Raw genomic sequence first — 60,948 nt, 5'->3', positions numbered from 1 at the left:
TTGACTGTTTTGAATTGTATGCCATTTTGATAAAACATCTCATGTCAAATTTATTTATTATCAAAAAAAAAAAAAAAAAAATCATGAATTAAAGGTAGGATTTGTGTCATGATCGTGCCAGGCTCTCCCTCACTCATCAGACGGTCACACTGATACTACTGATCACAGACTATCCCATCATCCTCTATCCTCATCCTCTATCCATGGACATCACCCACCATCACCAGCACTATAAGCACCCCAATCATTGTATGGCTTTGTTTGATGCTACAGACCTCTACAGCTTGATGTTCCTGTTTACCACAATTGCTACTCCAGTTACCTCATTCAAGTTGATCTTCATTCTGTTGAGTCATCTTAAAGCCTGCAAGTACTGTCTTCCAAATATCCCCTGTCTCAGCTTCCCCTGTGTGTCAGCTGTTTCCCTTGTGTGTGTGTGTGTGCGTGTGTGTGTGTGTGTGTGTGTGTGTGTGTGTGTGTGTGTGTGTTTCCTCAACCAGATCTGAAAGACAAAGACTCAGATTTATTTATAAACGTTTATTCTCACCATCTAATACTAATAATAATGAAAGGTCTAAATAAAAATCTGCAGCAGCCAGTTGGTGCAAGTCAGAACTCTTTAAGTTGTTTATGTTCATGATTATTGTAATATTATGTGATTTGTCACATGAAGTAATTTGACACTGTCTCTCCTGATGCTTTCTGTGCATTCATGTGTTTTTGATGGTGCTCTGAAGGGAGAGTTGGATCTTATTCTTTCAAAGCTAACTTATTATAGTTTGGTGCATGGGGATGACGTATTATTGTTGGCCAAATCCCAGAAAGTAAGCATCAGCACTTCCAGGTAAGTTGCCATGTCAGTGGGTTTTTGGCTAAATGGTTGAAATACAGTCTGTGCTGAAAACAAGCTCAAGATATCTTCATGTTTTATTCTGCTTTTATTTCAAAAGATTTCTTATTTCATATACACTTTTACTTCTATTTTTTTTTTTCTGGACATTTTCTGGATATAAGTCGAGTGTAATTGCATACAGGTGAGTCTTAGGATTTTCCCTCAGTTTTTCTGTATTCATCTGATTAGATAAACAATTCAAAGTTTTGGAAATTAAATATTTTGTAGGCTAACTTCTCACAGGTTCAGACTTGTTAGCAGAGAAAAGATTTCAGTGTAAGGCTGAGAGACTCACAAAATTCATTCACAAAGTATGATTAAATAGTGAAATTCATAGACTGCAGTCCTCTGTGGACACAGATAATCTATATATTAATATAGCTTTAAAAAAGCTATATAAATTGTTATTGCTGTTTGTAGCTTCCATGCAATATCTGACTTGTAAACTGATTACATGAACTGATTTATTTCCCATCCAGGCTGCATCTGAATAATATTCTGTCACTAATAAACATAATAAACCACAAGCTGCTGGTGAACACATGAATTCTGCTGATTCTGTCAAACTTATGATGATATTCATAACGTTGTTCTTTAGATTAAAGCATTTTAGATGTTTAGCAGCATTAATGATCAGAGATATTGTGTTGAGATGACAAGACATGAAGAATGATAAATATTTACAGATATTTTCTAATTTCTTCATTTAATTTTGAGCTTGTTTACATAAAACAGTCTTGCTTTTTCATCTTGTTGTTTAAGAAGTTTAAAACATATAGTATTCACATTTTTTGTAAATATTTGGATAATTGCAAAATTGTAGAATTTGATCCAATTGCATTTTAAGCTATACAGTAGTTCAGTACAGTGATTCTTTAACTGATAATATCAATATTAAATAGTTTTAAAGGCTGAAATTGGGCTGTGTGTTATTTTATGTACAATAAGTAGTCCTTTCTTTCTTTCTTTCTTCCCTTCTTTCTTTCTTTCTTTCTTTCTTTCTGTTGGATCAGCACATCTTTATACTGCTCATCTATAATATGATAATGTCAGATAACGGTCAAATAATAGTGTTCTAATCCAGTGATGTACCTGTAGGTTGATTATAATTTTGTAGTCAGAGAAGAAAGTGAAATATCTGTAATAAAAGCATCTACCCATTCTAGAGCCCAGGAGGGTAAAGATCAAGTAATGTTATATATGGTATAAAAGCATCATGTAGTGAAACTGAGTAGTGTATTAAAATAGCAAGACTTCTGTCATTTACTCACCCTAAAGTCTTATGATTTCTGTTGAACATAAAAGGTAAAATGATGTGTGATTGTGCTGTATAAACCCACACAAGGATGCAACTACATAAAAATAAATAAAATTAAATGAAAATTGAAGGGCATCACAAACATATTAAATTAATTTAGCCGCAGCTAGGTCACGCGCGTCATGCGCACGCGCTGGGCAGAAGAAACTGGTCTCAGTGCAGCATCAGACGAGAGCAGGCGTACACCGGGAGAGAGACTGGTAGGAATTGAATTAACATAAATGCTTACACTCTGTAGCCTATAGTTAAAACAGAATAAACATTACACTACATAGACCGAGACCGCTGCTCAGGATCCTGCGTCAGGACAGGCAAGAACAGATTTTTCTTCCACTTTCGATTTAAAAAGATGCTGATATTTGTATTGTGCTAGTTTAGGCTATTGATTCTTGTCCAGGGTTTGTTCACAGCACGCGACAGTGCAGCAGGTATTTTTAAAGATGAATGAGTTGTGCTTATTTTATTATTAGCCTATTATTTTTTTTATATTTTATTTTTTATTTTATTTTTTATTTATTTATTTTATTTTATTTATTTATTTTTTTATTTTATTTTATTTTATTTTATTTTATTTTATTTTATTTATTTTTTGCCTGTGAATAATTGTAATGCATGTTTGGCGCCATCTTGTGTACTAGATTACACCCGCGGCCCTGACTAAATAGCAACTGATAATGTAGGAAACCGCAGATAAATGTGCATAATCAATTGGATGAATGTACAAAAGCAATCGCAACGTGTTCAAAAGAATGAGAAACTGGTTTTATGATGTGTATAAATGACTAGATGATGTGGAGTTTGTACAAGTAGTTTTGAGAATTTCATTTCTGATTTGAGAAATGCACCAAAGCAACTGAGAAAAACTGTAATACTAATTTGATTCATTTTTGTTTGTTATTTTTGTTTGTTTGTTATTAATATATTAATATTATTAATACACTTTATAGTTTTTATTCATATTTTTGAATTAGCTTTCATTTTCATATTTTCAGTTTTCATTTTATTATACTAATAAAAATACTAAATTTTCAGTAATTTCTTTGTACTTTTGTCATTTGTATGTTTTTTATTACAGTTTTTCTCAGTCGCTTTGGTACATTTCTCGAATCATCATTGACATTTGCAAAACAGTAAGTGCATTTCTCAAAACAACTCAACAGCTCAAAATCCTTAGTTCATCTCTCAAAAATAAATATCCGTGTCAATGAACATGTCAGTGCCATCAGAATGACAAGTCCTTGTGTCATTGTGTATGGATAAGACAGTCAAATTGCTTAGTCATGTTGTCAATATAACAGTGTACTCTGGAGGGATGTTCTAATGTAAACTATGGCAACATTTTGGATGACCGTTACTGTATTGAACAGTATGCCATATGCTTATGTGTGCCATATATCCATTTCAAAAGTACAAATTTACACAATACTGTATGTGGGATATTGATTGAAAGAGACTGGATAGAATTCCCAGTTACACTTTTACTAGTGGTCTGACCAAAAAAAAAAAAAAATTTAAACCCTTTACAATGTCAAATTGATATAGAACAGGGAAAAAAAAATGGGCACAAAGATGAAAATAAAAAATAAGTCCACTGTCAGAATTTGTAACTCTGTTGTCCTCTGTCTATGCAGTGTATGCTTTCCAACTGAAGATTCATGAGATGAACCTTTGAGCTATTTCAGAGAAATGGTTTATCATTGGTTGATCTACATTCTCTTCATTAGTCAAGATTCACTTGCACAATTCATGACAAATTTACAAAAAGTCTAATAATAATGTGTAAAAAAAAATGTGCTTGGCAGTTTATGACAACTAGATGAACCTTTTTGCATTTAATGACTTATACGATGAGCTAAAGAATAGATGTTTTGAGGTGTAAGACTACTGCACAGAAAACTATATAATACATTTTGAGCAACATGACATTAGCAACTGATAATGTAGGAAACCGAATATAGGTGTTCATAATGATTTGTGTGAATGTTGAATTGCATTAGTGACTTGTTCAAAAGAATGAGAAACTGGTTTTATGAAGTGTATAAATGACTAGATGATGTGGAGGTTGTAATATCATTAATATCTATCTATCTATCTATCTATCTATCTATCTATCTATCTATCTATCTATCTATCTATCTATCTATCTATCCACGCTCTGTCTATCCATCTGTCTATCTGTCTGTCTGTCTGTAATGTAATTTTTGTAAGATCTATTCTGCCGCGTCACTAAAGCGCTTCTTGCTCGCCTCGGATCAGCGTTTATAGATACATTCGCTGATTTATTCTTGAATTCCGTTTTTTTTTTTTTTTTTTTGATTTGATTCACACCGGAATCGAGACTTTATGATGTCAGTTAACATGTTCATTCCAGTGATGGTTTACCGGATAGTGTGATAATTTAACGGTGCTGTCTGTCATTAAGTTCCCGGTATCCGTAGATGAAGGGAAGCTAAAATCCGGATTTTCTCCCGCGAGACTCGCTTTTCTTGTCAAAAGCTTCTTCGACGTCACGATCAGCTGCAGGCGGCCAATGAGCAGAGCTCACGGAAGAGCACGCGCTTTAAAGGCGTTTACATCTGCTGCTCTCCGCAGAATCAAAGCAAAGATCACCAGCTCACAGACACCTGCTCATGTGCGCCATTCTTCATTAAGTAAGTTAACATCGTGCATAATCTGAGCTTTACCAGTAGGTAAGAGCAAATTAAATAATCATGATTTGAGAAGTAGAGTTTTTGAATATTGTGCGTTTGTTTTGTTATTTTAAAGTTTTACATTTTCAGTCTGCACTGCTGTTGTCAGTGTGTGATAACACCCAGGTTTAACATACTGTGTTTGACCGATATAAAGTTGGTTCGATGTTTGACATTGGATATTAGACAGATATTCATCCGCGAAAAAATTCAATAAATTCTTAGTGGATGAGTATAATTGTATAAAAATGGCTTATCTGAAAAGCAATAGAACGTAGATCTGAACACACATCGCAGTTTTATTATTTTAATTCTCCTCGATTTGTTGCAACACATAAAGAGTCTAGCAGTGGCGCGCTAGCGCTTAGGCCAGCTAGGGACCGTCTACAAAGTACATGAAAATGATAAAACAAAAAAATTTCCCACCGGAATGTTTTTTATAATTTACAAAACAAGAGCAATTTGTGCTCCCAAGGTCTTTGAAAGATATAAAGACAAACACTTACAATGCTCACTTGAATTTAAATAAGAAATATTGTAAACAAGATATGTGATAGTAGTTATTATTATATTATTACTATTAATAAATATATTAATAAAAGAAAAACAACATTAAAAGCATTAGTAGTCCATAATCCAGTGGTTATGCAGTAGGCTGATTCCAGGTCCTTTTTTTTTTTTTTCGTTATATTAACAGAAGTATGACACCAAATAAGTACACGCTATTGAAATTAAAACCAATAAAAGAAATTAATTTAAAATAATACACTCTCCTGTATCAACCTCATGGTGTGTGTCTTCTTACTGTTTTCATAAGAAGATTTTTTTATATTTGTTTTAGTCACAGAACTATAACAGAAAACATGCTATTGAAATTCAACAAATTAGACAACACTGGCGAAGAGTATTGTTTTACAGTTGTTTTGACTTGAATTTGAAAATCTACATTTTAATAAATTAATTTAAAACACACACAGTTTTATTACACAACCTCAATGGGTGTGTCTTGTTACAGAGTAGACAAACATTTTGATGTTGGTTTTACCCACATAACTATAATAGAACACATACTATTGAAAATGATGACCAATACATAATTTAGTTCAAAATAAATAGTCTTCTGTTTTAGCTTCAAAGGCTGTGTCTTGTTACAGATTTCTTTAAGAACATTTTGCATTAGTTTTCATTGTCAAAAGTGATGCAAAAGTGACACTATTGACTTTCAAAAATCAAGTTTAAAGCCTTCCAAAGAGTCTCCAGTACTACTGACCCTAGATGAAGATGTTTAGACTGAGTTTGACATTCAAAATATTTTAAAAGTTAATTTAAATTCAATACAGTCTTCTATTTCAGCTTCAAAGTGTGTGTCTTGTTACTGTATCCTAGAAGACCATTTCTATGCAAGTTTTACTGTCATATATAAATCAGGATACATGTTATTGAATTAAATTCAAATCTGTTAATGAATTCTTTTAAATTGAATGCAGCTTTCTTTCTCAAATCCATAGGCTGTGTATTCTTAGAGATTCCTAGACAAACATTTTCCAATACTTTTCATTGTCAAAAGCGATGGAGAAGTTATGCTATTAACGTTCAATAAAAGCTCGCAAAGCCTTCCAACGAGTCTCCAGTATTACTGCCACCTAGAGGAAGATACTGCAGTTGTTTTGACTGAGTTTGACATTCAAAATATTTTAATAAATTCATTTAAAATGTATACAGTTTTCCATCTCAACTTCAAAGTATGTGTCTTGTTAACTGGGCCTAAATGAGCACTTTCATGCAGGTTTTACTCTCATTTGTAATTCAGGATACATGCTATTGAATTAAATTCAAATCTGTTAATAAATTAATTTAAAATGCATGCAGTGTTCTTTCTCAAATCTAAAAGGTGTGTCTTGTTACTGGTTCCTAGTAGAATATTTTGATGGTGGTTTTAGCCACAGAACTATAATAGAACACATACTATTGAAAATTAAACCAATACATCATTTAGTTTCAAATAAATACAATCTTCTATCTCAGCTGCAAAGGTTGTGTCTTTGTTACAGATTTAATAAATGATATTTTGCAGTAGTTTTCATTGTCAAAAGCGATGCCGAAGTCATGCTATTGACTTTCAAAAATCGCTTGCGCAGCCTTCCATAGAGTCTCCAGTATTACTGCCCCCTAGAGGAATGTGCTGCAGTTGTTCTGAACGAGTTTGACATTCAAAGTTATAAATTCTTTTAAAATCAATAAAGTCTTCTGTTTCAACTTCAAAATGTGTGTCTTGTTTCTGATTTCTAAATGAACTAATTCAATGCACATTTCAATTCAGGTTTTACACTCGTATGTAATTCAGGACACATGCGACTGAATTAAATTCAAAAATTCCATTCCATTTAATTTCTTTTTTTTTCTTGCTTTTTTGTCTTTTTTTTTTTTTTTTTTTTTTTTGATACAGTAGTTGTTCATGAGTCCCTTATTTTTCCTGAGCAGTTAAACTGTCCAATATTCTTCATAAAAACTCTCCAGGTCTCACAAACTCTTTGGATACTAATTGTACTAATTGTATATATAGGTTTCTTCTGAAGCTTCTGACATAATTCAGTTATTATTTTGTCTTGTGGACTATATGTAAACATCTTTGATGCAACATATCTTACTCAGGGCAGCACTAAAAAATTAAATGCATTTTGTGTAATACCTCTTACTTTGGTAAAATAATTAACATTTTGCCCACAACTATATCTTCAGAGAACTATAAGAATAAACTTCAGTCAAATGGACCCTTTGTACATTTTTTTGCTTTGACAGATATTTTCTGTATTTAGATGACATTTTAATTATGCATGATTTTTAAATACTTTCTGTAATTTGTTATTTAAAACAAAATAATTAAACAAAATAATTTCCTGTTTGAATATATTTTCTGTATAAGTCACTGAAATAACATTTGGGACTTTTCTCAATATTTTACTCAAAAGTACAGTAATTTTTAACAAAAAGCTCTTTAAAGAGTGCAAGACTACTTTTTAGGTGTTGTTGGTGGTAATGCATGGATAGAAATTTTATGCTGATTTATATGTGTGTGTATGTATGTGTATTTATAGATCTAGATAAATTGTAATTTGTGTTGTTCCATACTTATATAAAACTAATGTACTATATGTCAATAAACTAATATACAATATGTATATGGGCTGTTTTTTCTTTTTTGGATTAGCATTTCATATACAGTATGCAGTGGTGGTCAAAATTATTTGAACACTAGTATTTTCACCAGCTAAAAATGGTTTTAAGTCAGTTATTTCTATATTTTGCTGTAGTGTGTCAGTAGGAAATATCAGTTTACATTTTCAAACATTAATTTTGCCATTAATTGTAATAATCCAGTGAGATTTTTGTTTTACAGCAGCCAGTGCGCCACACAGAGATCTGATCTGATCATCATCTGTTTGTCTGGAATGACATACAAACTGAGAGAGAATAAATCCAGAAGAACTGTGACAACGAGATGCTTCAAGAAACCTACTATTTAATTCAATAGCATGTGTTCTGATTTACATACGAGTGTAAAACCTGAATTGAAATGTTCATTTAGAAATCAGAAACAAGACACACATTTTGAAGTTGAAACAGAAGACTTTATTGATTTTAAAAGAATTTATAACTTTGAATGTCATACTCTTTCAGAACAACTGCAGCACATTCCTCTAGGGGGCAGTAATACTGGATACTCTATGGAAGGCTGCGCAAGCGATTTTTGAAAGTCAATAGTATGACTTCGGCATCACTTTTGACAATGAAAACTGCTGCAAAATATCATTTATTAAATCTGTAACAAGACACAGCCTTTGTAGCTGAGATAGAAGATTGTATTTATTTGAAACTAAATGATGTATTGGTTTAATTTTCAATAGTATGTGTTCTATTATAGTTCTGTGGCTAAAACCACCATCAAAATGTTCTACTAGGAACCAGTAACAAGACACACCTTTTAGATTTTTGAGAAAGAACACTGCATGCATTTTAAATTAATTTATTAACAGATTTAAATTTAGTTCAATAGCATGTATCCTGAATTACAAATGAGTGTAAAACCTTCACCGAAATGTTCTTTTTATGCCCAGGTAAGAAGACACACTTTTTGAAGTTGAAATAGAAGACTTTATTGATTTGGAATTAATGTATACGTTTGAATGTCAAACTCAGTCAAAACACCTGCAGTATCTTCCTCTAGGGGGCAGTAACACTGGAGACTCTTTGGAAGACTTTGCATTCGATTTTTGAAAGTCAATCGCATGACTTCTGGTGACTGACTTTTGACAATGAAAACTACTGCACAATGTTCCATAAGAAATCTGTAACAAGACACAGCCTTTGAAGCTAAAATAGAAGATTGTATTTATTTGAAACTAAATTATGTATTGGTTTAATTTTCAATAGTATGTGTTCTATTATAGTTCTGTGGCTAAAACCACCATCAAAATGTTCTTCTAGAAACCAGTAACAAGACACGCCATTTGAAGTTGAGATGGAATACTGTATGTTTTAAACATTAGTGTGTTAACGGATTCAAATTTAATTCAATAATATGCATCCTGATTTACATATGATAGTAAAAGATGGCTGTAAGTATTGTTCTTTGTACAAGTAACAAGACACACCCATTTAAATTTACATATCAAACTGAGTGCATTCTAAATTAATTTATTTAAACTTCTGAATGTCAAACTTGGTCAAGACAAGTGCAATATCTTCCTCTAGGGGGCGGTAAACTGCACAATCTTTGTAATGCTTTGCAAGCTTTTTCTCAATTGTTCCATTTCAATAACTTTTGCTGTGCTACAGTTCTGTGAATAAAACCAACAGCTAAATGTTCTTTTATGAATAAATAACAAGACACACCCATTTGATTTGAGATTTATTATTTATACATTTCACAAGTGAAGCATTTAGATGGAATAATTGTGCTTTTTTTCTCTTCGTTTTGCACTTTGCAGACAGTCCCTTTCCTGCACTTTTACATTATAAGGTCTATCAGTTATAATTCCTTAAGGCAGATTAAAACCAATAAAACACAATGTGTGTTCTCTTCTACATTTGAAAACAATTAAAACACAGTATGTTTCTTGTCATTGTGCTAAATCGTTAAAGAATTATTGAAGATTACCGAGGCTGAATCTCTGACAAAATGTCAAACGTCAAACGTCGAACCAACTTTATATCGGTCTGTGTTTGCTGCTCCTTTGATGTATTTTTGCAAACGGTGCACCTTAAAAAGAGGCAGGTTTTGTGTGCAAAAATTTTAGTCTCTGATAGAATAAGGTGTGAAATGTCATAGATGTTAACAGTAATTTCTATGGTGAATATTTTTTTTTTTTTTTTTGTAGTTATGCTGTATCTGGAGGTTCAGAAAGCTGAAATTCACATGTACATTTAGTTAGCTAGTTAGTTAATGAGTTGATTAGTAGCCTATTTCAAATTTTATTCAGTCATTCATTCATTCATTTTTATTTTATTTTTTTAAATGTACCATGGTTAAACCATATTTTTTGTAGTTTCTTTGCAGTGCCACATTTTTTTTTTTTTTTTTTTTTTTTGTAATGGACAATGACATATTCTATTCCAATTTCACTATGTAGATCTACAGTTACTCTAAATATAATGCTGTACAGATACATACAGTAACCTACAGAGTAGTAGTTAGTAGGTAGACAAGAACTGGTCCAAAGTTCACTTTAGTAATGAGAGCAAATTTAATTTATTTGGGTCTGATGGGAAACATTTTGATCAGCGTCAAACTAGGGAACTAAAGACTGAAACCCGAGTGTGTAAACAAGTCAGTGAAAAGTGGCGGTCTGGGGGATGTTTTCTGCGGCAGGAGTTGCAGTGTAAATACATACATAAAATAAGTGGGCTAAACAGTAGTATTTCTGATGACAATTGCAGTTGTTCAAAGAACTCCGAAATCTACAAGTCAAGTTCAAACTCGTTGCATGACGTCAGACCTGGTGCACAAAATCACAAGGGAGTAAACATAGAAAGGTAAGCCAGGGACACTTAGACTGATGCCAGAAAGGTAGGGATTTATGCATTTTGTAAAATATACTATATTTATTTTATTTTTATAAAATAAAATATATAAAAATATATATAAAAAATCTAAAAAATATATAGCCTATATATATATTAAAATATACTATATTTATTTTATATATATATATATATATATATATATATATATATATAAATATAAATAAGTGGACTGAACAGTAGTATTTCTGATGGCAATTGCAGTTGTTCAAAGAACTCCGAAATCTACAAGTCAAGTTCAAACTCGTTGCATGACGTCAGACCTGGTGCACAAAATCACAAGGGAGTAAACATAGAAAGGTAAGCCAGGGACACTCAGACTGATGCCAGAAAGGCAGGGATTTATGCATTTTGTAATGTAGAAATATGTAAGTTTATTCTTAGTGTTTATGACCGATTGTGCTCTAGTTGTTATTAACTGCAACAATGTATGAACTGAGGTTCTAAAGGAAATGTGAAACTAACCAGAGCTAATTCATAATTCATCCTTGACTGATGATTATGTTCATCATGACAGTCAGATGAAGAGTGAAAATGAGAAGCTCCAAAAAGAACTGGAGCAACACAAACTCAGAGAAAGAGAGTGGGAACAAAAACTTAAGGAAGTGGAGGACAGATTAAGGCTGGAGACAGATCTGAGGAGAAGAGAGAAGGAACTGGAGTCCAAAGAGGGAGGAATGACAAAGAAAGAGCAAGAAATCCAAACTACTGGAGAAGAGCATCATCTACACAGCAACGTAGAGCTAACTTCTCCTGGGTGTAAGTACTGCTATGTCAAAAAATATCTTAATGTTGTAGGTTTACCATTAGCTCTCTTGATGACCCAGTTACAGTAATGCACTTCCAACGAAAGTACATTCAGCATTTGCACAACAAAAGTACATATTTACATATTTCACTGCTCACACAATTGACTGTATTCCACAAATGCTATTGATAGAGTTTTGAAATGTATTAAATCAGGAACTTATTTCATAGGCCTATCCATATTTTGTTTTAGAAATACTTTTCATTGAGATTTAAACAAATGAAGACTTACAGTTTTTTTTGTTGATATTGCTTTGTTCCTCTATACTCTTAGTATCTCAAGACCAACGCAGATCTCTAGATGAAAGAGAGGGAGAGTTGAGGAGCAAAGCTGAAGATTCACATCACAGCAAATCACTTGAGTTTGGAAAACCTGTGAGACGCAACAGCAACCCACTCGCACCACCTAATATTAAATATATCATTAATCTACATTTTGACAAAGAAAGATTTGCATTTGGCTTTTTAAAGCAAATGCATGTAGTTTTGTGTATTTTTGTGACTTTGGAGATCCTTACCGTTAAATGTGTCGAATTCACTGTTGTAAATGCAACCATCCTTTTGGCAGAATTTCATACCCACTTGCTAAACTTACACACCAAACAAATGTTTGGAAAGAAAAAGAGGAATCCATTTTGTCATTATTTACTGACACTCATAATGTTCAAAACATGTAAGACTGTCTTTGTCGCTGTTTTTCATGCAATTACTGTAAATGCGCACTCAAGCTTAAAAATATCATAAAGGTCCACACATTAGTATATTCCAAGTGCTCTTTTGACTTTAAGTTTGAAAACTCTCCTTTATTTTAAATTAATTGAAAGCAGGGGACAGATACATAGCTAATTAAAACAAATCTCCTATTAATTACAGTTGAAGAAATAGTTATATTGATTTTAAACAATATGAGGGTGAACTGACATGTCAAACTATCTATTCAGTGGTTTATTTTTTAACAGGATGTTGGTCAAGAAAAGCGAAAGTAGAAATGTTACTTGTTGAAAAAACAAATATGGAATACCTGATCTCTGATTCCAAGTTCCAATTCATTTAGTAAAAATAAGAGTTCTTTATAGAATCCATGAAATCTTTCCATTGCACAAAGGGTTTTTTTGTAATGAAAAAAGGTTCTTCACACTAAGAGAAATTGTTATTTTAAGGGGAACCAAAAATGTTTGGTTTAAACCCAAAAAAACACCTTTATTTTTAAAAGTAGAAGTTATACTTTATACTATATGTTACGTCCTCTGGACTTAATTGTTTATTATCTGTCTTTATTGTGGTGATGTTTGTTTTTGTTGTGCAGTTTCCCTTCTCTCTCTCTCCCTCCCTCCCTCTCTTTTCCTCTGCGCAGTGTTAATTGGATGCAGCTGCAGGTGATTATGTGGAGGATGGAGCATGCTTAAAAGCTGAGGAGGATGGCACTGAGGGAGGCGCGTCGGTCATTTGACATGTGGGTTGTTGTTTGATGTGGTTTGGCGTTGGGAGCTCGCGGTGTATGCGCGTTGCAGAGCTCCACGGTATTGGCCGCTGCCGTTCTGCCCGCCGTCTCCTGCCCCAGACATTCATCGCACTGGTTGCCCTGATGGTAGCTGTTGGGTGGTTGCCGTTCGAGTGAGAGTTCTTTGTTCGTATGTTTGCTTTAATGTAAACTTTTGTTTGTTTTGGAAGCCGTAGGGAGGAGGTTGCCATTTGCTTTATGATCCCTTGTTTTCTCCTGTTTTTGGACAGCTAGGGAGTAAAGGGGAGACTGATGTATTTTGTTTTGGGTTTTGGTTTTGTTAGGTAAGTTAATGTTTAACCATGTCTTAGTTAGTTCCTCTTTTGTTTGTTATTTTGGCCATAACCCCTCCTGAAGATTCACGCTTCCTGCTATATGTTACTTTGTGAATTAAAAGCTTTCTCTCTTAAGTATACTCTCGCTCCGTTGTGTTTGTGTCAGCTGGGACAGGAGAGGGGCGGGCATTGTCTCTAAATTCTTTATTTTAATTTTGTCCGGAATCCCCGACCCTAGACTGGGGGGAGGACGTGACAATTGGGGGCTCGTCCAGCCGTTTTGATAATTGGTACTTCGTCTGGTTATTATAACATTTGGTGTTTGTTTGTCCGTTCGCTCGTCTTTTTGTAATTCGTATGGCCATGACACCATAGCAATTGGGGGCTTGTTTGTTCATGTTGATTTGTTATGGTTGTTTGTTTGAATCGTTATCTGTCGTCAAAGCCTTTTTGCTTGGCTGTTTTGATCTTTTGATGGGGGAGGAAGTTCATAGGGTTTAGGATGGATTTCGATTTAGTTAAGTTCACTCTTTCGCCCACGTTAAGAGAATTTGAATGGTGTAGGAAAGTAGACCTGATACAGATAGCGGATTTCTTTAATATAACTGTTTCTAAAGAGGGAAGGAAGCAGGTTGTTAAGGAGGTGTTGTACGCTAGGTTAGTAGAGACTGGTATTTTGCCTGAACGTTCCATAGCTGGAGGTCCGGAGGCAGAGACTGATGGAGAGGTATTTGACGATGTATATTCGGGGAATGGTAAAAAGGCTTCTCAAGTACTTCCAATGGTCACTGTTCGCTTATGAGGAGGATCTTGAGTTAAAGAAACCGGAATATGAAACGCAACTGCTTCGACTGAAAGAGTTGGAGATAACAGCTGATCGAGATGTTAAGCTGCGTAAATTGGACCTGGAAGCTCAGATGTGTAAAAGAACAGTTCCGTCACCACGTTTCAGGCTGGCTTCCGGTAGCTCTGAGATGGATCAACCCGACTTTGACATTAGTAGGTATGTCAAACTCGTTCCGCCATTCCGTGAGACTGAGGTCGATTCGTACTTCGTGGCCTTCGAACATGTTGCGGCTAAATTGAAATGGCCTAGAGAGATGTGGGCATTATTATTGCAGTGTAATCTCGTTGGCAAGGCGCAAGAGGTTTTTGCGGCCTTGCCAATTGAAGATTCACTGAATTATGATGTTGTGAAAGTGGCTGTATTGCGCGCTTACGAGTTAGTACTGTGGGTGTAGAGAAAGGGGTTTAGGGCTTTTTATGTGGGAGAGGGGCTAACCTTTGTGGAGTTTGCGCGTGAGATTGGATGTTTATTCGAGAAATGGTGTGCTTCTACTAAGATTACGACTCTTGAGGGTTTGCAAGAGTTAATCTTACTCGAAGATTTTAAGAGCTGTCTGCCCGAAAGTATTGTGGTACATTTGAACGAGCAGAGAGTATTTAAACTTTCTGATGCAGCAATACATGCAGACGAATTCGTGCTCACTCATAAGACTGTATTCCCGGTTATGCGCGCTCATAAAGCACCCTTCATTGCGGATGTAGGGAGAGAGAAAAGGATGTTAAGGGGTAATTTTGTTAGGGCTGACGATGAAGCAAATACATTAAAACGTCCTGACAAAAAAAGAGCTTGTTTTTATTGCCTTGATCCTGGCCATCTTATCACAAATTGTAAAGCCTGGCAGCAAAAAGCTAGCAAGTCTAAAGGGGTAGCGTTTTTTTTCCGTGTCTGGACAGCCACCGCATTCTAGCCCTAATGTGTTTGAATCATTTTTGCAAACCTGTTTAGTTTCGCTTTCGGATGATTCTGAGGCAAAGCCTATAGTCATGCTGCGAGATACAGGGTCCGCACAGTCACTGATATTGGAGAGTGCACTGCCGTTTTCGAGTGCGTCATATACAGGCGATGATGTACTCATTTGAGGTATTGAGATGGGCTGTACTCCTGTGCCGTTGCATGTAGTCCATTTAAAATCTGACCTCATTTCGGGTCCTGTTAGCATTGGTGTGCAGCCGATTTTGATTGTGGAGGGCGTGAGTATGATCTTGGGTAATGATTTGGCTGGAGCTAAAGTTTTTTCCATTCCCGATTGTGTCAGCGAAGCCTAATGTTAGTGAGCAGGTAGCTGCTCTGTCACAATTCTCCACTGTTTTCTCGGCATGTGTTGTAACACGTGCACAAAAGAAATTTGAAGATGTAGTGGATCTGTCAAGTTCCTTTTTAGCTGCACTGCCTGAGGTCGCAGAATGTAAATTGCATGTTAAACCCCATCCGTTACCGTGTGATGAGAATTCCAGCGCAAACGAAACCTCCTTAAAAGTGGGAAGGGAACAGTTAATCACTGCGCAAAAATCTGATTCAACTCTGTTTAAATGCATCAGTGCGGCTGTTGATAGAACTCGAGCGTCAGATGCTTTGGTGGGTTACTTTTGGGATGAAGATGTGTTGATGTGCTGGTGGAAGCCGTCAACCCCAGGAAGTGATCGTGTATATCAGATTGTTCTTCCTACTGGTTATCGTTTGCAAATTATGAAGCTAGCTCATGAACATATTTGTTCAGGTCACCTCGGTGTTACAAAAACGTATGACCGCATCGCTAGATATTTTTTCTGGCCAAGTTTGAAGTCTTCCGTGTCTGCGTTCGTTTGGTCTTGTCACATTTGTCAACTTGTGGGCAAACCTAATCAAGTGATTCCGCATGCGCCACTCAAACCTATTCCTGTCATAGGGGAGCCGTTTGAGAGACTTATTTTGGATTGTGTTGGCCCCTTGCCAAAATCTAAGTCTGGCCATCAGTACGTTCTTACTATAATGTGCGCAGCCAACCGCTACCCCGAAGCTGTGCCATTGCGCTCTATAAAAGCGAGAGTGGTGGTTAAGGAGCTGGTAAAGTTTTGCTCTCTGTTCGGGTTACCTAGAGTAATTCAGACCGACCAGGGAACAAATTTCACTTCACGTTTGTTTGAACAGCTGGTAGATGAATTACAAGTGGAACACCAGATGTTGAGTGCGTATCACCCTGAATCGCAAGGTGCGCTCGAGCGTTTTCATCAGACGCTAAAATCAATGTTGCGCACTTATTGCGTTGAAACGAATAAAGAGTGGGGTGGATGGACTACCTTTGCTAATGTTTGCAATAAGGAGTACCAAACAAGAATCCTTAGGATTTAGTCCGGCCGAACTCGTGTTTGGACACACTGTTCGTGGACCCTTGAAATTGTTAAGTGAACAGTTTCTTGCTAAAGATCTTCCTCGTGTACCCATCCTTGAATATGTGAGTACGTTTCGTGAACAACTTCATGGTGTTTGGGAAGTTGCTAAACAGCATCTTGCTGAGAGTCAAATTAAGATGAAGTGTAGAGACGATAGAACAAGTGGTGTTCGTGACTTTCAGGCAGGTGACTCTGTGCTTGCCCTTCTGCCTGTGCCTAATTCTCCCATGCATGCTCGTTTTGCCGGTCCATATAAAATCGAGAAAAAACTGAGCGATACTAACTACGCAGTTTTAACTCCAGATTGACGACGCAAAAGTAGAGTTTGCCATGTGAATATGTTAAAAGCATATGTTGCCAGAGATGTGCCTGAAGTCAACCCTTCTGCTGCAATTGTGACTACTACGAATGTTGTTGAACCATCTCTCGTTGGTGCACTAGAGACAGGTGAGGTGACTGGCAAGGATGTTCAAGCATCTTGTGGGAGATTTTCGAATTCTTCCATCTTAGCCACCTTGCCATCTCACCTTTCGTATTTGTCTAAGAATCAGCGTGATGTTATTGAATTGATTCACAAGCATTCTACGTTGTTTGGTGATGTTCCTTCGCAGACAAATATGTTAATGCATGATATTGAAGTGGGTCAGAGTACGCCGATCAAACAACACCCATATCGAGTTAATCCACACAAACGTCAAGCGACGAAAGATGAAGTCAAGTATTTAGTGAGTAACGGTTTCGCTGTACCCAGTCAGAGTCCATGGAGCTCGCCCTGTCTACTTGTGCCAAAGTCTGATGGCTCGTTTCGATTCTGCACGGATTTTCGCAGAATAAATGAGGTTACTAAGGCTGATTCTTTTCCTCTCCCTAGGATGGAGGACTGTGTTGATCGTGTGGGGTCATCACGTTATGTCACTAAACTCGACCTTTTAAAAGGTTATTGGCAGGTGCCGTTAACAGCGCGCGCTTCCGAAATTTCTGCGTTTGTTACACCCGACGCATTCATGCAGTACACGGTCATGGCTTTTGGGATGCGCAATGCACCTGCCACGTTCCAACGGTTGATGCATCTTGTGTTGTCAGATGTGCAAAACTGCGAAGTCTATTTAGATGACGTGGTAATATATAGTCTGACATGGGAAGATCATTTATGCACCCTTGGTTCAGTTATGGAGCGATTGGCTAAAGCATCTTTGACACTTAATCTCAGTAAATGTGAATTTGCTAAGGCGGTAGTGACTTACCTTGGTAAATTGGTTGGACAAGGTCAGGTTAAACCGGTTCAGGCTAAGATTGAAGCCATTGTGAAATTCCCTTCACCTATTAATAAACACGATTTGCGGCGTTTCTTGGGGATGACTGGGTACTACCGAGGTTTCTGTCGGAATTTTGCCTCTGTAGTTGCACCTCTTACTGACTTGCTGAGCACGGAACGTAAATTTGTGTGGAATGAAACTTGTGAAACCGCTTTTTGCTCTGCTAAGGATCTGTTCTCCAGGCTCCGAATTTTGCGGTTTCTTTTAGTCTGCAGGTGGATGCGAGTGCTAATGGTGCTGGCGCGGTGCTGATACAAGCTGATGATGCTGGGATCGAACATCCAGTGAGCTGTTTCTCGAAGAAGTTCAACAGGTGTCAAAGGAATTATAGCACCATAGAGAAAGAGGCTCTAGCTCTATTGTTGGCTATTCAGCATTTTGAAGTGTACCTAAGCTCCGGTGATCACATAGTGGTGTACACAGACCACAACCCTCTGATATTTTTAGCTCGTATGTCTAACACTAACCAACGCCTCATGAGATGGGCACTCTTTTTGCAAGAGTTTAATTTAGACAGCCGTTATAAGAAAGGGACAGAGAATATTGTAGCCGATGCATTGTCCCGGGTTTATACCGACGATAGTTAGATGGCCTGTTGAAAACTGCATGGCTTGCTACCTTTTGTCTTTACTACAAATCGGGTTTTGTAGTTAAGGGTGGGGGTGTTACGTCCTCTGGACTTAATTGTTTGTTATCTGTCTTTATTGTGGTGATGTTTGTTTTTGTTGTGCAGTTTCCCTTCTCTCTCTCTCTCTCTCTGTCTCTCTCTTTCTCTCTCTCTCTGTCTCTCTCTTTCTCTCTCTCTCTCTCTCTATGTTTTGATTTGGGGTTATGTTTCTATATGGTGTAAGATATACAAGGTTTTATAACTGCTAATAATAAGTGACTTTATGGGTACAATTGTGAGGTGTTGATTTTATGTTGCTGCAGGTGATTATGTGGAGGATGGAGCATGCTTAAAAGCTGAGGAGGATGGCACTGAGGGAGGCGCGTCGGTCATTCGACATGTGGGTTGTCGTTTGATGTGGTTTGGCGTTGGGAGCTTGCGGTGTATGCGCGTTGCAGAGCTCCACGGTATTGGCCGCTGCCGTTCTGCCCGCCGTCTCCTGCCCCAGACATTCATCGCACTGGTTGCCCTGATGGTAGCTGTTGGGTGGTTGCCGTTCGAGTGAGAGTTCTTTGTTCGTATGTTTGCTTTAATGTAATCTTTTGTTTGTTTTGGAAGCCGTAGGGAGGAGGTTGCCATTTGCTTTATGATCCCTTCTTTTCTCCTGTTTTTGGACAGCTAGGGAGTAAAGGGGAGACTGATGTATTTTGTTTTGGGTTTTGGTTTTGTTAGGTAAGTTAATGTTTAATCATGTCTTAGTTAGTTCCTCTTTTGTTTGTTATTTTGGCCATAACCCCTCCTGAAGATTCACGCTTCCTGCTATATGTTACTTTGTGAATTAAAAGCTTTCTCTTAAGTATACTCTCGCTCCGTTGTGTTTGTGTCAGCTGGGACAGGAGAGGGGCGGGCATCGTCTCTAAATTCTTTATTTTAACTTTGTCCGGAATCCCCGACCCTAGACTGGGGGGAGGACGTGACGTGATGGAATACCTGATCTCTGATTCCAAGTTCCAATTCATTTAGTAAAAATAAGAGTTCTTTATAGAATCCATGAAATCTTTCCATTGCACAAAGGGTTTTTTTGTAATGAAAAAAGGTTCTTCACACTAAGAGAAATTGTTCTTTTAAGGGGAACCAAAAATGTTTGGTTTGAACCCAAAAAAACACCTTTATTTTTAAAAGTAGAAGTTATACTTTATACTATACTATATAATGGTATTATATAAGACTGTAACACAGTGATTTTAGGTATCTTTATATTACAAATGTTTTAACATGCAGTTACAAACTAAGCTGGGTTATCTAGACTATGGCTAAACTCACTTCTGCACTGCTCTGAGCTGGTGTGTGTAAGAGAGAAAGTTAATACACAATTGCTCAATAACAAATTACATTCATCAACAACAATGTAATGAAAGAATACTCACATTTAATTCTAAACAAAATGATTAAAGCACTGTTCCCTGATTCAGGTGATATATGATCATCAGAATCATGTTTTGTAATAATAGAGAACTGCTTTAAACTTATGTACTTAAAAGTGTGTTTGCCCCCTAGTGACTGAAAGTGAACATGGACCTCTAGACACACTCTGAATGGACAGACTTCAATTGAAGAGCTTTCAGCTTCCATTGATATCTCACTTAATTTAAAATATATCCAACAGATGGCTCAAAATGTGGCAGAGGTCAAATATCAAAAATACATGCATGTGTGAAACACAAGACAGAACACAAGCTGGAGGAAACAACAACTGTGCTTTCTGTGCAGCTGAACTGAATTAAGTGATGTTTTCAGAGAAAAAACACGCTTTATCAGAGAAAGATGAAGATGTTGTGACGGGAAACAAACTACAAAGCCCAAAATGCAATGCATCAAGTGGGAGGAGTCAGTAGGCTGGAGGAAATGGAGAAATCAAATCAATTTGAAGGCAGGTGTGTGGATGAGCATGAGAGGGAGTTGTGGCCTCTGAGTTTTTTGTTTGCTGAACTGAGAGTAATAATTATGAAGTGCTTGGAGATTGTAGACATTTAAAATGTGCTGTACATGAAACAACGCAACTGGAAACGACTGTCTTAAGAAAGCTTTGTTCGCTGCGCTGCGGAGGAGTGCCTGGAATCTACAATTCCTGCAAGCTGCTTCTTTCCTCGTGGTGTCTGGGCCATATGAAAGCTGAATCATCAGACAGTAAGCGCTGTGAAGTAAAGCCGCTGACAATGGAACCACAAGATTGAAGACTACAGTGTTACAGGAGTTTCGCTGGCTGCACGGTGGACGAGTGGTTAGATGTTTGGTATGCCATTCGTTTATCAGCTGTGTTTGAACTACGCGGGATTGGAATGCTGCACTTTGAGTGAGGTCATATTGTCTTGGCTGGACCGCAAATCCACTGACTGTGCGTTGGACTCCAGGTAGGCCTTGAACAGTTCAGTTATCTATCTCCATGAAGCTATTTAATCATCATTGACTCTCGGAAAAGATGGGTCTAACGGACATCTAACACACACACACACACACACACACAAACATCAATTATTTTTCCTTTGAACCCTCCATTTAAGAATACAAACATTCAAAAGAGTCATCAAAACTGTTGAGAGAACCATATGTTGCTGTGTTATGAATTAATGTTATATGAAGTTGATATGTTATGTTGGGTTGCTTTAATTATGGACTTTGAGACTGGATGCACCGAAGTACTGTTTTGGATTATTTACCTGTGTTGGAATATTTATATTTATTGGGCTTGATATCTTTTGATGACTCGTAGACCTGTGTATTATTCTTTCTCATTTGAAAGTTGTATGATCCCTTGATGCTGTCCTATGTGGTGAATTAATTCATGAGATGGTTTATTTTTGGTTGTTTATTGGCTGTGTACTTTAACATGCTTTGAAAAAGCAAGGGATATTGTAAAAAGAAATAAGCCCCATCTTGAGTTTAATTAAAAAGAAACAGGAAAAAAAAAGTGTGGTTATTTTTGTTTTGTACTGTTCTGTGAAGTGTGATTTGAGTTAACAGTCATAGCTAGAATCACTACGTCACAGAAAATGGCACCCGAACAGGGACTTGAACTTAAAAATTTAACTCAAAGATTTAAATTTGAAAACTTGTGAACTTGTGAAATGAATCTTGAAGTACTTGAAGTAGCATATATGATGATTCTCATTTTTGAAAAATGCTTTTTTGTTTGCTTTAGAAAATGAATTGAACTAAAGTGTAAGGCCCGTTACAGGGTAAAGATTAAGAACTTTGTCACTTTGTGCTGGAAACCTTGAAGATTTATTCTTTGTACATTGTTTCATTATTTTATTTGCATTTAATTGTTTAAGTATAGAGCTAATTTACTAAATTGATGTAAACTTAAACTTGTGGTTACCAGGTAATGTGAATTGTTGTAGAAACCTATTCCAATTTCAAATTTATGGTGTTAAGCTTGTAATCAGTGACCAAAGAAGGGTAATCTCAGTTTTGATTTATAAGTGATCAAGTATCTATTTGATTGGTATTATTGTTAGGTGAATAATAATTTGTTTTGCACTTCATCTACTGACAACATATAGCCTACAAATACCCTATCCTTCATTCACACTGTACATAATGGCCGATGCTTTGCACCCATCGTCAACCCTGGTGGACATTGATATTCCAGATGTTCCAGATGTTGCCACACCAGTCTGGGCACCTGCCCTGCAAACTCGGGTGTCTAATTATCCCTATACTCCCATTCAATCCACTGCATTACAATCAAGAACCCATGTGCAGTTTGCTCCTTCAAACCTTTCCCCTAATACACCTGTGCAATATCTTGTATGGAATGGAAACCATGGAAACCAGGACCCGATGCAACTGTGTACTCCCTCTCCCACAGGGGATGGTTCTCAAGTGTCTTCAGGGGTCCAGTATGATTTGCCCAGAACGTTTCCTACACCTGCAAGGGAGATTGGACATCTTACTTCCCAGGTCCAGGGTAACTGGGACAAATTGTTTGACCTCATAGAGAAACAAGAGACCGCTGTAAGTGCACTTATTAGTGAACAGAAGCAGAGTTATTCGCAACTTGAAAGCCAATTGGTAAGTCTTGCTGATAAAGTGGACAACCACACACAACAAATTTCAAAGATTTTGTCAAAAACAAACAACAGACTGAAACAGAGACTGATCAAATTGTAAAGACAATGAAGTTGTTAATAACAGATGAAATCCAAAAAGTTGAAAAATCACTCCAATATTCGTTTCATGGTAGAGCAACTTCAACAAGAGGTTCAAGAGGACATCAGAGCTGTCCAACAAAACTTTCAAAAAAGTAACAATGAATTTGTTAGAGATTTCTCGCATTGGACTTTCCAACTTCACCGCCTTAGTGATAAAATGAATGAGCTAACAGTGAGTACCGAACACAAAACACCTATGGACCCAAAGAAGGAAACTGAAACTGAATCATCTCCTCCATCAATTGGTGTATCACCTCCTGTGAATGCTGTTGCTGTCAAGAGTGACCATCTCAAGTTAACCTTTCCTACTTTTGGAAGACCGTCAGATGACGTTGATCCTCTGTTGTATTTAACTAAATGTAAGGATTTTCTTGCATTACATCCTCTATCTGATCCTGAAATTTTAGCTACCTTTAGAACAGTTCTACATGGCACCGCTCGTGATTGGTGGGAAGTTGCCAGGACTACGATAACTACCTGGTGTGAGTTTGAGTCTTCATTCCTTACTGCTTTTCTTTCTGAAGACTATGAGGATGAACTTGCTGAACGTGTCAGAATCAGAACTCAAGGTGAGAGAGAATCTGTAAGAGACTTTGCCTTTACCTATAGAGCACTTTGTAAAAGGTGGAAGCCTACCTCAACAGAGTCAGACTTAGTCAAAATGATTCTGAAAAACATAAAGCCTTACTTGGCCAGCCAGCTGCGTGGTCGTGTGTCCACTGTGGAAGAATTGGTACGACTTGGACAACAACTTGAGAAGGATCATCTACAACAGTTGCAGTATGACTACCGTTTGAGCTCAAAGCACAGTCAAACTGGGCTTAAAGGTCCCAACGTGAACAGACTTCCAGAGAAACCACAAGTTCGATGCTGGAGGTGTAAAGGCCATCATTCTCCTGGTAATTGCCCACAGTTTACCTTATCCTCACAGTCTACTCCACCATCAACCCAACATGCTATTAACATGCAACCAACCTTTCCTTTCAAATCCAAAGGTAGACCCACTAACAACTCTGTGGCTACTGCAAATGCTTTACATGAGAAAGTCAGTTCCACACATGGACCAACATTTGCTGTTGTACCACAACAATTAATTGTGCCAGTCAGTATTGGTACCTGGACCGGTAAAGCCATTGTTGACACGGGAGCGAGTTATACCCTAATTCATGAAAGCTTAGGGAAAGACCTAGATCCCTCAGAACAAAGCCTTAGTCCTTGGACTCTTGGACCATTATATTTGGCCAATGGAAAGACAGAAGTGCCTCTGGGATGGTTGAATGTTTCTCTTAAATTGCATGACCAAATTTGCCCCTTACCTGTTGCTGTGCTGACAACCCAAGCTCTTGCTTATTCTATTGTTTTGGGCTTAGACTTTATCTTCTTTAGTGGAATGCATATAAATGTGTCTCAGGGGAAGTATTCCTTTAACTCTGATCCAGACGTGGATTACTTCTTCCAGCCTGGTCATGCCAGCGTGCCACCACCGATGAGGTTCCAATGTCTGCAAGTTGGAAACATCACTGACCGTTCCACACTAAGTATTTCCCTGTTAAGTTCTGTTCCACCCTTAACGTTACCCTTTGCCTTGAAAGATGGTGACAGTGAGGATGACGCAACACTCATCTACCAAGCAGTGGATGCAGCTCACTTACCACCTGATCAAAAGCTACGGTTAAATAATCTCCTGGAAACAAATCCTCAAGTGTGCACCCTTCGCTTGGGACGGACTAATGTACTTCAACATCAAATCTACACCCATCATCAAATACCTATAAAGCAACGGCCTTATCGAATGTCACCTTCCAAACAAGCCATCGTGAATCAGCAGCTTCAGGAAATGTTGGAGACTGGCATTGTGGAACCTTCACAATCAGGATGGTCTTCACCGGTGGTCCTGGTGCCGGCAAAAAAAATGGACAACTTAGATTCTGCGTTGACTATCGTAAGATAAATGCTATAACTGACAGCGACGCATACCCACTGCCAAACCTCACCGAAATTTTGGAATCACTTTCAGGATCTGCTATCTTCTCCACTCTAGACCTTAACAGTGGGTACTGGCAAGTTACTATGGATGCTTCCAGTAAAGCAAAGACTGCCTTTACTACTCCTGCTGGGCTATTTCACTTCAATGTGATGCCCTTTGGACTTAAAAATGCCCCAGCCACTTTTCAACGTCTTATGGAGACTGTCTTAGGAGAGCTACGTGGAAGTATTTGCTTTGTGTACATCGACGATATTATTGTCTATTCTCCATCTGTTGCTCAGCATTTCCTTGACCTCCAAGCTGTTTTCCAAAAATTACAAGAGGCTGGCTTAACCATCAATCTTCGAAAATAGTAAGTTCTGCTTGCCTGAAGTGACATTCCTAGGTCATGTAATAAATATCCAAGGCATTACCGCTGACCCAAGTAAGGTGGAAGCTATTCGAAACTATCCTGTTCCAAGAAATCTGAAGGAAGTCCAACGGTTTCTTGGACTAGCTGGGTGGTACCACCGGTTTGTTGCAAACTTTTCCAGAATTGCTGAACCCCTTAATTCCTTGAAGAAAAAGGGCCGAGTTTTTCAGTGGACCCCACAATGCCAACAGGCTTTTGAAGAATTAAAAACATGCCTGATGACTCCACCCATCCTCGGACATCCCAATTTTGAGCATCCCTTCATTGTGTACAGGTCCTTCTCAAAAAATTAGCATATTGTGAAAAAGTTCATTATTTTCCATAATGTAATGATAAAAATTAAACTTTCATATATTTTAGATTCATTGCACACCAACTGAAATATTTCAGGTCTTTTATTGTTTTAATACTGATGATTTTGGCATACAGCTCATGAAAACCCAAAATTCCTATCTCCAAAAAATAGCATATTTCATCCGACCAATAAAAGAAAAGTGTTTCTAATACAAAAAAAGTCAACCTTCAAATAATTATGTTCAGTTATGCACTCAATACTTGGTCGGGAATCCTTTTGCAGAAATGACTGCTTCAATGCGGCGTGGCATGGAGGCAATCAGCCTGTGGCACTGCTGAGGTGTTATGGAGGCCCAGGATGCTTCGATAGCGGCCTTAAGCTCATCCAGAGTGTTGGGTCTTGCGTCTCTCAACTTTCTCTTCACAATATCCCACAGATTCTCTATGGGGTTCAGGTCAGGAGAGTTGGCAGGCCAATTGAGAACAGTAATACCATGGTCAGTAAACCATTTACCAGTGGTTTTGGCACTGTGAGCAGGTGCCAGGTCGTGCTGAAAAACGAAATCTTCATCTCCACAAAGCTTTTCAGCAGATGGAAGCATGAAGTGCTCCAAAATCTCCTGATAGCTAGCTGCATTGACCCTGCCCTTGATAAAACACCGTAGACCAATACCAGCAGCTGACATGGCACCCCAGACCATCACTGACTGTGGGTACTTGACACTGGACTTCAGGCATTTTGGCATTTCCTTCTCCCCAGTCTTCCTCCAGACTCTGGCACCTTGATTTCCGAATGACATGCAAAATTTGCTTTCATCCGAAAAAAGTACTTTGGACCACTGAGCAACAGTCCAGTGCTGCTTCTCTGTAGCCCAGGTCAGGCGCTTCTGCCGCTGTTTCTGGTTCAAAAGAACACGCCTGTGCACGGTGGCTCTGGATGTTTCTACTCCAGACTCAGTCCACTGCTTCCGCAGGTCCCCCAAGGTCTGGAATCGGTCCTTCTCCACAATCTTCCTTAGGGTCCGGTCACCTCTTCTCGTTGTGCAGCGTTTTTTGCCACACTTTTCCCTTCCCACAGACTTCCCACTGAGGTGCCTTGATACAGCACTCTGGGAACAGCCTATTCGTTCAGAAATTTCTTTCTGTGTCTTACCCTCTCGCTTGAGGGTGTCAATGATGGCCTTCTGGACAGCAGTCAGGTCGGCAGTCTTACCCATGATTGCGGTTTTGAGTAATGAACCAGGCTGGGAGTTTTTAAAAGCCTCAGGAATCTTTTGCAGGTGTTTAGAGTTAATTAGTTGATTCAGATGATTAGGTTAATAGCTCGTTTAGAGAACCTTTTCATGATATTCTAATTTTTTGAGATAGGAATTTTGGGTTTTCATGAGCTGTATGCCAAAATCATCAGTATTAAAACAATAAAAGACCTGAAATATTTCAGTTGGTGTGCAATGAATCTAAAATATATGAAAGTTTAATTTTTATCATTACATTATGGAAAATAATGAACTTTTTCACAATATGCTAATTTTTTGAGAAGGACCTGTATACGGACGCCAGTGAGACAGGACTGGGTGCAGTGTTAACCCAAAAGAGAGGACAAGGTATGGAGGAAGTAATCGCTTATGCCAGTTGAACTCTTAATCCCACAGAGTCAAATTATTCTGCAACAGAAAAAGAATGTTTAGCCGTAATATGGGCATTAGAGAAATGGCAACACTTAGGGCATTAGAGAAATGGCAATCTTGAACATAGGATGTTCACTGTTGTTACAGATCACTCTGCTTTGCAGTGGGTGATGAATTCTCCAAAAACCACCAGTCGTCTCATGCGATGGGCACTGCAGTTGCAGAAGTATGATTTCATTGTCGAATATCGGAAAGGGAAACTGAATGCAGCTCCGGATGCACTTTCACGGCTCATACCCCATACAAGCTGTAATTTGTATTCAGATCAAAAGGATGTGAATACTCTTCCAATTACAGATGAACTAATTTGGGAGAAACAGCACAGTGACCCAGAGATTGTGCAGATATTTCAAACTCTGGCTGAGGACAAGGGAGGTCAGCAGGAAAAATATGAAGTAATTGAAGATAAGCTATATCTAAAAACAGTGTCCGAAAATCATTCACACTACCGTATCTTTCTCCCCAAAGATCTTGTGCCATCTATACTGGAACACTATCACTGTGACCCCACAAGTGGACGTGCAGGAATCTTTAAAACTTACAAGAGAATTCAGGAAGTTGCTTTCTGGCCTGGGATGTGGTCAAATATAAAACAGTTTGTAAAAAGATGCATAAAATGCCAAACCCTAAAAGCTGACCAACTGAAACCTGCTGGGAAAATGCAGAAGATTAACAGCACACGACCAATGTCAGATCATGGGTGTAGACATCATGGGACCATTGCCCCGTAGCACTAACCAGAATGAATACCTTTTAGTATTTGTTGATTACTTCACTTGTTGGGTAGAACTGTTTCCCATTCGTACCGCTACAGCCAAAACTGTTGCAACTGTATTCAGAAAAGAGGTACTAACCAGATGGGGAGTTCCAGACTTTCTCGTATCTGACAGAGGTACACAGTTTGTGTCTGCAATATTCATAGAAGTGTGTGAGAGTTGGAATGTAACACCAAAATTAACTACAGCCTACCACCCACAGACAAACATGACCGAAAGAGTCAATCGAACTCTTAAAAGTATGATTGCAGCGTTTGTAGAAGATAATCATAAATGATAGGACCAATTTTTGCTGTGAATAAGATTTGCCATTAACTCCGCAGTGCAAGAAACCACTGGAATGTCTCCCGCAGAACTCCACTTGGGAAGGAAACTACAGGGGCCCATGGACAAGCTTCTGAAAGGTGAAAGCTGTGATCTGTCACCTGATGCACCCCACTATGACACTGTGTATCACTTAAAACAATTGCAAGCTAGAGCAAAGGAGAACAGTAAGAAAGCACATCAAAGACAGCTTCGAAATTACAATAAGAATCGACGGGACATGTTATTCATAGAAAGAGACAGAGTATGGATGAGACACTTTCCACAATCCAGTGCAAAGGACAACTTCACTGCTAAACTTGCGCCGAAATGGAAAGGACCCTACCGGGTAATCCAACAAATGGGGCCAGTGAATTACCAAATAGCACTGGAATCTACAGGTGAAGATGTCCATGTTGTTCATGTTTGCAATTTAAAGCCCTGTTTTCCAACTGCCTCTGAAGTAGAAGCACAAGACAGACAAAAGATTATTGATCTCTTTCAGGAATCCTCAGATGACGAAGAGTTCTTAGGATTTTAATGTTTCAACATCTCATAAGGAACTATGAGATGCCTTGTCCAACGGAGGGGGAGTGTGACGGGAAACAAACTACAAAGCCCAAAATGCAATGCATCAAGTGGGAGGAGTCAGTAGGCTGGAGGAAATGGAGAAATCAAATCAATTTAAAGACAGGTGTGTGGGTGCACGTGAGAGGGAGTTGTGGCCTCTGAGTTTTTTTGTTTGCTGAACTGAGAGTAATAATTATGAAGTGCTTGGAGATTGTAGACATTTAAAATGTGCAAAACATGAAACAACGCAACTGGAAATGACCGTCTTAAGAAAGCTTTGTTCGCTGCGCTGCGGAGGAGTGCCTGGAATCTACAATTCCTGCAAGCTGCTCCTTTCCTCGTGGTGTCTGGGCCATATGAAAGCTGAATCATCAGACAGTAAGCGCTGTGAAGTAAAGCCGCTGACAATGGAACCACAAGATTGAAGACTACAGTGTTACAGGAGTTTCGCTGGCTGCACGGTGGACGAGTGGTTAGATGTTTGGTATGCCATTCGTTTATCAGCTGTGTTTGAACTATGCGGGATTGGAATGCTGCACTTTGAGTGAGATCATATTGTCTTGGCTGGACCGCAAATCCACTGACTGTGCGTTGGACTCCAGGTAGGCCTTGAACAGTTCAGTTATCTATCTCCATGAAGCTATTTAATCATCAGTGACTCTCGGAAAAGATGGGTCTAATGGACATCTAACACACACACACACACACACACACACACACACACACACACACACACACTCACACACACACAAACATCAATTATTTTTCCTTTGAACCCTCCATTTAAGAATACAAACATTCAAAAGAGTCATCAAAACTGTTGAGAGAACCATATGTTGCTGTGTTATGAATTAATGTTATATGAGTTGATATCTTATGTTGGGTTGCTTTAATTATGGACTTTGAGACTGGATGCACCGAAGTACTGTTTTGGATTATTTACCTGTATTGGAATATTTATATTTATTGGGCTTGATATCTATTGATGACTCGTAGACCTGTGTATTATTCTTTCTGATTTGAAAGTTGTATGATCCCTTGATGCTGTCCTATGTGGTGAATTAATTCATGAGATGGTTTATTTTTGGTTGTTTATTGGCTGTGTACTTTAACATGCTTTGAAAAAGCAAGGGATATTGTAAAAAGAAATAAGCCCCATCTTGAGTTAAATTAAAAAGAAACAGGGAAAAAAAAAGTGTGGTTATTTTTTTGTACTGTTCTGTGAAGTGTGATTTGAGTTAACAGTCATAGCTAGAATCACTACGTCACAATGTCATGCTGAGATACTCATCTAAATCTTCCACAGTATATTTCTATATATATGTACATTTTTTTTAAACTTTTCATCATTTTTTTACATTGCTGTACATGTACAAACATTTAAGAATATTCAAATCTGTTATTTATGTTTCCATAGTGTTGACGAGTCGAAGAGAAGAGAAAATACATAAATGCGTAAATGCTTTGAGTGAATGTAAGAGGAAAAAATGTGTGTTCCTTAGACGATTGGTCCAGGTATCATTCGTTCATTTGTTTTTGCTTTCACATATGAAAACGAGAAAACAGCTCCTTTTTTCGTTTTTTTTTTATTTTAGGAAAAAGAAAAGAAATTATTATTTGTTTTTTTTTTTTTTTGTTGTTGTTGGGAGGTCAGAAAAAACACTTGATATTCCGATTGGGTCCTGTGGGTGGTGCTAAATCTGATTGGTCATTGTTTTTCAAAATAAGAGTTTTTCCAACACTGTATTTTTTAGCCTGTAAAATTAATAGTCTATATATGCATGCTATTTGTCACCCAATTATTTGACTTCACTGAAAAAATCTATTGAAATAGCCTAAATGTAAACATGTTCACGCATTGACAGTTGTCATCATACAAATTTAAATAATACATTTATTCTTTGTTTTAGATGTTTATATTAACTTAAATTCTTATGAGTAATATATTTTTTATAATGTCTATTTGTTATTTAAGGCCTGTATGCACATACAGGATTTAGGGGGCTGGACTTAGGGGGCTGGGGGCTTGAGTTTATGTTTGGGCCCTACTTACGCTACAAACATCATGATGGAGCAGCACAAATTACACAAAAATTTAAATATGCTTTGAGGTTCCTAGAACAAGTAATATGCAACATGCCTTTAGTCAAAGTATAGCGGTAGGCTAATATTACATTGTCATTATAATACAATATAATGCAGGATGTGCTCACTCGGTTGAGAGAAGATCAAAACCAAGAGAAAGAGAAAACTGTATTTTTAAATTCATTGTCAAGTCAAGTCATCTTTATTTATATAGCGCTTTAAACAAAAAAGATTGCGTCAAAGCAACTGAACAACAATAATTAGGAAAACCGTGTCAATAATGCAAAATGACAGTTAAAGGCAGTTCATCATTGAATTCAGTGACGTCATCATGCAGCTCAGTTTAGTTTAAATAGTATCTGTGCAATAATTTGCAATCAAGTCAACGATATCGCTGTAAATGAAGTGTCCCCAACTAAGCAAGCCAGAGGCGACAGCGGCAAGGAACCAAAACTCCATCAGTGACAGAATGGAGAAAAAAACCTTGGGAAAAACCAGGCTCAGTTGGGGGGCGAGTTCTCCTCTGGCCAGACGAAACCAGCAGTTCAATTCCAGGCTGCAGCAAAGTCAGATTGTGCAGTAGAATCATCTGTTTCCTGTGGTCTTGTCCGGTGGTCGTCTGAGACAAGGTCTTTACAAGGGGATCTGTATCTGGGGCTCTAGTCCTGGTCTCCGCTGTCTTTCAGGGCTGTAGAGGTCCTTTCTAGGTGCTGATCCACCATCTGGGCTGGATACATACTGGATCCGGGTGACTGCAATGACCCTCTGACTTGGATACAGACTGGATCTGGTGGCTATGGTGACCTCGGAATAAGAGAGAAACAGATTAATATGAGCGTAGATGCCATTCTTCTAACGATGTAGCAAGTACATCGGGTATTATGGGAAGTGTTCCCGGTTCCGGTTTACCTAATTAGTGCAGCCTAAAAATCCTTTAACGGATTTGGATATTAGAAGTGTATTAGTATGTTATGTGTAAGCCAGGTTAAAGGGATAGGTCTTTAATCTAGATTTAAACTGCAAGCGTGTGTCTGCCTCCCGAACAATGTTAGGTAGGTTATTCCAGAGTTTGGGCGCTAAATAGGAGAAGGATCTGCCGCCCGCAGTTGACTTTGATATTCTAGGTATTATCAAATTGCCAGAGTTTTGAAAACGGAGCGGACGTGGAGGACTATAATGTAACAAGAGCTCGTTCAAATACGGAGGTACTAAACCATTCAGGGCTTTATAAGTAATAAGCAAGATTTTAAAATCTATACGATGTTTGATAGGGAGCCAGTGCAGTGTTGATAGGACAGGGCTAATATGATCATACTTCCTGGTTCCAGTAAGAACTCTAGCTGCTGCATTTTGGACTAACTGGAGTTTGTTTACTAAGCGTGCAGAACAACCACCCAATAGAGCATTACAATAGTTTAACCTTGAGGTCATAAACGCATGGATTAACATTTCTGCATTTGACATTGAGAGCATAGGCCGTAATTTAGATATATTTTTGAGATGGAAAAATGCAGTTTTACAAATGCTAGAAACGTGGCTTTCTAAGGAAAGGTTGCTATCAAATAGCACACCTAGGTTCCTAACTGATGACGAAGAATTGACAGAGCAGCCATCAAGGCTTAGACAACGTTCTAGGTCATTACATGCAGAGCTTTTAGGCCCTATAATTAACACCTCTGTTTTTTCAGAATTTAGCAGTAAGAAATTACTTGTCATCCAGTTTTTTATATCGACTATGCATTCTGTTAGTTTTTCAAATTGGTATGTTTCGCCGGGCAGCGAAGAAATGTAGAGCTGAGTATCATCAGCATAACAGTGAAAGCTTATATCGTGTTTCCTGATGATATCTCCCAAGGGTAACATGTAAAGCGTGAAGAGTAACGGCCCTAGTACTGAGCCTTGCGGTACTCCATACTGCACTTGCGATCGATATGGTTAGGGTTAGGCACAGATGCCATTTTTCTCTAAGAAGGAATATAATTGCGAGGATACTACCTTTTCTAGTATCTTGGAAAGAAAAGGGAGATTCGAGATCGGTCTATAATTACACTAGTTCTTTGGGGTCAAGTTATGGTTTTTTGATGAGAGGCTTAATAACAGCCAGTTTGAAGGTTTTGGGGACATACCCTAATAACAATGAGGAATTAATAATAGTCAGAAGAGGATCTATGACTTCTGGAAGCACCTCTTTTAGGAGCTTAGATGGAATAGGGTCTAATATACATGTTGTAGGTTTAGATGATTTAACAAGTTTATACAGTTCTTCCTCTCCTATAGTAGAGAATGAGTGGAACTGTTCCTCAGGGGATCTATAGTGCACTGTCTGATGTGATACTGTAGCTGATGGCTGCATGGTTACAATTTTATCTCTAATAGTATCGACTTTTTAGAAGTAAAGTAGTTCATAAAGTCATTACTGCTGTGATGTTGAGAAATGTCAACACTTGTTGATGCTTTAATTTTCGTTAATTTAGCCACTGTATTGAATAAATACCTGGGGTTATGTTTGTTTTCTTCTAAAAGAGACGAAAAGTAATCAGATTTAGCAGTTTTTAATGCTTTTCTGTAAGATAGGTTACTTTCCCTCCAAGCAATACGAAATACTTCTAGTTTTGTTTTCCTCCAGCTGCGCTCCATTTTCCGGGCTGCTCTCTTTAGCGTGCGAGTGTGCGCATTACACCATGGTGTCAGACTGTTTTCCTTAACCTTCCTTAAGCGTAAAGGAGCAACTGTATTTAAAATGCTAGAAAAGAGAGAGTCCATAGTTTGTTACATCATCAAGTTGTTCTGAGGTTTTGGATATGCTAAGGAATTGGGATAAATCAGGAAGATAACTTACAAAGCAGTCTTTTGTGGTAGAAGTGATGGTTCTACCATACTTGTAACAAGAAGTGGAATTTACAGTTAGCTATATGAAGTTTGCACAAAACTAAATAATGATCTGAGATATCATCGCTTGGCTGCATAATTTCAACACCATCAACATCAATTCCATGTGACAGTATTAAATCTAGAGTATGATTTTGATTTCTACAATGAGTAGGTCCTGAGACGTGTTGTCTAACCCTAATAGAGTTCAGAATGTCTATAAATGCTGATCCCAATACATCTTTTTCATTATCAACATGGATATTAAAATCACCAACAATTAAAACTTTATCTGCAGCCAGCACTAACTCGGATGTAAAATCAGCAAACTCTTTAATAATGTCTGTATGGTGCCCTGGTGGCCTGTATACAGTAGCCAGTACAAACATCACAGGGGATTTATCATAAACATTTGTTTCTCTGGATAATGTTATATTAAGCACCAATACTTCAAAACAAGTTATACTTGAAGCCTGCCCTCTGAGAAATCCTGAAAACATTGTTATAAATTGAAGCAACACCTCCCCCTTTACCTTTTGGACGTGGCTCATGTTTATAACAGTAATCTTGGGGTGTAGACTCATTTAAAATAATGTAATCATCAGGTTTTAGCCAGGTTTCTGTTGTCATAGCTATCTGTCCTCTTATGTCAGATTCTTAAATTTAGTCAACAAATTCAATCAGAATGCAAACGGTACATGGTGTATGGCTATTATGACCAAATAAAAGGAAGTCGGTATCAATAAAATCAATTTTTGGATTGACACAGGCTGTTTAGACATGGCATGTGGATCTTAATGAGAGAGTTGAATCCTTTTATTCAAACGAGTCGTTCAAAAATCCTAATTCATTTAACCTAGCAAACGACTCTGGGTAGCCTACTTGAATCATTTATGCGGGGCTGTAGTGATGACAGGAACAAGCGCAGGTCGCCCTCCACCTGCAGCCTCGACCGGTACTTGCTTTTTATCAGGGTCAAGACAGAAAACCCGCAATCACACAAGAAGTGGACGTGAATGGGATAATTACTTTATAGCCCTTATGGAGAGCAGAGGTGTAGTGGTAAAAAAAGAGGTGGGTAAACTATAAATTCTGGGTGACCACATCGTGGTCACGGTAACGTGGGCCACTGCCTACCGGTGTATGTGTATCCTGATGACATTGCTATAGGCTATCATTTGATATTACTACCAAGGGTATCACTGGTTGTTCCCTCATATAGGTCACACAATCGCTATTCAATTCATACATTAATCTAAGTTCTTGTTAAAGAGACTCAAGAAGGAATAATATGGTTGAAATCTATAAAGTTTACTAAATGACAAAACAGAGAGAACAAATTTTTTTTTAAGAGATAGAGAGGGAGGCTTATATCCAGGGGTTCCAATGGAATGCACTTGTACATAATGATTAGGGATTTGGGATTATTTTCATAGTCTATTAATCTGTTGAATATTTTCTCAATTAATCGGTTAGTTGTTTGGTCTATAATATGTCAGAAAAATGTGGATCAGTGTTTCCCCAAAAGCCCAGGAATGGTCCTCAAATGTCTCGTTTTGTCCACAACTCAAAGATATTCAATTTACTGTCACAGAGGAGAGAAGACACATTTAACAAGCTGGAATCAAATAATTTTTTACTTTTGTCTTAAAAAATGACTCAAACCGACTAAATTGCCGGATATCCATTTTTGAATCTTGATGCAGTCTGTTGCTTGTCATCATTTTGAACGAATCTTTAATATGACTCGGGACTTTTGACTTTTGAGAGTGATTCGTTCATTTTGTGTTGACCGCACATGCGCATTACACAACATATGGGTTCTGAATAGACAGGTGAGGTCCGAGTCTTTTATTCTTCCAGTCAGTCCCAAATTGGTCAACACTGACAGTTGCAGCGCAATATGAAAGACTTTGTCTTTGGTTTAACAACCATCAACCTATTAAACTAATAATGAACTATATGAAACTAAAACGTCATAAGATTAATTTAAAATGGCTTAGGAACTGTAGGCTATTTAGAGGTGGATAAATGCACTTTGGAGGTGGGTAAATGCACTTTGGAGGTGGGTAAACGCTATTTCCGAATTTTGGGAGGTGCGTAAACGGCGTTTACCTGCGTTTAGCCTCCACTACATCCCTGATGGAGAGGGACGGGAACTGTGTATCCACAGACAACCAAAAGTGTGCAAGCGACACTTCACGCATCTTCTGTTGCAACTCCATATTAGAGCTCAGGTCAATTAGGGCCTCCTCCTCTTGGATGCTTAATCCATTACTGCTGGGAAACTGAATGGAACCCGATTCGCCATGGTGTCCTCTCCAAAATAATCCCAAAACTGCTCGCGCAACCCCTTCAAATGCGCAGTGGCAACGGCCAGTCCTGCCTTCTCCAAAACATTCTCCAAGGTTGGAAACTTTTCCACTGAGCCCTGTTCCACGCGAGCCCAACACAGGTCCAACTTTTTCCTGAATGCAGATACTTTATCATGTACCAAAAAGACATGGCACTCCTTTCCATAGATCATTTTATTATCTTTAATAGGCTATGTTTCAAATATTACCCTGCTTTTTTCACGCCTACTACGCGAACAATTTCTCAGAGTCGCTCTCTTTTTCCAAAAAGACAGAAAAAATCTCTCACTGTTGACCCAAACAGGTGTTACTTTTTGTGAATGTATACATTTTTAAATGGTTTCTAAACAAATGTCCTTGGTAAATTTGGCCCAAAGTAATCTGTGATAAACAGTATAGGTTACTATGTTTCATCTGCTTATTTAATATAGTCAAAATAATCCAGCAATGATGTTTTTTAGTACTCGATCGAATTCAAGATGTATAAGCTCAGATCAATGAGGCTAACTTGTATGCCAGATATCCAGGAATTATTAGCCGTATTTCCACTGTCTGGCCATGTGCGAGCGAGGGCTATAATCAGCCCAAAGTAGTGACTTGAGCGCTTAAGGCCAATTTATACTTCTGCGTCGAGTGTACGCCATAGTGTACGTCGTAGGCTACGCACGTAGGCGACGCCGTCGTGAGCATTTATACTTCTGCGTATGTCTGTTTTGCTCTGCAGTTACACCGCCGAAACGCTAGTTGACGCGAGCGGGTTCCATTGTGTTTATATTCACTCCGCTACATCTAAACCGACGTTGGAGGAAATCTCCCACCACGAATTCGCTGCCATCTGGCAGTCTTTGTAATCTCCCGAAGAGGAGTCATACAGACGGCTGTATTTCCTAACTTCTTCAATGAATCGCTCGGTCACTTGGTCCATTTCCATGTTGGCTCTTCACTGAATTTCGGAATTTAAAAATGGCGGGCGGTCCAGAGTGCAGAAGATCATTCCGGAAATGCGTAGGAGGAAACGTGATACTACCAAGCCGACGAATCACAGATCTTGCAGTCCGCGTCGTCGCGACGCGTAGTTACATTTTTGAGGAGGTGCGCGTCAGGGTACGGCGAAGGGTACGACGTATGGTACACGTCAATGCGTATGCTACGCCGTACCTACTACGCGCACCTGACGCAGAAGTATAAATTGGCCTTTACACTATACCATTGAGCGCTTACCAATAGTGTGCAGCTGCGTGCGCAAGCGCCGAACGCGTCTTTTCGCGATCACGGAGTAGATTGAAAGTTTGAAAGACGGAGGGGAGAACAGAATAAAATACCCGGGCCTTAATATCCTCGACTGAGAGTTTCTATAATCAAATGGCGCAACCTGATATTTATCTTTATTTCTCAAAGAATAACACGCGTGCTGATCCGCATCAACTCCATTGCGATCGGCTACTTTAAACCGCTTCAATTAGGCTTAGTCCAAAAGAGCGCACGTTTAGAAAAATCTTGATAAATTCTCATAAGTTCACGTCTCATTGCTTTACAGAGAATGATCATTTCTATAAATTTGTTCACTAAATTATGTGCTCTCGAGAGCACTCACTCCACTGCCATCACAACAGGAATAGGCATACATCAAAATGAAAAATAAAAAGAAAGAAAAAAAACATTTAGGCCTAACGAGTTCCCGTTTTATTTATTTAGCTATAAAACGATCCTATGATATGCGAGTTATCACACCAGCAAGAGTGCTGTTTTTAGAAACATCTGCACAATCGCAAATGTGACATTTATACAACAGTACAATAAAGTTACTGAGTAACTTTTATAGATAGGCTACATTGTTTTTGCTCCGTCCAAGAAAACAGAACAAACAGCAGAACTGCTGCGTCTCTGAGCAACACACGTTTTGATCCTCAAAATATCTGCATTTTTGACAGAATCAGACGAGTAAATGATTCAAGTAGGCTACCCAGAGTCGTTTGCTAGGTTAAACGAATTAGGATTTTTGAACGACTCGTTTGAATAAAGGATTCAACTCTCTCATTAAAGGCCCCGGTATACTTCAAACGAAGTTCGTTTTCGTTCTTCGTTTCGGGGCAAAAAGAAGTTCAAAATGGCTGAGCGACGATATACTGTTTCCGAACATTCCGACACCCCTGCGCTGCTGGAGGCAGGGTGTAGATTAATATAAACATTGTGTCACGACGCTTCCGTGTATCCCCTAATCAGAATATTATAGACAAAAGAATAATGATTATAGCAGCAGTTCAGAGTCAAGTATCATGTTTGCAAAACAAAAGAACCATAATCAGTCCTTTATGGGAAGTGTGAATGTCTCAAAGTCTGTAAAACTTTAGTATGATGTGGGGGAAAACAATATATATATATATTGGAATCAGTTTGTTGCTTTATTTTATTTATTTTATTGTTCATTTATTTTATTAAACTGGATAAATTGTTTTGATAAAAACAAAGGTTTATTATTGTATATTCGTTTGGCATTTCATTTACTGTATACCTATGGGCTGAAATATGTGCCACCAGAAACTGAATTTGAATAACATAATTTGAAATTGTATTGTTTAATTTGAATCATTGCATTGAAAAACGGATTCTGAATTGTATCATTTGAAATTGAATTTATTCAAAAACTGAATCTGAATTGTATCATTTGAAATTGAATTTATTCGTTTGGAACTGAAGTCCAATAAAATTTGATCCTCACTGAAAATTAAACTCTCTATATATCTTCACATTCACTTCTCACAATTCAGATTCAGTTCCCTTTCATAGGTCACTTCGATGCTGCGGTGACGTCACCGTATGGGAACACCTTTCGGTGTGACGAATGTCTGAAGCCCTATACCATCCCGCCAATTTTATTGGCCAAATAGCGCTTGGCACCGCCTTACGCATGCGTACGCATAGTATTCCTTGAGTGCCGCATACTATTTCGCTCAGATTTCATTTTCCTTCAGGAAAGCGAATCATCTGTGCCCTAAGGAAACCATCTCGCGTTCTCAGCGTTTTTTTCTTCGAGCAGTGTTCAACTCCTCTTCGCGGACGCGATGAGTCAACGAAAGGTAAGAGCCATATAACGGGTTTATCACGGGGAGGCACTCATGAGAGGTTCGTTTAGCAGCCTCTCTGTTTGTTCTCTCTGTGATAGCCTGCGGCTACAGTTCTGCGCTCGGGAGTGTATTTTCTCTAGGTCGCCTCGCGTCTAACCCCCGCCGTTACGCTTCTGCGGTCGCCGAGGCGCCGCACGAGGTGGTGGTTTGGGGCTATGTGTGCGGCTTGGACTATGAGGACAGTGATGCGCTGGAGTTTTTCCACTTTGCTCGCTCTCCCCCACTCGAGTGTGTTAAATCAGCAGATTTGCTTTTACAAACTATGTTTGTCTACCGCGGCTTCGGACTCAGAGTACGCTCTGGCCGGCACATGCGGTTCTCTCCCTCCGAGCGGACAGGAGAAATGCGCCTCCCCTTTCTCAGTGAGCTGTTGAATGTGGTTACCCACGTGGTGGATAAATTACCCAACCCCACCCAGTGAGCCGCTACCCTTCTTCACGAACCTCCACCAAGAGGTTTCGAGGTTCTGGAAGCAGCCTTAATCAGCGCGCGTCACGAACGCCGCGGGTTTCGCCACCATTGCTGACATGGCGGACCGCGGTTATACAGCGATGCTGCCGCTGGACGAACTCTCTAGCCGAACGTATCGCGCCGAACTCGGCCGCGGCCTAAAGTCTCGGCCCCTCTCGAAGGCGTGTCGAGTCGCGTCTAATCTCGGCAAATTTATTTCACTTGATGGCGGCTCTAACGAGAAAGAGATCACAACCGGAGGCTGTGAAAAAGCTGCGGGGGGCAACAGATTTGGCGCTAAGTGCTACCAAACATACTGCCCGAGCAGTGAGCCGTTCTATGACGGGGATGTTAACGGTCGAGCGCCACCTTGGCTAATCTCGCCGACATTACAGAAAACCTGAGTTGAACGGCAAAAGCCTCTCGTCCTCAATCCCCTTACAGCAGTTCCTGATACTTCTGCTGTTCGTTAGGGACTGTGCCCTCCACTAGAGTGCGCTATAGGACTGCTAATGCACATCCAACCCTCTCACTGCAGTCCCCACGCTCTAACATTGACTGTCTCGCAGCAAAGGCACCTCGAGCATCATTGGATCGAGCTATCACTTGAGCGCCCCCTCAGACACTCTGCACAATCCTGCCTTCAGAGTTTGAGGCACGGCACAAGAGGCTGACAAAGACAGCCCGTTTATGATGGCTCACACAGCTGCCGCATTCTCGCTAGTGGCGGGGCCCGATGTTTATCTTGTTGGATTAAATCCTGCCGTGGATACGCTTCAGGATTATACACAACGAAACGCAGTGACTTTGACGCATGCACTTCCCTTGCTTACGGATGCTGTGAGCTTTCCGTGCTCGGACAATAAACTGAGACGATGCGCATCAAAGTTTTAGTGGAAAAAGAGAGTTTCAGACAGTCCTCATCTCTGCCGCACATCAGTGTTGACGCACACAGTCTGATAAACGCAGCTCCGCTGTGCAGCGAGAGAGAAATGACGGAGACATAAGAAGGGAAAGTGCAGAAAATACAGCGGCTATTTCGTGCACAACTTGAACAAACTAGAACAGGTAAAGCTGTCAGCTGTGTGGATATTGGCAATATCGTTAACAATTCTCGTTTATAATAATTACTAATATGGCTTCTAAACAAGATCTTGGTCTGTGTTCTTTTAATGCGTGAACTTCATTATTTGAAGCGCAACTGCCGTCCAGTAATCGCAAAAAGCTCTGTGCTTTGTCACTTTTTAATAAAAAGTACCAGCTTTAAAATTATTCCGAATTCGTAACGAAATTCAAACAATACAGTTTTGGCGCTCCTAATGGGGCAGGCGCGGTCGCTTTAGCGCCTCAGTTCAAGGGCAAGTGAACCTATTTAATCTTTTCTCCTTACTAATATAGTACATAGTGAACATGAATTAACATCAAAAGATAGGCTATTTTATAAGAGATCCTACAGTACAACTTACTGAAATGTCTCATGTAGGAGGAGCCCAAGCTACACTCAGTGGCCAAGTGATGCTTATGCTCCATGATACTGGTACAGGATTCTGTGTAATGAACAATTCTTTGTGACTGTAGATTTCAAGCTGGAAAAGACATTTAGTTCCCACTTTAAGTGAACCTTAGTTCCTAGGTCATCTACAAGATGGATTAAAATGCTGATAAAGTCAAGAAATGATGAGACATAAACATGACAGTATGATTGAAATGTAAATAAATAAATAATAATAATCGTAAAATAAATAAAACACGTTTATTCTGTGGCACCTAAAAAAATTATTTGGCTCCTGAGTTTTTTTCTTATAGGAGCCAATGGCTCCTTACTCGATTTTTTTGTTTGGAGCCCTGCCCATGGGTCAATCAAACTATGTAAAAGAATAGCCAAACAGCAATTCAACTGGAGTAAATATCACACTGAAGGGCACACCAACAATAACAAGACATGTCATGTACCTACTTGGATCTTTAGGTATTTTGATGGTATTTGATAAGGTTTTAGTTAAATTTTGGTTTTTCACGCTTTTTCCACTTATAAAGCTTCCATGTCCTGTGCCTCTCACAGTGAACATCGTCTGGGCAATGCTGACATTTTCAACACCCTGGTCACCTCTTACCCTGTAACACATCAGATTTTGAAATTAGTATCCATCCAACTGAATCAACAAAACTTTACTAAAAATACTGGATCATTTCCTCACACAGGTTCATGAAAACTAAATGCAGCATTGAATAAATCCAGATAATTTCATGTTTCATAAACGGCTGACAAATCATTCATATTGCTTAAACGATACTACGAGAACAGCATTACTCACTTGTAAGGCCATCCAAATCTCCTCACTCCATCCAGAAAAAACTGAAGCGCAGTACTCGCTGTGTTGTTGGACCCAGCATTGAGGTACATGATCTAAAGGGTGGAAAACTGACATGAGTAATACTAATAATTGTTATGGGATGTTTGTCATAACATGGACACCCTACGAAAAAAATGATGGATTATACCAGCAATATTTTCATGAGTATGTACTTTGTTACAGTAGGAAACTTACCTTCCTTGAGTAGCCATCGATGCCACCGAATATCACCATGTTATATCTGGTGAAAAAAAGGACATGGTTTAATTATAAAGAAAGAAGCAGAGGATAATTACCCACAAAAAATAATGCCAGTGATAACTATTTTAAGTCCTGCTATATTCAAATGAAATAAACACACCTAATGAGTTTATGATTGGTGTCTATGTGCTGCAGAAAATGTGGGCCTTGAACACAGTATTTTCGCCGAACAACACAGCCCATACTTGTCATTTTTTGACAAGGGCTCCAAACAAAAAAATCGAGTAAGGAGCCATTGGCTCCTATAAGAAAAAAACTCAGGAGCCAAATAATTTTTTTAGGTGCCACAGAATAAACGTGTTTTATTTATTTTACGATTATTATTATTTATTTATTTACATTTCAACATTTCAATCATACTGTCGTGTTTATGTCTCATCTTTTCTTGACTTTATCAGCATTTTAATCCATCTTGTAGATGACCTGGGAACTAAGGTTCACTTAAAGTGGGAACTAAATGTCTTTTCCAGCTTGAAATCTACAGTCACAAAGAATTGTTCATTACACAGAATCTGTACCAGTATCATGGAGCATAAGCATCACTTGGCCACTGAGTGTAGCTTGGGCTCCTCCTACATGAGACATTTCAGTAAGTTGTACTGTAGGATCTCTTATAAAATAGCCTATCTTTTGATGTTAATTCATGTTCACTATGTACTATATTAGTAAGGAGAAAGATTAAATGGGTTCACTTGCCCTTGAACTGAGGCGCTAAAGCGACCGCGCCTGCCCCATTAAGGAGCGCCAGAACTGTATTGTTTGATTTTCGTTATGAATTCAGAATAATTTTAAAGCTGGTACTTTTTATTAAAAAGTGACAAAGCACAGAGCTTTTTGCGATTACTGGACGGCAGTTGCACTTCAAATAATGAAGTTCACGCATTAAAAGAACACAGACCAAGATCTTGGCTAGAAGAAGCCATATTAGTAATTATTATAAACGAGAATTGTTAACGATATTGCCAATATCCACACAGCTGACAGCTTTACCTGTTCTAGTTTGTTCAAGTTGTGCACGAAATAGCCGCTGTATTTTCTGCACTTTCCCTTCTTCCGTCTCCGTCATTTCTCTTTCGCTGCACAGCGGAGCTGCGTTTATCAGACTGTGTGCGTCAACACTGATGTGCGGCAGAGATGAGGACTGTCTGAAACTCTCTTTTTCCACTAAAACTTTGATGCGCATCGTCTCAGTCTCAGTTTCCGTCTCGGCATCGGTGAGAAGATAATGGGCCAGAGCCGCGCCGACTCTACAAAACACTTCTGGCTGACAGAAGGCTTTTTCTCTATGGGCCGATCTCGGCTGAAAGCTGTTGTACACGCGGCAGGTCCACACTCGGTGTAGTTGTGTGTATTAACCTTCGGCCCGAGTTCGTTTTATCACAGACGGGGCGCTGCTAGAATGAAGCAAATCATCCGCCTGAGAAAACTTTTTAAGCGGTTATATCCTAAGGAGCTTTCGGCGTGTAGTCGCCAGTGGCGACCTCAGCAAAAACGTCACTCGCAAATTAATATTTATGGTCGCAAATGCGACTGTTTTAGTCGCAGTTTGGAGCCCCGACATGCCATGTCTAAACAGCCTGTGTCAATCCAAAAATTGATTTTATTGATACCGACTTCCTTTTATTTGGTCATAATAGCCATACACCATGTACCGTTTGTATTCTGATTGAATTTGTTGACTAAATTTAAGAATCTGACATAAGAGGACAGATAGCTATGACAATGAATTTAAAAATACAGTTTTCTCTTTCTCTTGGTTTTGATCTTCTCTCAACCGAGTGAGCACATCCTGCATTATATTGTATTATAATGACAATGTAATATTAGTTTTATTTTATTTTTTTTTTATATTCATGTTTTTTTTTACTTGTTCTAGGAACCTCAAAGCATATTTTAAATTTTTGTGTAATTTGTGCTGCTCCATCATGATGTTTGTAGCGTAAGTAGGGGCCAAACATAAACTCAAGCCCCCAGCCCCCTAAGTCCAGCCCCCTAAATCCTGTATGTGCATACAGGCCTTAAATAACAAATAGACATTATAAAAAATATATTACTCATAAGAATTTAAGTTAATATAAACATCTAAAACAAAGAATAAATGTATTATTTAAATTTGTATGATGACAACTGTCAATGCGTGAACATGTTTACATTTAGGCTATTTCAATAGATTTTTTCAGTGAAGTCAAATAATTGGGTGACAAATAGCATGTATATATAGACTATTCATTTTACAGGCTAAAAAATACAGTGTTGGGAAAACTCTTATTTTGAAAAACAATGACCAATCAGATTTAGCACCACCCACAGGACGCAATCGGAATATCAAGTGTTTTTTCTGATTTCCGTGCAAGAACGGGAAAACCAAAAATCAAGTCATAATTTCGTTTTTTTTTTTTTTTTCGTTTTTCTTAAAAACAAACGAAAAAAAGGAGTTGTTTTCTCGTTTTTTCGTTTTCATATGTGAAAGCAAAAACAAATAAACGAATGATACCTGGACCACGATTAAACAGACTTCCTCAAAAGAATAGTTGATGTAGTTGGCAACTACAATGATTGCTTGATTGCTTGTTAAGTTCAAAACCCTAGTTACAGTATATGACACAATCTTAAAATACTGCATAATAAAAAAAATAAGTATTTCATTCAAAATACTCTCATGAATGCTGGTCCTTAAAGGGTTAGTTCACCCAAAAATGAAAATTATGTCATTAATGACTCACCCTCATGACGTTCCAAACCCGTAAGACCTCCGTTCATCTTCGGAACACAGTTTAAGATATTTTAGATTTAGTCCGAGAGCTTTCTGACCCTCCATTGAAAATGTATGTACGGTGTACTGTCCACGTCCAGAAAGGTAATAAAAACATCATCAAAGTAGTCCATGTGACATCAGAGGGTCAGTTAGAATTTATTGAATAATTCTAAGAAGACAATGCTGAATAAAGTCGTAATTTTTGTTACTTTTGGACCAAAATGTATTTTCGATGCTTCAACAAATTCTAACTGACCCTCTGATGTCACATGGACTACTTTGATGATGTCTTTATTACCTTTCTGGACATGGACAGTATACCGTACATACATTTTCAATGGAGGGTCAGAAAGCTCTCGGACTAAATCTAAAATATATTAAACTGTGTTCCGAAGATGAACGGAGGTCTCACGGGTTTGGAACGACATGAGGGTGAGTCATTAATGACATAATTTTCATTTTTGGGTGAACCCTTTAAAAACTATGTAATGTAGTGTTGCCACCTACTGGAAAATATGGCATATTGCTCTAATGGTCTAATAGAACCCCTAATGAAAAAGAGTAGTATTACATGCTGCATATTTAAAGGGATAGTTCACCCAAAAATGTAAGTTCTGTCATCATTTACTCACCCTCATGTTACAAACCTGAGTTTATTTTCCTCTGCAGGACAAACAAAAATAAATACATTTAGATAAATAGTGTTTGGGCCTCAATGTTCTTTGAAATATGTTTTGTTTCACAAAAGAAAGGTTTGGAATGGCATGAGGGTGAAGTAAATGATGATAAAAGTTTCATTTTTGGGTGAACCATCCCTTTAACACTAAATATTTTAAAATAAAGGTACTTTTATTACAAAATAAAGACATACATAAAAAAAAATACACTTTCTCGTTGTCCTCTTCTGTTCTGCAGCTTCGCTTCTCTAATTGTGCACAATTCTTGCTTATTCTTCAAATGTTTTGTGGCACTGTTAATATTATTGGCTCTTTTAGGATAAATTACTTCTGTTTTTCCTCATTTCTAAGACTGGTTAGTCTGGTAAAAAAAAAAAAAATGTCAAATGTAATGTTCTTGTTTTTGAGTTTCCATTTAATCTGTATCCTTTGTTGCCTGCATAGGGCCCAGAGGTTAATAGGGGCCCACGATCGCGACACCACTTCATTGTGACTTATTTGTATTTTTAATTGCAGATGAAAATGGGTGGAACAGAGGTGAGTCATATTAATTGTTTATTTTAATCTAAACTTTTGATACAGTTACCATATTCAGCTTTATATAACAGTTCTATCTGGTCCTCGAATCTGATCGGCTGAGAGGAGTGTGATATTCTAGTGATAACAGCACTTCAACCGTTTCACTGTTTGTATCACTCCGCTTGCAGTATTTCTGTAATAGCAGACGCCCAAATCCACTATAATTTTATAAATAATACTGTTTTTGTCAATACATGTTTTTAAGTTAGATTGTACTTGTTTAGACTTAAAATATGCGGTTTGTTAATAAAGATAACGTCTATTTGTTAATAAAGATAACGTCTATTTGAAAATCAGCTTCAACGTTTTCGGAGATGTGAGCTCCAGGGTGTCAGCGGCCATTCAGTGCTCGTGAACCCACCGAGAGCAGCCTCACCTCGGCCAGATTTTCTGGAATTTGATGCTGGCTCTGATGTTTCTATAATGGTTAAACATGAGCACTGCCTTTGTACTTTTGACTGAATTGCCTAGCAAATTTTATGACGGCTGGTGTTGTTTATTAAATATTATTATTCAATAAATAATATTTTATATACATAGTAGTATTTAGTATTGAGAAACAGTGGGCCTCATTCATGAAACACGAGCAGAACTAATTTTTGTGTAAATCATTCGTAAAGCTGTTCTGACGTAAAATTTGGGATTCATGAAAGTGTTTGTATTTTACAAATGTTAGTTGGTCACAAAAAATTTACACCTGCTCCTAGCCCCATGTAAATGGGTTGTAAATCATCCGAACATTTTGCTCATTGATGGCGCTGCATGTTTCTAAAACTATTTACCTTATATAGTCACGTATGTATCACGCAGCATTTTAATAAAATAATATACAGTAATTAAACACAGTATACTGCGTTTTCCTTTTTACTATTATCATGAACAGCAGTAATATAATCTGCAAATGTAACACTTTTATTTAATAATTAATTACTTTTGTTAGGGATGTACCAATTAGTCTCTAAATTATTACGGAAATGGCTTTCTATAAAATGGCCAGAATGAGGCATATCAATAAACATTTACTATTGCTAGATTTGGCAGACAGAGCGCTGCACAAAAGACGTATTTTTAGAGACCGTGTAGACTTACTACCAGATAATGAAGACTGGTTGATTCAATTGTTTTAGGGCCTGATACTCCACTGTGTACTCTTGAAAATAAAATGCTGTGTTTTGAGTAGAATTTCTGCATCTGAGAAATTTTTCTTTTTCGTTCGCTTTTGAGAAGACATGTTGAAATTCTTATTTTCATTTCATAATGTGATGCCCATTTATAGCTGTCGGTCGGAATTCATGGGTGGGGATTATGATAATTATGAATGAGCGTGCACGCTTGCCCCATTTACGAATGATTGAAATTCATTAACATACACATGTTTAACTATCAAATCTGATGTTTACGAAGCTTTTGTGAATCCGGAGGAGAGCTTTTGGGGAAGGTATGTTTTACGCCCGAATTACTCAGAATTTACTCATATTTACGCAAGTTTCATGAATGAGGCCCAGTGTGTGTGTTCGTGATGGTGATTTTAGTTACATTGTTCTGCCATTAGATGGCGACAAGAGTCTGACGTGTCAGTGGTAAAGACTTTTATATTGAAAAAGACTGAAACGGAAGTTATTTTGAGTTTTAATAACAGCTTGTAAGACACAGTTAACAAATGCAGTGATCAGGGCTGTCATCGGAAATCACCCTTAACAAATGAAAGAAAGTCTCATAATTCTCTACATAATACAGTGATACAATAAGCTTTTAATGAAGGCACTCAGCGTTCCTTCATACTAAAGTTACGTTTCTGAATTAGTAACGGATCTTGAGCTCAGTCTTTGAACTCTCAAAATGAGATCTGAATCTGCGGCGGAAGGAAGTATTTCCGCACAAAAGAGGATTTTTAAAGACACTCCGTTGTTGTTTCTTATGTATTTACAGACTTGTGCCGGCCAACTGTTGTATAAAAGCAATATCACACTCGTAGCTGTGCGATATCGCTGTAAATCAGCACAGATATGATTACCTACTGCCGAATCACAACTGTGCTGATATACAGCCATATCGCACTGCTACTTGTGTGATATTGGTCATTTATGACCTTCATAAGTAATTCACATCTATGTTGTTGTTTTGTTTTGATTGTTGTTGTTTTTTTTTTGTTTTTTTTGAGTAACTGTGCTTCTTACAGTGTGTTACTTTACATTTACATTTGTTCATTTAGCAGATGCTTTGATCCAATGTGATTTACAAATAAAGAATGTGTAATATATTATTAAATATTTAAAGTTACTTAGGGTGAATTTAGGTAAATTTAGACACTTTTGACAGTCTTTTTGCTGTCAAAATGTAGCTCAATTTACCTGAATTCATATTTCATCGCTGCTCACATAATTGTTAGGTTTGGGTTAATACTTTATTTTATCCACATTTTAATAGCTGCAATACTCATACTCAGTAATCAGTAGATGCAGTACTCTCAAGGAAGACACTCCAGAGACTCCACTGTGTGCTTTGAAGTGATTATTTTCTTATGAAATATGCATATGTCATCATTCTCAAAATCAGATAGGATAGTAAACATGCAATATACGAGCCTAACTCCATGTCTGCGTTGGATGCAAACAGAGTGCCACATCGTATCAAAAGCAAATGGAACCCATTATAATCAGTGATGGGTTTGTATTGCTTGCTTTGTTGTGTCCAGTGTAGATATGGTGTAAAGCTCATGTTTGTGGGCAGTAATATTCAGTGTTAAATAATTGTATCAGAGATCACTGACAGCAGTATTGACTGATCATTTAAAAACTGATGCAAAGACAGAACTTTTTCACAAAACATTTGGAGTGTTTCAAAAAAGCTAAAACATATTTTTAAGAAATTGATGCAGAATGTGAGGAAAATAATAAACCAAGAATAAACCAACAGAATCAGAAGATACAAAAATGAAGCTTTATGTTTATAACCTTGTATAACCATGGGGAGTGTTCCTTTAACTCAACTGGTATGGCGTTTCCTGAAACACACAAACATGTATTGAATTCAATGTAAGCCACTTTGGAATAAAGTATGATCATTCCAGCAGCTGAATGAATGTAAATGTAAAATAATCAGTAAGAAGCAAAGTATAAAAAAAGCTTGTAAAATTAAAATTGTAATGTCACCTCATACAGTCAAGTGAATCTCATGAAAGATCTCCATCTGTGGAGATAGAGACAGAATTGAAAAGAAGAGAGACAGAATTGAAAAGAGAGAGAGAACGATATAGAAGAAAGAGAGAACTGCATGAAAGAGCCATGGAACTGGATACAAAAGCAATGAAACTGGATGAAAGAGCGAGGAAACTGGACAGAAGAGCGATGGAGCCGGATTTTAGAGAAAGAGACCTGGAGAGAAGAGAAAAAGAAATGGAGTTAAGAGAGAGAGTACTGGATATGGGCCATTTTCCATACAGACATTGGAGATGGATTATAAATATGATTATACTGGATGGAAGAGAGATGGAACCAGAGACGAGAGAGAGAGTACTGGAGATAAAAGAGAGAGTACTGGAGATGATGCTGTTTAAACCAGAATGGTTGATTGATCGTATAGAGGAAGAAATTATGGAAAGAGCAATGGAACCAGATATTACAGTAACGGAAATAGAGAGAAAAGAGAATCTACTGAAGGTAGTAGAGAGTACACACAGGAGATATATGTATGTATTTCGAAATATGTATTCCAATAAAAGAGAAAGAGAAATGGAACTGGATAGAAGAGCAAAGGAACTGGATAGAAGAGCAATGGAGCTTGATAGAAGAGAGAGAGAAATCGTGAAAAGAGTGACTGAACCAGATGTTAGAGAGAGAGAACTGGATAGAAGAGAGAGAGAACTGGAACAGAGAACAGAAATGATGATCCTGTACAGAAGACCATTTCCCCCATTTATGAGATACAGAAGAGCAATGAAATACAGAAGAGCAATGGAACTGGATAGAAGAGCAAAGGAATTGGATAGAAGAGCAAAGGAACTGGAGAGAAGAGCAAAGGAACTGGAGAGAAGAGGGATGGAACCAGATATTAGAGAGAGAGAATTGGCAAGAAGAGAAAAAGAACTGGAGAAAAGAGAGATAGAACAATTTATAAATGAAAGACAGATGGAATTTCATTATATGATAGTTGGAGGAGACACAGCACTGGATAGAAGAGAGAAAGAACTTGATGGAAGAAAGAAAGAACTTGAAGGAAGAGAGAAAGAACTTGATTTAAGAGAGAAAGAACTGGAGGAGATGACTGGAGGACTGAAACCTGTGCGACAGGGCAGCATGGAATTACAGCCTCCTACAAGTAAGAATAATGTTATTAATGCATGTGAAAACAGAGGATCATAAAATGATCATTTAATAATGGGATACAATAAACTTGACTTTTATTTTGAGGCCTGACCACACACTGGGCCTCCAGAGATAAGATATTAAATATTGTTATCAAATCATTACTCTGCACACCGGAGACCATTAAAATAAATCCAGTTGTATAAGTTGACTTACAACAGATCTATATTGTTACACTTTGTTGGGAGCAACACATTACAAGTAACACATAATGCCAAATTGCTTTTTTATTTTTTTGAAGTTACATGTAAAACATTAGCCTATTTTAAACTTAAATCATTTACCTAATAATATGAATAACAAGCATTTATCACCTTAATTTATTTACTGATAATATCAGTTGAAACCCTTTCTTTTACATGGTTTTCTCTCAGTCCATTTTGCTTTTAAAACTGCACCAATAATGTCATATAATAATGACAAAAAAGTCAGTGTAACCACTTTTTGGTGTTATATACACATCTATATGCAGAGTAATAGTAACACAATAATGTAGCATTACATTTACACATAAATATCACTTTAAAACTATAATGTTTGTTGAATTTGTTTCTGAAAAAAGTCATGCTAACTTTAATAAGATATGACTCCTAAATCGTCTGTCTGTTTATTTTCATTAGTGAATGACGAACCTCCAGGTTCTCCCTGAATGTACCACGAATGCACTGAAGCAAATTGATGGATTTTTTACGTGTCCAGTGAAGGTTGAGTGCAGCTGATCAAATGATCCATCGACTAATCAATGAAAGTTAAATGACCAAGACTCTCATCATAATGGTTTCTGGTTTGGCTGAACTGTGCTCACATTCATTTACATTTCTAATCAGTGCACAGCATGTTTGTATGTACAGTTTGCTGGACAATCAAAAAAATATCTTTTACAGCCATACATTTCATTTTATCTTATATTTTAACCCTTTTGTTTTTAATAGCTTACTGTGTAAGTCACTTTGGCAGAAATCATCTGTTAACCTTATGCATGTCTTTATTTTATTTTTTTAATTATCCAAGTCCAGAATTAGTGAAATCATCATTATTACAAGTTCAGACCGAAAGTGTTGATTTACAATTCCCTACTCATGTATTATATAATCCATTGCATTTAGTCTGGTATTAATGCTATGTATTGGCTCTTTTCCACGGAGCGGTATGGTTCGGTACAGTAAAGTATCCAATAACCATGTTTTGGAGTATTTTATATAAATATTTTCATGTTATCTTTTTATTTTACGGCATGTATTTGTGAAAATGATTAGGCAGCCGCAGCACACATCACATAGGAAAACGCTGCGCATTTCAAGGCACTTCAGTGGAGCTTAATATTACCTGTTTTGTCAATGTTAAAAATATTTTTAATGTATAAATAAGTACTACAGGTTTTTACTCAAGTCTTTATCACTTTATTAAAATTAATCAAAACAAAATGACAAATGTTTACTTTCTGAAGCTGGCTCGTTCTCGTATAGGCTTGTAGTATGCAGTCTCTTGCTCAATTAGGTAACAAAAAGTGTCGAGAAACGACACCTCTGGCCATTCCATTGGGTCGTTTGTCCAGTCACAGATGCCGTACGGACAGTCCGACCTAATACGACTCAGTTTTTACTTATTTTGCTCTGTCGAGCGGCAGAAATGATTTTATGTAGGCCATTCTGAGTCAACACCATGCTTTTCCAATGAGGGATAAAGGACCGTTTTCCCCCACGCCAACACACAGCTATAAGGGGCGGTCACACTGCACTTTTCGTTCCATTGACTTCCATTCAAACGCATGCGAATGTGTCAGACCGGAAACACAAGCTCATGCGAAAAATTTTGCATTTCCCTGCGTTCCAAAGTTCAAGTTTGGTGATCTCAGACCTGCGAATTCACATCACGTGAAGACGTGTGACCAGTAGAAGATCAATACGTCACTACGTGATCTCTCTGTACAGAAATTCAAAAATGGAGGACACGCTAATTTTAGCCAGCGTCCTATTTTATATAATACATCTTTAAAATACACGTGAAATCAAAATTGACTATATTTATTTTGTTAGCGCACATTGCTAATTTTGTGGTGAACAATTCATCCGAGCAAGTCAATTCACAAAAAAAATTTGTTTGCCTTCGTAATCTTTAATACAAATTTGAGAATCCTCCTCCCCGCTAAAACGACGGACCTTCTGTGATGACGTCAGTCTGACCTAAGGCAATCAGTTCACGGTAGAAAAACAAACAAACCACGCCCTCTATGCTTTTCTCATTCAATATTCCGTTTCTCTCGGAAGTACCTCAAAATACGGAAGTAAAATCGGTCGCAAACTTCCTGTTCACGCAGACTTTAAAATATTATAAAAATGAAATAAAAAAAGAAGCAGCATGGTTCGCAGTGTCAGTGGAAACAGGAACAGATGGTACATTTGAATGCGGGAACATTTTATAATTTTTTATTGCTTGTGTGTGTATATACAGTGTATATGTATATATATATATATATATATATATGTATATATGTATAGAGAGAGAGAGAGAGAGAGTGTGTGTGTACAATATAATAAGACGCTTTCAACGCGATGGAAAATTAATTAGTAAAGTGAGTTTTTATTAATTGTTGTGTTAATTGATGGGTAACCTTGGTGCCTGATGTTATATCCTTCTCCCACCCATATTCGCAGAGGCTTCGTTAAAAATTTTGCACGTTCAAGGACGCCTCTGCGAATCAGGGCCGGCTCCAGAATCAAATCACTGAGGGTGCTCTTACTAATTACTATAGTACTATGGTATCGACATTATATATACATATATGTGTGTGTGTGTGTGTGTGTGTGTGTGTGTGTGTTGTTTTTTTTGCAAATTATTTATTCTATCTCATTCATTTCAGTCAAAAGTTATTTATTTATGATTAAACGCCATGTCAGCAGCAGTGGCTATATTCATGGCAAGAGGAAACATTTTAATTTCACAATTCAGTCGTATATCATTTCAAGACAATTATATAACAATTTTGTTTGAAAATTATATATATATATATATATATATATATATATATATATATATATATATATATATATATATATATATATATAAATAAATAAATGTGTACAAATATATAAACATACATATAATAAAAATAATAACGAACAAAAGTGATCAAAACAATTATATATAGTTTTTCAGTTTAATGCATGTCAAAAATTTTATAATCGTCCCAGGAGATTTTTAAAAATGTCCATTAATATATGTTCTGAATAAAAAGGTTGCCTAGTATTATTTAAAATTGGACATTCAATTGAAATATGTTTTATACTCAAAAGATTTTTACACCTTTCACAGACCGGTTTCTCCCCCTGTCCTAATCTCATTAATACTTTAATTTCAAATTCTTACATTTGATCTATAAATTCAATTATAATAATGTGATTGTTTTCAAATTAAATAATTTACACTGAAAAATATAAGTGCATTAAATTAATATAATTTACATATAAAAATATAACTGCATTTAATTATTATGATATTATTTTAAATATTTTTGAATATACAAACAAGAAATGATGTAGAAATTATACTTTTCAACGAAATTAAAATGCCAGTAGGTGCCAAGTAGTGAGCATTTAATGAGTGAATCATTAAGTTGTTCATTCAAACGAATCATGTGCATGGGCTAATGAAACTTTGACTCAACCGATTCGTTCAAAACACGGAATCAATCGGCAATTAGTCATCTGGTTGCTGTGAGATGCGCTGTGTTTCCGCCTAAAAGTGACCTAATATTATTGTATTTGCTTATTGAACTGTTTATTGAACAATTAAACAGTCTTAATGGTGAAAATGTTGTGTGATGATGCCTAACTAACGGTATTTTAAAAATAAAAACTTTCCATTTTGAATTTTTACCTCAGGATGCTGAGTTTCTTAGTGTTGCGCGTTTTGATTTCTCCTGGAGAGGCTGCCTGAGCCTTGCCTCAGCAGCGCAACCTTATTCCGTCAATAGATGCATTATATACAGTAGCTAGGCCTATATCCACTATTCGCCACTTACTCTAAATGTAATAAAATCAGAATAATACTTGCGTTTCGGTGTTTACATAGTTATTTTTGTTTACTGATGTTTTAATCATGTTACTTGCCTGGCGTTAATGTCGAGCCCTGGAGTCTATGTGCCCCGGGCCAATTTAAAACCTGTATATATATATATATAGGCTATATATATTAGTGGCGTCCGTTGCTATGGCACAAAGAGCGTTCCGTTCATAATCACTAAAAAAGCTGTCACTCATCTTAGTTCATCACGATCTCACAAAGATATTTTATGATCATTAAAGTTCTCTATGCAGCACAAAGAATCTCTTTGTTATAATGAGATGATTCCTGCTAAACACAATATCTGAAAAAAAACCTCCGCGATTTGAGCGGTGAGTGGATTCTAAACGCCTCTGATTCAAGAAATCAACAGATATGTCTGTGATTGGCTACACTGCTCAACGCTGCAAAAGCACGTTGAAACAGAAATCGATCTCCAGGGCGTAATAAAATGCCATTAATACAGCTTTAACTGAGGGTGCTTTTGATTTTGTTTGAGAGTGCTCCCCCTAGCACCCTTGCAGGTCAGAGTCCACCAAACTTGAACTTTGGAACGCTGCGAAAGTTTTCGCATGAGCTTGCGTTTCCGGTCTGACGCATTCGCCTGTGTTTGAATGGAAGTCAATGGAACGAAAAGTGCAGTGTGACCACCCCCTTTACCCATACCGAATCGTACTGTACTGAACCGTACTGTACCGTACCGCTTAGTGGAAACGAGCCATAAATCTGTGAGGTGACTGAAAATCTGACCCAAAATAATGCTTGCTCATTTAGCATGGCTTCCAACATTCATATGCACTTGTTTTGTAATGTATTCACTACATCAAAATATTCAAGAATTATTATTTTTTTTTTCCATTTAATGTGCTGTTGAAATATGACTGAATCATAAGTAGAAGTTTATATCAGCTTGAGTTTGCCATGTGTATGTATATGTGTATGTATGCAACTTGAATAGAAAATATATTGCCTATGTTTCATCTAATGGTGTATTTGCAGGGGTGGTTTAGTATCATGATAGTCATTTGGCCATTTCAGAGTAACCCTAACCCTAACAAGGGGCAAGTTCAAGCTCAAACCTGTGGTTTTGCTACGGTTTCCTGTTTGAACCACATGTTTCCTGGAAACAGTGTGCAACGGGGTTTGAGATACGTTTTCTCTTGTTTGGTGGGTGTGTCAAAAATGTTCCAATCAGCAGCAACATGTGTATTAACCATGTGGTATTAAAGAGACAGCTAGCATAATGTAATTAATGTCAAAATAAATTTACAAGAACAAGTATATTGTTTGCATGTTTATTTACATTAAAGGCAAAATAACTAAAATAATAAGAGCACAAGTATAGATCTGAAACTTCTTTAAGTCTGTCTAAATATCATTTTGAATTTGCAATGTCTTCTGGTCCATATCCTTTCCTTAGGAAGGTGTGCTAGATACTGATACTGATTGTATTTTGGAATGATACTTTCATAAACTTTTCTATACTCCTCTGATTATATAATGGTAAATATTACAATAACAGAACAACAGTGATCAGCAATAATGATAAGCTTAATACCAACAATAAAAATAATAAGGTCATATAGATCATAAATCTCAGAGGTAAGAAATGGATTATCCTTCACCTTAAATGTTTGTCTTTTCATCCTGAAATGTGAAGCAAATGTTGGATCACAGTAATTAGGAGCCACAGTTTCCACAAATCCCTTCACTCGATTGAGATGTTCTCTTTTATTCTGAATGGCAAGTGCAGTGACTGTAACATCGAGCGTATTTTGCAGCATTAAACGTATTTATAACTATTTCACCAGGCTCTGAAAATTCTTCAAAAAGAACACAAAGAATGGCCTTCTCAGCTGCCATAGTTGCAACTCACCACCATAGTTCAACACTCCACCGTTTCCGTCTAAAAACTTTTTGCACCGTTTGGCCGGGCATTAAAGTACCGCGAGAGCTCTGGAGAGCAGACGGCCCTGCAGGCTTTCAAATCGCTCTCACGGAACTTTGATGTCATACACCGATCGGTCTGCGCAGCACCGCTTCAAGTCGAACACACATACAGTCTCCAGGAGAATCAGCAACTGCCCAAATTTATCACTCATCTTCACACGTTGATTACAGTGTTTAAAATACATTGTAACCGATTGTAACCCTGGTTAAATAAGTTTTACAAATATTATTTATTTGTATGCTGCTTGGATATAATATGATTTTTCATACATGTGAAACTCTACATAAAAATACATCTATATAAATATATGTATATTTGATTGGAGTTTAGAAATGAGTAACAACAAATCAGAGCACTGGGTTGTTGGCCCCGCCTCCTTGCTTACTGATCGCGTTGCTCAGATCACGTTGGAAGGCAGATGCAGAGTGACGGAGAAATGTTATCTGACGCGAGAGCGTAAAAATAGAAACATATGTTCCTTAAACTGTTAAAAGTTCACAAAAACCAAATAAATCAGAGGGTATAACACACGATATTGGATGATCCAGTGTGATTGTGCCGATCGGGCATTTCAGAGGTTACAATTTGACTCGTGTGGTTGTCTCAGACCGCATGGTGTATTAAGTGTTCATCACTGACGCCATTTTGAGTGCACGTGCCTGTGAAAAAAAAAAGAGAAAGACGTGAATGAACAGGCCAGGTTTTTTTTGTGTGTGTGAATGTTTTGTTCAAGATGGATTTCCTTAATTGATGGCGAGCCTCCCACTTCGATTCTGGAAGGATCACGAGCTTAGAGGAAAGGACCATTTTCAGTTCTATTATTTCTTCCTGAGATAAGTAAGAGAACTCATTTACAGAGACTGATATAGGCCTATATTACTTTTTTTTTTTTTTTTGTTATGGTTTTTTTGTGAAGTGAACGATTGAGAAAGTTTAATTGTGATAGTTTTTGAATTTTATATTTTATTTTTTATTTTAATTTTGATTTTGGTGTGTTAAATTTAGTGGGTTTGCTGATTGTTTTCTCCAATTTGTGTTCCATTGAATACATTGATTGTGATTGTGATTACTGGTATATGAAAACTTATTCAGAGGGTGCACCCAGGATATAGTTATTTGTTTTCATTTTGTTTCGTTTTTTATATTGTACTTTGTTTTTGTGATTGAGATGAAAAAAAAAACACTAAAGGAAAAAATCACTGAACTCAAAGTAAAGTGTATTGGTTCAACTTACCTTCTGTCTCTGCCTGTTACTCAGTATCACCACCACCTCCTTTTACGTACCGCACAGTCTTCTGATTTAATATTCCAGGTCCGTTAGTAATTTATGTTGATACCCGCTACAATTGTGGCGAGCCAGCCAGGAGGTGGCACTGTTGTTGAGTATTAACAGTTGAGATTAATTGATTTAATTTGCATCTTTTGATCCTTAACAAACAAAAATGGAGATAGTTGAGGCAGAGGGTATTAAGGTCCCAAACTCTGTGATTGTTAGTGGCTTGACTAAAACCGAGAGTGATGATGAGATAATTGACATCCTGAAAGAGTATGGTTCTTTTGCCAGAACCATTTTCATTAGTGACAAACAATCAGAATTTTACCAGAGCACAATAATTGAATATAACAGTGGTCAAGCCTTGGAAATGCCTAGAACCTCAGCTACCTTATACTCACCAGCTATCCAGTGATCCAGGTATCACTTACAACGTGAGGTCATTATCTAGTGTCTTTACACAGCAATTGGGCAGTAGTGTTACTCAATCTTACCTTGAAGGACTGAAAGAAATAGCAAAACTGAGTGGAACCAATTTTGAAGCAGTATTGAGCCAAATGCTATCTCAAATGAGCGCAGAACTCACACCAGCATCCACTGATCTTGAGGCTGGAGATGAAAATCCTAATGGGCAACCACCCCAAAAACTCCCTCGCGAGTGTGTTGGAGCAACACCTGTTAAGCCGAGTCAGGTAGATGAACCACAGTCACAGCCCAAGCCTATTAAATCGAACACCCCACCTCTCTTTACCTCTAAAAAAAATACTAAACCCACCTGAAGTTCAGAAATTCATTGTTGAACACGTTGTGAGGAGTGGTGAAGTGGCTGCCCAAGGGCCTGTACAGTCAAGGCTCAGGGTGTTCTCTGGTAAATGTCCTAGATCTGGAAATGAGGTTGATTATGAAACTTGGCGCTCCAGTGTTGAGCTTGTTCTGAAAGACCCTGGCTTATCTGATCTGCATGTGTCCAGGAAGATAGTGGACAGTCTTTTGCCACCTGCAGCCGATGTCATAAAACATCTAAGCCCTGAAGCTCCATCCTCAGCTTATCTTCAGTTGCTAGATTCTGCTTTTGGCATTGTTGAGGATGGGGATGAGCTCCTTGCAAGATTTATGAATACCCTACAGGATGCCGGTGAGAAACCATCCACTTACCTTTATAGATTGCAGACCGCCTTGAGGGCGACTATCAAAAGAGGTGGCATAACACCTGAAGAGGCAGACCGCCACCTGTTCAAGCAGTTTTGTAGAGGTTGCTGGTATAATGAATTGATTACTGATCTGCAGCTAGAGCAGAAGCGCAACCGTCCTCCTTCTTTTGCGAGTTTCTGCTCATGCTACGTACAAAAGAAGACAAACATACAGCAAAGGTCACTCGTATGAAGCAGCATCTTGGGTCTTCTAAACAGAGAGCTCTGATGCATTCCCAAAGAACGTGGGTCTCAGCAGAACCTGAGCAAAGGGAAGCTCCAGGAGTGGTTTCACTTGCAACTGAAACACAAGAGCTCAAGAAACAGATTGCTAAACTACAAAGTCAGTTAGCCAATCTTATGACCAAACCAAAAACCCAGAAGAAATTCCTACCGCAAGAAGCAGTAGACAAACAGTACAAACCAAAGATAGGAACTGCTGGCAATGTGAGTGCGAATCCAGTCAATAAGAAACCAAAAGGCAGGCCCAGGCCATGGTACTGTTTTAAATGTGGCGAGGATGGCCACGTTGCATTTTCTTGCACGTCTGAACCCAACCCTGTACTTGTCACTAACAAACGCAAGCTCCTAAAAGAAAAGCAGCTTCAGTGGGACGCTCAGAACCCCACCTTCAACCCTGATTTAAACTAGAGCCAGCTGTTGTTGCGGGACAGACAGGGGCTGAATTTAAGGCAAACCGTCCCACTACTAAACATGTTTCAAACAAATCTCAATCTTCTAGTAAGCAAAGTGCTAGCCTGCCAAAGGGTTTAGTCGGTGCTAGGTGCATTGCGGAGGTCAGCATAGCCGGTGAAAAGTGTCACTGTTTATTGGATACTGGATCACAAGTCACAACAGTCCCCAAATCCTTTTATGAGCAGCATCTCTCAGAGTACCCCATTAACTCCATCAATGACATCTTGGAAGTAGAATGTGCCAATGGTCTGTCTGTCCTATATGAAGGCTATATAGAAGTAGACATTACCTTTCCTGAGGAGTTCCTGGGTGTGAGTGTTGAGGTGCCTACCGTAGCCCTAGTAGTACCTGATGTGAAATCTCACAATCAACCTTTGGTCTTAATAGGCACATACACCTTGGATCTTCTCTATGAGCAATATTCAAATGCAGATTCCCCAACGTACCAACCAGCTTCATTTGGTTACAGAGTGGTTTTGAAGACACTTGAAACAAGATGGAAACAAAAACACAAATGGTGTTCTGGGTCATGTGCGGTTAAAAAGTAAAGTGCCTGAGGTAATGGCCGCAGGTCAGACAGTAGTTGTGGAAGGTTCCGTTGCAGTGCCCTGTGGAGCTGATAAGTGTGTTGTGGTGGACCATCCCTCAAACTCATCTTTGCCTGGTGGAGTATTTGTGAAATGCTGCTTACTCACCCTCTCTAAAACTCGACCTTACCACTTACCCGTGGTCCTCACAAATGAAACCGCACATGATATAGCTATCCCACCAAGGTGTATAGTAGCAGAACTCCATGGGATCAAATCAGTACTTCCTCCTCCAAACACCTCTGTAGATAAGCACCTACCTGCGCAGGAGCTCAATTTCACTTTAAATTTTAGTGAGTCCCCATTACCACAGGAATGGAAGGACCATATCACTAAAAAGCTCAGAGAAATGCCAGAAGTTTTCAGTCAG

At 38.0% G+C, this 60,948-nt stretch overlaps 1 protein-coding gene and 1 long non-coding RNA gene across 3 annotated transcripts; both read left to right on the top strand.

Moving 5' to 3' along the window:
• Window positions 1-4,339: 4,339 nt before the first annotated feature.
• On the top strand, window positions 4,340-19,564 carry LOC122149261. 2 transcript variants are annotated; one of them, XR_006162885.1, is made up of 6 exons: window positions 4,340-4,861; window positions 10,838-10,933; window positions 11,186-11,281; window positions 11,499-11,740; window positions 12,063-13,164; window positions 19,027-19,564. It is a non-coding gene; the product is annotated as an uncharacterized LOC122149261 (long non-coding RNA). The 2 variants fall into 2 exon arrangements; XR_006162884.1 differs by lacking the exons at window positions 10,838-10,933; window positions 11,186-11,281 and having other exon boundaries at window positions 4,343-4,861.
• Window positions 19,565-46,378: 26,814 nt separating this feature from the next.
• LOC109081172 (histone-lysine N-methyltransferase, H3 lysine-79 specific-like) lies at window positions 46,379-53,257 on the top strand. Its single transcript, XM_019096174.2, has 2 exons — window positions 46,379-50,772; window positions 51,440-53,257. The coding sequence occupies exons 1-2, from the start codon at window positions 49,740-49,742 to the stop codon at window positions 51,466-51,468; spliced, it is 1,062 nt and encodes a 353-aa protein (XP_018951719.1). The 5' UTR covers window positions 46,379-49,739; the 3' UTR covers window positions 51,469-53,257.
• Window positions 53,258-60,948: the final 7,691 nt, after the last annotated feature.

This window comes from Cyprinus carpio, chromosome A21, assembly GCF_018340385.1.
Source record: "Cyprinus carpio isolate SPL01 chromosome A21, ASM1834038v1, whole genome shotgun sequence".
Taxonomy (NCBI): domain Eukaryota; kingdom Metazoa; phylum Chordata; class Actinopteri; order Cypriniformes; family Cyprinidae; genus Cyprinus; species Cyprinus carpio.
This window is presented reverse-complemented; position numbering and strand designations above follow the sequence as displayed.

Coding starts and splice junctions, on each gene's coding strand:
- LOC109081172 (XM_019096174.2), top strand. CDS start 49,740: ATGGAACTGGATACAAAAGCAATGAAACTGGATGAAAGAGCGAGGAAA. Junction 50,773..51,439: donor GGAATTACAGCCTCCTACAA/GTAAGAATAATG, acceptor TATTTTCATTAG/TGAATGACGAACCTCCAGGT.